Here is a 72,089-nt window from a genome sequence, read left to right as displayed (position 1 = left end):
ATTGTGTTTTGTGCTAAGAATAAAATAGTGAAGAAGACAAGACCCAGGCTCTTTCCTTGGTGCCTAGTGGAGGAGATGAACAAAGAAAAAGTCAATTTAAATGCAGGGTAATCAGTGCAGTGACACAAGGATCTGTATATAATACTTGGTAGTTAAATTCACAATCCAGAGTCCTTTCAATGCTTCCTGCTACTGCCCCCAGCTGGTCCCCTTTGTCTCTCCCCTGTTCAGCTGATGCTGGGTCCTCTGAGTCCTTTGCTAGCAGGCTCACTCCCACCCTGAGTGAAGGCAGAAGGGAGGATGGGAGGTCAGCAGCCTCAGGTCACCATCTGCAAGAGTTTATAATTGAGTTCTATTCCCCAGATCTGAAACTCAGTGACTCAGTTGTTACTCCTGGGCTCCTAAGCCTCCTTTGTAGCCTAGAAGGTATAAGTTCTGGGGTTCTGGGATACTGGGGTTTTAGGTATGAGGTGGCTTGTTGCCAGCAATTTCATCAGAGGTTCATAGAGTCTAAGAAGGTTTAGTTAAAAGTCCCAAGTGTTGACTAAGTTACCCTCCTTAGTACTTTCTAGGTGTTCTTCAAGATTGAGACCATTTAAAAAAAAAAAAAAAAGATTGAGGCCACTTTATTCCCTTCCTCCAGAGCAGGAGTCCTATAACTGATGGGCCATGTGACTCCTGACTTGGACTGGAGTTCAGAGTTCCTTTCTGCCAGGTTTTATCCCCTGTGTGAGATCTCTGATGCCAAGGGTTCCCTGAATCTCATGTGAACAACCATGTGGATTACTCTGAGCTTGGGACCATTGGCTGCTCCATCCAGAATCACTCACCACAGCCTGGTCAGTTTGCCCTCGACTTTGTGCAGTACTGGTAATTTTCTTGGAAACACAGAGTTCTAGAAGGAAATATAATCTGTCTCAGAGCAATGATCATATGTGTAAGTAGATGCTCAATAAATGTGTTGAAAGAATAAAAACAAGTAAAGTTAAAGCCAGAACTGGGGCCAGTGTTCAAGTAGCACAGATCCTCACATGCATTGGTCACCCAATAACCATTTGCTGATTTGAAGCTGTTTGAATTGGACTACAGTGTATCTGGGGAGATAAGATTTATAGATATGAAACAATTAAAGAGCAATAAAAGACAACACACTTTGGTGTCTCTATATCATTTCAACGGGCTTGTGGATAAAGGAGATTGCATTAGGGACCAACCAGGGTGAGCAAAAAACTTACAGAAAAGGAAGGACTTGAGATGGACTTTGCCCATTAATTCACTTCATGCTTTTCCAAATGAGTTTTTCAAATAATTCTACACTAGATATATCACTCTCATCTTACCAAAAAAAAAAAAATTCAAAAGGGCTGAGAGAATGAAATGAGAATTTTGTTCAAATTTGACAAATACTGACTGCCTGCTTTGTGCCATGTTTTACTGCCAAGAATAAAGGATGTGAAATGAATAAGAAAGACACAATGTCCCCTTCAGAGCACCACAATGGTGTGCTGGGGTTATAAATAAGAAATTAAAAACTATGCAGTAAATTCTAAAACAGAAATATATAACAAGTGCTATAAGAACCCAGTGGACAGGTGTTAAAAACCACCTTTTTGTCCATGACAGGAGTGGGAAGATATCTGTTAGGAAAAATTGTGAGAGCTGAGTCTTGAAAGTTGACCTTTTGTTCCCTGTACTGGGAAGAGAAAGTATCAGAGAGGAAATTGCAGGAGGAAGATTTGTATCCGGAAAAAACACAGTACACATCCATGCTGGACAGGAAGGTTAAGGACAGGCTGTGAAGTGCCTTGCTAAGGTGGATAAGATGTCCAAAAAAGATGTCCTTTTCAGTATAGGGGACTGAAATGAAAAAGTAGGAAGTCAAGAGATACCTGGAGTAACAGGCAAATCTGGCCTTGGAGTACAGAATGAAGCAGGGCAAAGGCTAACAAAGTTTTGCCAAGAGAACACGCTGGTCATAACACACTGGTTATTTAACTTATGTGCAGAGTACAGAATGCAAAATGCTGGTCTGGATGAAGCACATGTTGGAATCAAGATTCCCGGGAGAAATATCAACCTCAGATATGCAAATGACACCACCCTTATGGCAGAAAGTGAAGAAGAACTAAAGTGAAAGAGGAGAGTGAAAAAGTTGGCTTAAAACTCAACATTCAGAAAACTAAGATCATGGCATCTGGTCCCATCACTTCATGGCAAATAGATGGGGAAACAATGGAAATAGTGAGAGATTTTATTTTGGGGGGCACTAAAATCACTGCAGATGGTGTCTGTAGCCATGAAATTAAAAGACATTTGCTCCTTAGAAGAAAAGCCATGACCAACCTAGACAGCATATTAAAAAGCAGAGACATTACTTTGACAACAAAGGTCCATCTAGTCAAAGCTATGGTTTTTCTAGTAGTCATGTATGGATGTGAGAGTTGGACTATAAAGAAAGCTGAGTGCCAAAGAATTCATGCTTTTGAACTGTGGTGTTGGAGAAGACTTGAGAATCCCTTGGACTGCAAGGTGATCAAATCAGTCAATCCCAAAGGAAACCAGTCCTGAATATTCATTGGAAGGAATGATGCTGAAGCTGAAGCTCCAATATTTTGGCCATCTGATGTGAAGAACTGACTCACTGGAAAAGATTCTGATGCTGGGAAAGATTGAAGGCAGGAGGAGAAGGGGATGACAGAGGATGAGATGGTTGGATGGCATCACCGACTCAATGGACATGAGTTTAAGTAAACTCCAGGAGTTGGTGATGGACAGGGAAGCCTGGCATGTTGCAGTCTATGGGGTCACAAAGAGTAGGACACAACTGAGTGACTAAACTGAGAACCAGGGATCAGAGCCAAGCATGTCGTTATATCTCCTGTTCTATATAGATTTGCAAATATGATCCTTTTCCCCCAAATATTAGGCAATTCCACTTTCCATTTTGGCTGTGTTATGGCTTTTTGAATTCCTTCTTCTAGAAGTCAGAGTGGCCCAACAGAAAGCATCCCCAAATTAACTAAACCACAGAGAGGGTTCTCCTTCTTTCTCACTCCATGACAATGCACTCCAAGAATCCCAGGTGCTTGTTTCTATTCTGGGAATAGGCTCCAGTTTGGAGATTTGCACGGCCCATTAAATCAGCTCCGTGTCCTGGTGAGCCTTTCCGCTATGAGCCCAGAGCTCTCCATGTGAACAAGAAGCTGATGGGATTTCCTTCTAGGAAAAAAGGAGTCTAGACTAAGCTCAACACATCAGAGTTTCACTCCTCCACAGCAGGTTAAAAGAAATGGTAGAAGTTGGGGACCACACATCAGGACTTCTGCTTAATCCTCTGTGGGCTGGCTGTTTTGTGGTAAAGGAAGTCCAGTTCCAGGGCTGACTGAGTTTATAAAATGGCATTCTCCACTCATGGATTTTTATTTAAGAGAAAACACATTTTTCCTTTGCATTATATTATTTTCCATCTTTCCTGAAATACTTATTTTTAACTCCAAATCTTCCAAATTTTAGATGGTATAACCATATTTCTCATCTCCCTTGGTATCTTACCCAGTGCTTCTCAAACTTTAGTGCATATGAATCATTTGGTGAATTTTGTTAAAGAGCACAGTCTGGTTCAGGAGATTGGTGTAGGCTGAGACTCTGCACATCTAACAAGTTCTCAGGTTATGACAATACTACAGGTCTATGGATCACACTAAAGGTAGCACAACTAGAATTTTGGGCTCCTATGGACCAGGCATTGGAGAAGTAATAAGGAGGCAGAGAAAGAGGAAAGAGATGTATTTTACATCCTTGTAACCAGTAATACAATCCTAATTAGCTAATTTGTAAAGCTTGATTTTGTTCTTGTTTGAGATTGATCTAAATTTGGACTCCATATAATTTTATCTAAGTTAGATTACTAATTCACTTACAAGCAGAGTCTTATAACTTGTAACTCTCCAGGAACCATAAAGTGATCATCATTAACTCTGATTTCTCAAGATTTGTTCCCCTTTTGGGACAAGTGAAGCACATACTGATTTGTTCCTAGGGTTGAGTGATTTCCAATCTTTTTCAATTCGTGACATAATAGAAAAACACAATGTTGGTATATCACCCTAGGGGAAGCTTCTTGCCTCTTGAGTCGCTACTGGCCATCGGAAAGAAACTGGCCCAGAATGTTTGGAATGGAGACCCAAACCTTGACATGAAAGTAATCCATACACTCAGCCCCCTTATTGGCAAGCTCTGATTTTGCTATAATTTCTCAGCTTCAGAGATTCATCTTAAAATATAAATGGTGAAGATGTTTATATTTGGAAAAGTAGCACTAATGTCACTATCAGTTAAAAGTCAAGTGGAGGGGACTTCCCTGGTGGTCCAGTGGTTAAGTTCCCAATGCAGGGGACCTGGGTTCAACCCCAGATAAGGGAAATAGATCCTGTATGCCAAAACTAAAGGATCCCTTGTGCTGCAACTATTAATAAGACCCAGCCTGGCCAGATAAATATAAATAAATTTTAAAAAATAGAGTCCAGAAGAACTTACTTGAGGGCTGACTCAAATAAAGCAGGAATCTGGGAATGATCTAAAGCAGAGCAAGGAAGAAAAGAAATAGAGGACAGGGCCGGAGAGAAGGGATGGTGGAAAGGCAAGGGTAGATTCTCCTTCCTTGAATTTTGCCAAAGCCTGCCTGTTTCAGTATTGATCACACTTGCCCTCAAATAATTCCCCTTCTCTCAGCAAATATTATGAATCTATATGAAGACCAAAATAAAAACCAAAATGGTAGGAAAAGTGGGCAGGTATATCTGTTAAACCTGAAAGATATCTGCAAATTATCTTTGCAGACAATTTTTTTCCTTAGTAAGTTGAAAGCAATGACTTTAAATAAAAAAATTCTTTTGAAATGTTTCCATGATAGAGAATTAGCACCCAAACCCATATGGATTGATAATCCCCTCATACAAGACCAGAGTCAGCAAACATTTTCTATGAAAGGGCCAGATAGTAAATATTTTAAGCTTTGTGGTCCATGCCATATCTGTAGCAGCCATTCAACTGTTGTGGCATCCATAGACAGTTCAAAACAAATGGCCATGGATGTGGCCCCATAAAACCTTATATATTAAATCAGGTGAGAGACTGATTTGGCCCATGAGCTATAGTCTGTGACCCCGTTTGGACAAAACCTTACATGTTAATGAATCAAAAATAAAAGTTGAGAAATATACCATGTTTGTGAATCAGAAGAATCAATATAGTGAGAATGAGTATACTACCCAAAGCAATCTATAGGTTCAATGCAATCCCTATCAAGCTCAGTTCAGTCAGTTCAGTCACTCAGTCGTGTCCAACTCTTTGTGACCCCATGAATTGCAGCACGCTAGGCCTCCCTGTCCATCACCAACTCCCGGAGTTCACTCAAACTCACGTCCATCGAGTTGGTGATGCCATACAGCCATCTTATCCTCTTTTGTCCCCTTCTCCTCCTGCCCCCAATCCCTCCCAGCATCAGAGTCTTTTCCAATGAGTCAACTCTTCGCATGAGGTGGCCAAAGTACTGGAGTTTCAGCTTCAGCATCATTCCCTCCAAAGAAATCCCAGGGCTGATCTCCTTTAGAATGGACTGACTCGATCTCCTTGCAGTCCAAGAGACTCTCAAGAGTCTTATCCAACACCACAGTTCAAAAGTATCAGTTCTTTGGTACTCAGAAGTCTTCACAGTCCAACTCCCACATCCATACATGACTCCTGGAAAAACCATAGCCTTGACTAGATGGACCTTTGTTGGCAAAGTAATGTCTCTGCTTTTGAATATGCTATCTAGGTTGGTCATAACTTTCCTTCCAAGGAGTAAGCGTCTTTTATTTATTAATATTATTTTTAATATAAATTTCTTTATTTTAATCAGAGGTTAATTACTTTACAATATTGTATTGGTTTTGCCATACATCAACATGAATGCACCACGGGTATATACGTGTTCCCCATCCTGAACTCCCCTCCCACTTCCCTCCCTATACCATCTCTCTGGGTCATCCCAGTGCACCAGCCCCAAGCATCCCATATCATGCATGGAACCTGGACTGGTGATTCATTTCATATATGATATTATACATGTTTCAATGCCATTCTCCCAAATCATCCCACCCTAGTAAGCATTTTTTAATTTCATGGCTGCAATCACCATCTGCAGTGATTTTGGAGCCCATAAAAATAAAGTCTGACACTGTTTCCCATATATTTCCCATGAAGTGATGGGACCAGATGCCATGATCTTTGTTTTCTGAATGTTTAGCTTTAAGCCAACTTTTTCACTCTCTTCTTTCACTTCATCAAGAGGCTTTTTAGTTCCTCCTCACTTTCTGCCATAAGGGTGGTGTCATCTGCATATCTGAGGTTATTGATATTTCTCCCAGCAATCTTGATTCCAGCTTGTGTTTCTTCCAGTCCTGCGTTTCTCATGATGTACTCTGCATGTAAGTTAAATAAGCAGGGTGACAATATACAGCCTTGACATACTCCTTTTCCTATTTGGAACCAGTCTATTGTTCCATGTCCGTTTCTAACTGTTGCTTTCCTGACCTGTATATAGGTTTCTCAAGAGGCAGGCCAGGTGGTCTGGAGGTATTCCCATCTCTTTCAGAATTTTCCACAGTTTATTGTGATCCATACAGTCAAAGGCTTTGGCATAGTCAATACCTATCAAGCTACCAATGGCATTTTTCAGAGAACTAGAACAAATAATTTCACAATTTGTATGGAAATACAAAAAACCTCGAATAGCCAAATATCTTGAGAAAGAAGAATGGAACTGGAGGAATCAACCTGCCTGACTTCAGGCTCTACTACAAAGCTGCAGTCATCAAGACAGTATGGTACTGGCACAAGGACAGAAATATAGATCAATGGAACAAAATAGAAAGCCCAGAGATAAATCCACGCACATATGGACACCTTATCTTTGACAAAGGAGGCAAGAATATACAATGGATTAAAGACAATCTCTTTAACAAGTGGTGCTGGGAAAACTGGTCAACCACTTGTAAAAGAATGAAACTAGAACACTTTCTAACACCATACACAAAATTAAACTCAGAATGGATTAAAGATCTAAATGTAAGACCAGAAACTATTAAACTCCTAGAGGAAAACATAGGCAAAACACTCTCTGACATAAACCACAGCAGGATCCTCTATGACCCACTTCCTAGAATTTTGGGAATAAAAGCAAAAATAAACAAATGGGACCTAATTAAAATTAAAAGCTTCTTCACAACAAAGAAAAAATAAGCAAGGTGAAAAGACAGCCTTCAGAATGGGAGAAAATAATAGCAAACGAAGCAACTCACAAAGAATTGATTTCATAAATATACAAGCAACTCCTGCAGCTCAATTCCAGAAAAATAAAAGACCCAATCAAAAAGTGGGCCAAAGAAATAAACAGACATTTCTCCAAAGAAGACATACACATGGCTAACAAACACATGAAAAGATGCTCAGCATCACTCATTATCAGAGAAATGCAAATCAAAACCACTATGAGGTACCATTTCATGCCAGTCAGAATGGCTGCAATCCAAAAGTCTACAAGCAATAAATGCTGGAGAGGGTGTGGAGAAAAGGGAACCCTCTTCCACTGTTGGTGGGAATGCAAACTAGTACAGCCACTATGGAGAACAGTGTGGAGATTCCTTAAAAAACAGGAAATAGAACTGCCATATGACCCAGCAATCCCACTGCTGGGCATACACACTGAGGAAACCAGAATCAAAAGAGATATGTGTACCCCAATGTTCATCGCAGCACTGTTTATAATAGCCAGGACATGGAAGCAACCTAGATGTCCATCAGCAGATTAATGGATAAGAAAGCTGTAGTACAAAAACACAATAGAATATTACTCAGCCATTACAAAGAATACATCTGAATCAGCTCTAATGAGGTGGATGAAACTGGAGCCTATTATACAGAGTGAAGTAAGCCAGAAAGAAAAACACCAATGCAGTATACTAATGCATATATATGGAATTTAGAAAGAAGGTAATGATAACCCTGTATGCGAGACAGCGAAAGAGACACAGATGTATTGAACAGTCTTTTGGTCTCTGTGGGAGAGGGCAAGGGAGGGATGATATGGGAGAATGGCATTGAAACATGTAAAATATCATATGTGAAACGAATGGCCAGAAAAAAAAAAAGTTGAATGTGGAAAAGAAGAGAGTGTTATTTACCTAAGAGGGCAAGGTGAACCACAGAGGTATGAGGATAGATCCTTCTTGATCACCAGATGGTGAACAAAAAATCGTACCCAGGGCTTCTGAAAACAGATAGTAGCCTGGCAGATTGCCCAGGAGTACAATGTAAGTGGGAAAACCAAACTTAATTTACGCAAATTTTCTATGAAATGGTCTTTCTGGTCAACTTGGCAGATAGATTTGAAATGCTACCATTTTGCATAGGTTTTGAGTTTTTCCCCAAAGTTTTTTCACCAGCCCTTGGCCAGAGTAGTTGTCATGCAGGAGATGATACTGAGAAGCAGTAGTCTGCAGAAATACTGAATAGTTGGTATAGGTTGTATTTTCACGTTTTATTAAAATTCTTCTTTTACCACACACTGATTTATCTCTTTGAGCCTATGAGACTATGCTAAATTGGATGTCTGTGGTTTATGAAGTGGGATCATCTAGCTATTTAAATTGTGCATTCTGAGTTTCTTAAAAAAGGCCAGATAAAAACTCTAAATATTATGATCTCAAAATACAACAGACAGATAAATGAACTTTTTGGGCTTGTAAAAAACCTATGTACACATTTATTTTATATACTATTCAAATATGTACATATTTAGAAGTCAAATTTTTCTTCCTGTGTGGCCTTACCTACTTTAACTACTAAACTTCATTTGAAATGCAAATTAAAGGTATCTAAATACAAGTGCTTTTATGTTAATTGCCCAAGTAACAATTTACTTCACTCATTTATGTTTCCATTTTTGCTTTATTTTCACAGGAAGTGAAATGCCTGTCACCATATAGAACAGTAGGTAAGACTGGGATTTCTTGTTTGTAATAAGTGTGTTGTTCACATTATGCCTTTTAACATTTATCCTAAATCAACCCTTTAATCTAGGAGTCTTTGATCCTAGTTTCTTTCTGGAGTCTTCAATACCAGGACTTCCCCCAAGTAATTCTTGTGTAAATCGATATCATGGCTGTAAGAAGGCAATAAATGAACAATGCCACAACTAGTATTTGTAACAACAGGGATTATTAACTTAATTACCTTATCCTTTTGAAATATCTGAGGAAGAATTATGACCCCTGGGATACCAGCAACAGTCACCTAATCTATTTCTAAAGTTATAACAGCTAAGTCTCCAGCAGCCATCCCTTCGTGGTCTGGCTTATTGCAGCCCCAAATTGAGGCATTTAGCAGTGCTCTGTCGTGAAGTCTAAAGGCATAGTGCTGATTTCAGGAGTTTTGAGTTTCCTTAAAAAGTAAAATTTTACACTTAAATTTTGGGCCCAATATGGAAGAGTCAGTTTTTCATTTTGTCAAGTGAGGGCAATAAACAAAACCCTTCCATCTATTGCACCCATAACTTCAAAAAAGGAAGGGTGTTTGAACACCAAAATAATAAATAGGAAATAATCTCAAACTAAAGAGCAGATCTTTATGAAAAAAAAAAAAAAACCACCTCACTACATTGTTTTCACTTTTTCTATTTTAATATAGATTGGGAAGCAAAAGCATATGTGATAAAGAAGACAGGGAACTAGGAAATCTTAAAATCTTACATAGAATTAGAATGATTATTTTCTGTGTTTAGGTTAATTCATTTGAAACTATTCCTTCATAGTAAGTGAAGTTAAAAGAGGAACTGAGAAGACTTCAGAAAGTTTTCCCCCTCAAGTACTGTAATTCTATGGGACACAATTGCTTCAACAGGATAGGACTTTCCTTAGAATGTCATCCCTGGAATTACAATGCAGGGAAATTTATCTCAATATTTTCTAAACTTTTCATACAGTCAGATGAAAGTCATTATTCAAGAGAGCTATTAATATGGTGATTTTAATTGGTAATGATAATAATAACCATATAGCATGGCAGTCCTTCTATATAAAGCAATATTTCCTGGTAAATCTATTTTTAAAACATTTTAGATGGGAAAACTATCATACCCCATGCAACAAAAAATTTATAGAAGATGTTTTCAGCTCCCTTCCTATCCAATTTTCATTTCCTGTCCATTGGCCTCAGGAATATGAGCCAAGTAAAATTTCAAAAGCTCCTGGAAAACAGAAGCTGTGTGTGTGTGTGTGTGTGTGTGTATGTGTGTGTGTGAGAGAGAGAGAGAGAGAGCACAGGTGAGAGGAGGAGAGGGGGAGGGGGAGAGGGAGGGAGAGAGGATGGGGTAGAAGGACTCTAAAATGAAAACATTAAAACTGTCCCTTTTTTGTAATCTGCCTGTCTTCCATAGGCTCTGATACACATGTGCTCTGGCTTTGTGGATTTCCCTGTGATAGGCAGTGCTTGATTGATAATGTGCTGTATTGAGAAAATCCAGTGGAAATCCAATGGCATTCACTGAAGGAACTTAAATGGTTTGAGAGACACCAAAGCTATCTTATCTTCAGTGTTATCAATGAGGCTGCTATAAACCTCAATACTTAATCTATTATGTGGTAAGAAAAAAAAAATACAGAGGATACTAATTGGGACCTGGACTGGGTGTGAACCAATGATTCAATACCCTTTGGAGTTGGAAGGTCAGGTTGAGCTAGTACCACAGATCAGAGACAGAGAGTAGAGGTGGGAGGTATCTGTGCGTGGAGTTATGAGTCAGTGCACTTTCAGATAAAACAGTGAGCATCTCAGTATGGATAGTCTTTTGCATAGAGAGATGGGCCATTAAAAAGTGAAATTCCTGCATCTTGAGCTTCTACAGCAATACAGGAAATCAACATTAGGATTTGTGGTTTCCTGCAAATGGGGAATCTAAGAGAACACTAAAAAAAAAAGCTACATGTTTCAACTATCAGCAGAGATGTTACCCAAAGATTTCTCACTCTGTAAGTATCAGGGACAAACATATGGGATAAAACAGGAGGTTGAGAATAGTAATTCTAGAAGCTTGGAAGAGGATGTGTGTAAAATATTCGTTTAGAACATTGATGGTAACCTGTCTGGAAGAGTGTGGCTGGATACTGAGTTAATGAAAATAGAATACTGAAAATCATAGCTCATATTTACTGAGGAGTGATTCTGTGTCAGGCGCTGTATAAAAGCCTCTATTCAGTTGCTAAATCTGTGCTTCTGAAAGAGGACAGGGGGTTATTATGGAAATTATTAAAGATAGCTGCCTTATGTTAGAACCACTGGCAAATTTACTATCTTTATTATGCATTCCAGGTGACTAAGAGCAATAGACTGTCCTCTGGTTATTAGAAAGAATGAAGTCTAAATACTGAAAAAGGATAAACAACATACAGATAAATATTTTGAAATGACCCAGATTTGGAAAGTCCTAATACATTGCCAAGCTTTCAACATTTTCCTTGCCACAGAATGACTCCTCTGAGAACAAAGTAATTGCTGACTTCAAAGAGCTCTGAGGAAGTTCAGTGGATGGAAAGAATTTGACTAGCAACTGGGTGAATCAAATCTAGAGTTTTTCTATCACTGGTCTGTGTGTGTGTGTGTGTGTGTGTGTGTGTGTGTGTGTAAAGCACATGAATACATCTACAGAGTTTAACTTACTACCTGAAGTATTTCTCAAGGTCAAAAATTCACCGGAGAATTGCAATGCTGTCTCTGAGTTGTTCCACACTTGGGCTCCTCCCGGACAATGTTAGTTATGGACACCAGAAGTTCCCAAGCCTTACTGGGCTTTGAATCCTGGAGGGCTTTTAAAAAAGTATATATTCACAAACCTACTCAATCAGGCACTCTGGAGTGGAACTGGCATAGATGAGGATGTATATTTATACAAGTGATGCTGATATCAGTTTGGATGTACTCATTTAATTCGGGATGGTAGTGAATCTTGAGAACCACTCATCTGAACAGCTCAACTAACACTCAGGTTGAGTGGCTGTTACCTGTTTTTCTTGAAGCTATTTCCTTAACAACAGCAGATCTAGGTAGATACCTCCAAGGCTTTACTTTTAATGGACCGACCTCTCTACACTATCACAGGAGATTCTACTTTGCATTCTTGCCTGTCAAAGAACATGTTCCATCATGAAATCCTAAGAGAACCTAGACAATGTGGCTTTAGAATGGATGACCTCCGAAGGGATTTGGGGAACCTGACTTAATATCTCCCCTCGGCAAGATGCCAACAATATTCCGAACAAGCAATTCAAACCTGGAAAACGTCTCAAGTGCTACACGAAATGTTATGATTAATCTCTTGGTTCCAATGATTCTTCCTCTTTTAGTCTGTGTCTATACAGTCTCTTGGTTTCTCTCCCTGCTACAAACCTAGCTTATCAGGCTGTTGGGCTCTCTACTGGACTGAATTACCTGCAAAAGACAGGGGCACCAAGGTTGCCAGTTGGCAGTCTGGAGACCTTGGCAGCTTGAATTTTTAAGGTCACTGAATCTCACTGGAGGACAGCCCATTTTGATTGTTGATTTTCCTCTTTTGGAAATTATTTTGGTAAATCAACCTCCACCAACATCTCACATGTGTTTGTAAGTCTGGCAGGGCAGACTTACAGAACAAGGCATTTTCAAGGTCTCAACATCCAATCCTTTCCTGGAGAGACAGGGAAATGTATACTTGCTCCCATCCTTGGGGAAATGGCCCCTCCCAAGCAGCTTCAGAGATACCACATTTCCCCTTCCTATCCCAGCCCAGCTTTCCTTTTGGGTCTCCCCAGTTATGGAAGTCAGGAAGAATGAATACATTATTGAACTTATTTGCTAATCAATTTATCTCAGTATGTATTTCTCATGGCCATGTGCCAAGAGATAGAAAAGGAACCATGGGGAGAATAAATGAGATATAATTTCTAATGCAAAGTTGAACATGATTAGCAGCATTAAAGAAGAACAAAAAATTACTATAGGAGCTTGGTGGTCAGAGCTTCTATCTCATATTATGGAAGAGAAGTTTGTGGGGAAGATTCTCTCTCTTTCCCTCCCTATGGCCATCCCTCCAGCTCTACAGGGTATGATAAAACCTAAATCCTAAAATGCCGTTGAGGTCTTTTGTCTCGGGAGTCTCTGTGAAAATGTCAGCATTCATGGATTTGAGGAGGATTGAGGCTAGCTTTTTGGTAGAATGCTTCAGGTCACCTGGGAGCCTGTTGTATGTAAAGATTCCTACCTGGACCTCAGAGACCCAGATCCACTAGACTGGGCTCAACCCCTCATGTCACCTCCAGGTACATGTACAAAATTCTCCCAGGACGTAGGTCAGTGTCTCCCAGTTGAGACAGTCAACTCTTTGAGTTAAAATCTTAACTTAAACTGATGTTCAGATTCACAAGAAGAGAGAAAGAAAAATAACCATTGAGCACATAACAGCACCCACTTGTGGCCTTTAATTTTCACTGCCATTCATTTTACAGATGTGGACACACACTGAGAAAAAGATCAATGATTGACCTGGGGTCTTAAGTGGTAAATGGTAGACCCTGGTTCTAGACTCAGATCTCCCAACCCCAAAGTCTGGATCATGTTTATGCAGTCTCACGGGGCATATGGTAGTTATTCAGTCAGTATCTGCTGAACAGAATTGAATCAGAGACAAAGCAGTGTTTCCAGAGTACTGAAGTCCCCATCTGTGATAGTAGATTCATCTATTTGTCTCTGCAGTTCTGTGAGTTTTGCCACGAGCATTGGTGAAGAATGCTGTACTCTGGCACGTTTCCCTGGGGCTGGAGCCCAGAATTGGGCACTGAGGCACACAAGTGACACAGACACAGCCAGGTGAAGTCTGCAGGCCATGATGGGGGCATTGGAACCTCACCCAGCCCTTCATCAAGCCTTTCTTCTTCTCAACTCTGTAATTCTAGCAATGACGGAGGTGCAGTGTGCTACTAGCAAGAGACCAGAGCTTTTTCAAGCTCTACTTTTTTGACATGTAGAGAAAGGGGGAAAAGCCACCTTCTAAGGTTCTACTGCTTTTTTCCCCTCAAATTTGCCTTTATCTGTAATGTTTGCATTAGCAGAACTCACACCCTATTCAAACAGGTTACACCTTCCAGAAGAGGCACAAACATCATGAGTCATCAAGGAAGCAGAGAAGTTTGCACTTGTAGGTTGCCATAGAATTTTCTGTATTACGTACTAATATCTACAATGAAGTTTTCTTTCAGCATATTAATATCACTTTTATCTTTCGTTTGGTGTAACTTCCATTCATTATAGAATGTTATTACAGTAGTCTACAAATCAAGTGCAGTAGAAAGAAAATGATTTAAATACTAGACAGCTAAGTTGACTAATGTCTACAAAGAAAGTTGTGGTTTGAGGTATAGTCAGATCAAAATAAGTCTATCAATTTTAAATTAGTATTATTATTCTCATCAAATTTTTCTGTAACCTGAGACAAAAAATGTTTATAAGCTTTATTTCCCCTTCACGGTTCCCCTTTATCTTGACGATTTGGATCTTTCGGCTTCCCTCCTCAATGCTGTGATTCACTGGTTTCCTGTCATTTCACCCTGCAGGGTCTGGTTTTCCCATTGGGAGAGCCTGCCATGACTTCTCAGCAACAAAATTAGCCTGGAGTAATTTGGGGCTGAGACGGCGGCTCCCTGATTCATTTGGGTCTACAGGGAGATGGCCACGACCAAACAAAACAGCCAAAAGGAAAAGCCACCAGGTCCTCCTGTATCTGGACAGCCCAGATGTTATTTACAGCTTTGTTTATGAAGTAATTTCTTGACTCTCCTGGCCAGGATCCACACATTTTGTCATTTTAGAGCACACACGTCCTGTCACATGGTGACGATGTGCCCTGAACAAGTAAACAGGCTGTAAGACTATCATAGGGGAGAAAAGTTTTTTAGCATAACACCCTGCTCTTCCCCTAGTTGTATAAAAGACAAAGGAAAGCAGAGACAGAGAACTGAGAATTTTCTTAATTTTAGTTTTTCAACTCACCACAATCCATGCAGCTGTTTTGAAACCCCTACTATGTCCAAAGTGCTATGAATAAAGAAGTTGGCTAGTTCAGGAGCCCAACACTCAAGACCCTCCCATTCCAGTGAAAGGCAGACATTAATAAACACAGGGAACCCACATACAACCTGCAGGTGAAGTGGGTGTAACACTTGGGATGGGGTACAAATACTCTTTATAGAGTTATTATAAATAATACTGTGAAGGTAGGGACAGCACCTTCCTCAAATTAAGAGAAGGATTCATTAAAGTCTGTCCCTAAAGTGGAGGGCTATGCTGTCCTGTTTGCTTCCATCACCACCAGAAATCTCCCCAGCCAAACCTCCTCTCCAGCCTCTGGCCATGGTGGTGTATATTCTGTAGTCTGATGCAGTCTCCCACTGTTCTGATCACTCCCAGACCACTCCATCAAGCTGTTGTCAGCAGAATCCTCTGCATCTTTGCATCTTCAGCTTATACTCTGAACATTTGTGTTGTACTCGAAACCTGCAAATTTTCTGACGAGGGTACACCCCACTCCTAGAGGGCAGCTGATATGTTCTTGTGCCCTAAATCCCCACAGCACCTGGGATGAGAGTTGCCTTGCTCTTCCCTCCATTTCACTAGTCTTTTCATTCTTATATGCCATAAGGTATCAGCTGCTGTCTATCCTCACTGAGGTAACACTGACAACAGTCTTTAAGGACCTCAGCACATCACTTACTACTTTCCCATCCTTGTGGATTTTACCACCTCCCATCAAAGATTTAGCTAAATGTGCTGTCCTTGACCTTGTCCACAGTTCCTTGACCTCATCAGTTCTGATGGCCTTTTCCTTTATAACACCCCTTCCAATCTTTTCCATGGTTATGCCCTAGAATTTAACATTATCAACTCATACACTGCCTCCTAAATTTCAAGCTTCCCACTCTCTGTTCATCACCAGCTACTTTTCAAAGTCAGTTATTGTAGTACCCTTCCTCTATTACTTTGTCCAAATAGAGTCCACTAATCCACTGAATATATCATTTTTCAGTGCCCATGATCCATCTCACTACACATCCTGGGAGCACTTTCCCTTCTAGAATCTATGGTTCATGGGTATAATCACTTCTTCGCAAATACGCTCAACCCCTGTAGTGAGTTGGACAGTATCTCCCCAATGTTCGTGTCCACTCAGAGCCTTAGAATATGACTTTATTTGGAAATAGAGTCTTTGCAGATGTAATTGGTTAAGATGGGACACACTAGATTAGGCAGAGTCCTAAGTTCAAGACGGGTGCTCTTAGAGAAAGAGAAGGACACACAGAGGCATAGACACAGGCAGCAAGGCCCTATGAAGATGGAAGCAGGGAATGGAGTTATGCTGCCACAAGCCAAGAAATGCAGGAAACCATGAGAAGGAAGGAGAGGAACTGGGACAGTTTCTTCCTCAGAGCCTCAAGAAGGAATCAACCCTCCTGATACCTTGATTTCAGACTTCTGGTGTCTCAACTGTGAGAGAATAAATTTTTGTTGTTTTAAGCCACCAAGTTTGTGGTAGCATTTTTATGGCAGTTGCAGGAAACTAATATAACTCTCTTAACCTTTATTACACTGTTATAGCAAAAATCTTGATAATGATTAAACCTCATTCTCTACTTTCTCTGTCCCTGCTTCCCTAATAGCTCAATTATTAAGAATCTGCCTTCAATGCAGGAGACCCCGGTGAGATTCCTGGGTCGAGAAGATCCACTGGAGAAAGGATAGACTATCAGTTTAGTTCAGTCGCTCAGTCGTGTCCGACTCTTTGTGACCCTATGGGCAACAGCACGCCAGGCCTCCCTGTCCATCACCAACTCTTGGAGTTCACCCAAACCCATGTCCGTTGAGTTGGTGACGCCAACCAGCCATCTCATCCTCTGTCGTCCCCTTCTCCTCCTGCCTTCAATCTTTCCCAGCATCAGGGTCTTTTCAAATGAGTCAGCTCTTCGCATCATTCTTGGGCTTCCCTTGTGGCTCAGCTGGTAAAGAATCCATCCACAATGTGGGAGACCTGGGTTCAATCCCTGGGTTGGGAAAATCCCCTGGAGAAGGCAACAGCTACCCACTCCAGTATTCTGGCCTGGAGAATTCCACGGACTGTGTGTATAGTCCATGGGGTTGCAAAGTTGGACATGAGTGAGCGACTTCCACTTTCTGTCCCTGCACCTCACTGGCAGATTTCAGGTGAAAGAAAACTCACAAATTTACTAACTGGTCTCACTTTGCAACTTTGACCACGATCAAATGTCTCTTGACATTTTCTGGTAATTCAGCCACATTTTGTAGTGCATTCTTCCTATTCTCTGGGGCAAATATGTTCCAGTTTCTTTTCAGTTCCAAACTGGTGACTTGCCTCTCACGACACCAAGAAAATAGAAGTAATGAGAAGAAAAAGAATTCTTCTGTCCACTAAATCTACAAACCTGCCTGCATTTGTACACCTATTTTTCTATTTTTTTCTTCCTGTTTCACTCATTTAATACACAAGTATTTATGAAGGGTACTCCACCCCAGGCAATGTTATGACATCTGGAGAGGGCAAAGTCCCTTCTCTTCTGATGATCATATTCCTGGATAAAAAACAAACAATAACTTAATAAATATATGTATATTCAACATAATACTAGACAGGAAAGGGATTACAAAGGAAAGCAAAGCTGTGATCCATAGGCAGGGTACGATTTTGGGAAGGATGTTCAGGAAAGACATCCCTGATATGTCTGAGCAGAGATCTGAATAAAGTGAGGGGATGGATGAACTATCTGTGCTTCCTTCCAAGACTAACAATCTCTGTTCTGGATCCCATCCCCCTTGTCCTATTGAGGACAAGTAGACCTCTTTCCTACAATTTTCACCCAAATTTTGCATTACTAATCTCTGCTTCTTTACTTGGTCATGTTCATCAAAATGCAAAATGGTAAAATATCTGCCATCTTGTGAAAAAAAATAAATGCTCCTGGAATCCACATCCCCATTACTCTGGTCTTCTTTGGTATAGTGAAAGTGAAAATTGCTCAGTCGTGTCCTATTTTTTGCAACCCCACGGACTATACAGTCCATGGAATTTTCCAGGCCAGAACACTGGAGGGGTAGCCGCTCCCTTCTCTAGTGGATCTTCCCAACCCAGGAATGAACCCAGGTCTCCCACATTGCAGGCAGATTCTTTACCAGCTGAGCCACCAGAAAAGCCCTTCTTTGGTAAAAAACTCCCCCAAAGAGTTTCAATATTAACCATTTCACCTCAAGTCACTCCAATATTTTTCCATTCCTATCAATAATTTCTACCATGTCAATTGCAAAGTCAATTTTTAACCCGAATCTTATTTGTTTTTTTAATAGCATTTGAGAGTTGATTACAAACACTTTTTTCAAAAATATTTCCTTCAGTAGATGTCTCAGATACTCCAGTCTCCACATCTTTCTCTCCCTTCATTGAACTCTCCTGATCAGTGTCTAAGTATCTAAATGTTGGCACATCCCAGGGTTGAATCCTCAGAACTCTCTGCCTCTGCACCTATACTCATATGTGAGGCAATGTCATCCTGCCTCCCTGCTTTAAAAACCATCCATATGCTGCTGACTCAGATTTTATCTCCAGGCTATTACAGCACCAAATTCATGAGTATCTAATTTCCTACTCAAGATTTCTGCTAATTGACATATTGAATTTAATGTGTACAAAACCAAACTTGATTTCCTTTACTAACAAGTTCAATGCTTTCCCATTTTCCCCATCTCACTTAACCATAGTGGCTCAGCCCCAAATGTTAGATTTTCATTATCCTAAACTCCTTTGTGTCTTTCTATAACCAAATCTAGCACCAAAGTCTGTGAGCATTGCTTTCAAGTCATGCCCTTCTTTCAGCATGTCTACTGCTGTCATCCTAAGCCCAAACCTCTGCTGTCTCTCTCTCAGTTCAGTTCAGTTCAGTTGCTCAGTTGTGTCTGACTCCTTACGACCCCATGGACTGCAGCATACCAGGCTTCCCTGTCCAACACCGACTACCAGAGTTTACTCAAACTCATGTCCATTGAGTCGGAGATGCCATCCAACCATCTCATCCTCTGTCATCCCCTTCTCCTGCCGCCTTCAATCTTTCCCAGAATCAGGGTCTTTTCAAATGAGTCAGTTCTTCGCATCAGGTGACCAAAGTACTGGAGCTTCAGCTTCAGCATCCAGTCCTTCCAGTAAATATTCAGGACTGATTTTCTTTAGGATTGAGTGGTTTGATCGTCTCGCAGTCCAAGGGATTCTGAAGAGTCTTCTCCAACACCACAGTTCAAAAGCATTAAGTCTTCAGCACTCAGCTTTCTTTATAGTCCAACTCTCACATCCATACATGACTACTTGAAAAACCACAGCTTTGACTAGACGGACCTTTTTTGGCAAAGTAATATCTCTGCTTTTTAATATGCTGTTTAGGTTGGTCATAGCTTTTCTTCTAAGGAGCAAGTGTCCTTTAATTTCATGGCTACAGTCACCATCTGCAGTGATTTTGCTGCTGCTGCTGCTAAGTCACTTCAGTCGTGTCCGACTCTGTGCGGCCCTATAGACGGCAGCCCACCAGGCTCCCCTGTCCCTTGGATTCTCCAGGCAAGAACACTGGAGTGGATTGCCATTTCCTTCTCCAATGCATGAAAATGAAAAGTGAAAGGGAAGTCGCTCAGTTGTGTCCAACTCTTCGCGACCTCATGGACTGCAGTGATTTTACAGCCCCCCCCCAAATAAAGTCTCTCACTGTTTCCATTGTTTCTCCATCTATTTGCCATGAAGTGATGGAATCAGATGCCTTGATCATAGTTTTCTGAATGTTGAGTTTTAAGCCAAATTTTTCACTTTCCTCTTTCACTTTCATCAAGAGGCTCTTCAGTTCTTCTTTGCTTTCTGCCGTAAGAGTGGTATCTTCTATATATCTGAGATTATTGATATTTCTCCCAGCAATCTTGACTCCAGCTTGAGCTTCATCCAGCCCAAAATTTCGCATGATGTACTCTGCATGTAAGTTAAATAAGCAGGGTGGCAGTATGCGGCCTTGATGTATTCCTTTCCCGATTTGGAACCAGTCTATTGTTTCATGTCTGATTCTATCTGCTGCTTCTTGACCTGCATACAGATCTCAGGAGGCAGGTCAGGTGGTCTGGTATTCCCATCTCTTGAAGAATTTTCCACAGTTTGTTGTGATTCACACAGTCAAAGGCTTTGGCATATTCAATAAAGCAGAAGTAGATGTTTTTCTGAAACTCTCTTGCTTTTTCTAAGATCCAATGGACGTTGGCAATTTGACCTATGGTTCCTCTTCCTTTTCTAAATCCAGCTTGAACATCTGGAATTCACGGTTCACGTACTGTTGAAGCCTGGCTTCGAGAATTTTGAGCATTACTTTGCTAGCGTGCGAGATGAGTGCAATTGTACAGTACAGTCTGATCTCAAGATGGTGGAGTATAAGGACGTGCACTTATCTTCTGTGAGAAGCCCAAAATTACAACTTGCTGCTGAACAACTGTTGACGGAGAATGTTCAATCCCACCAGAAAATACCCCACATCCAAGGGCAAAGGAGAAGCTCCAGCAAGATGGTAGGAGGGGCAAAATCATGTTTAGAATCAAACCCCATACCTGCCATAGCTGTTTGGAGGGCTCAAACAAAACCTGTGCATGCCAGGAGACCCCACAGAGATTGAGCCATACCTGCTTTCGAGCGTTTGAGTGTCTCCTGCGGGGGTATGGGTCAGCAGTGGTCTGTCGCAGGGGCAGGGGCTCTGGGTGCAGGAGACCTCAGTATGGCGTAAGCCCTCTTGGAGGAGGTCGCCATTAACCCCACCATAGAGCCACCAGAACTTACAGGACTGGGAAAACTGACTCTTGGAGGGCATAAACAAAACCTTGTGCTCACCAGGACTCAGGAGAATGGAGCAGTAACCCCACAAGGAACTGACCCAGACTTGCCCATGAGTGTCCAGGAATCTCCAACAGAGGCATGGGTCAGCAGTGACCTGCTGCAGGGTTGGGGGCACTGAGTGGGGCAGTGCATGCACAGGACCTTTTGAAGGAGGTCCCCATTATCTTCATTACCTCCACCATAGTTTGGCCTCAGGTCAAACAACAGGGAGGAAACACAACCCCAACTATCAACAGAAAGTTGGATTAAAGATTTACTGATCATGGCCCCGCCCATCAGAACAAGACCCAGTTTCCCCCTCAGTCATTCTCTTCATCAGGAAGTTTCCATAACCCTCTTATCCTTATCCATCAAAGGGCAGACAGAATGATCCTTATCCATCAGAGGGCAAACAGAATGATCCTTATCCATCAGAGGGCAAACAGAATGAAAACCACAGTCACAGAAAACTAATCAAACTGATCACATGGACCATAACCTTGTCTAACTCAATGAAACTATGAGCCATGCTGTGTAGGGCCACCCAAGACAGACGGGTCATAGTGAAGAGTTCTGACAAAACATAGCCCACTGGAGAAGGGAATGGCAAACCATTTCAGTATTCTTGCCTTGAGAACCCCATGAACAGTATGAAAAGTCTCTCTCTAGGTAGGCAATAAATTTCCTTATTGGTTTTCCATCAGCTTAACTTGCCCTACTTCCACTGTTTATTCCCCACACATTATGAATGGCCTTATGAAGACATGAATCAATCACATCATTCCCCTGTACAAAACACTCTACAGACTTTCCATTACACTCAGAATCAAATCTAAAGTATCTGTCCTGCATGACCTGGGCCTTACCAATCTCTCCAACCTCATTTCTCATCATTCTGTTCCAGTCATCCTCAGCATCCTGATGGCCACCACCAGGACAAGTGTGTTTCTAACTCAAAGTCTTGTACTTATGCTTCTCTCTAGCCAGGAGGCATTTCTCTTTTGTTATCTACATGGCTTATTCTCTTATTTCATTCAAGACTTTTTTCAAATTATGCTTTCTTCAAAGAGGGCTTATCTCACCATATTATTTAAAATAACATTGTATCTGCATCCTATCCAATCATTTTATACTTCCTGTGGTGGTTTAGTTGTATCCAACTCTTGATCCCATGGACTGTAGCCCTCTAGGTTCCTTTGTCCATGGATTTCTCAAGCAAGAATACTGGAGTGGCTTGCCATTTCCTCCTCCAGGAGACATTCCCAGCTCAGGGATTGGACACGAGTCTCCTACACTGCAGGTAGATTCTTTACCAGAGAGCCAATCAGTTTAGTTCCGTTCAGTCGCTCAGTCATGTCCGACTCTTTGTGACCCTGAGTCACTAGGGAAGCCCTTATATCTCCTAACCTGCTTTATTTTTCTTTATGGCCAGTATTAGTACTTGATATTACATATTATGTTTATTTTATTATTGGCTTATTATGTCTTTCCTACTAGAATATAAATATCAAAGGGTAGGAAGTTCATCTTATTCATAATTTGAATGCTAGAGTTTAGAACATGTTGTCATCAGATAAATATTTGTTTAGTTAATTGAGAAAAAATATTTTATGAAAAACTTAAATGCATGGAGCAAATTTATAAAATACAGTTAATAATCAAAATTGCTATTAATCACTAAATAGGTTCCAGGCAGTTTGCTAAGTGCTTTACAAATACTTTATTTTTAATTCTTATATTAACCTCATAGCTAAGGGTATTATAATCTCCATGTAGCATATGAGGAAAGTAGAGTTTTTAAAATGTGAGAAATTAACCTAACCTCATATAGTAGTAGGTTAAAGAACTGAAATTCTAACCTAGATTTGCCTGGTTCCAAAGCTCCAGGATACAAAATCACAACCGTATAAATGTTTATTCAAGCTGCCCCCATAGCAGGCTAAGCATGGCAGCCATCAGGACCAACAGGTTCCAGATAATAGGTAGCACTGAAAAATAGTAGATCTAGCAGTATTTACCAAAGGACGAGTGTGAGACCAGGATGTGGAAGGCACTGGCAGCCCACTCCAGTACTCTTGCCTGGAAAACCCCATGGATGGAGGAGCCTGGTAGGCTGTAGTCCATGGGGTCGCAAAGAGTCGGACATGACTGAGTGACCTCCCTTTCACTTTCATGCATTGGAGAAGGAAGTGGCAACCCACTCCAGTGTTCTTGCCTGGAGAATCCCAGGGATGGGGGAGCCTGGTGGGCTGCCATCTATGGGGTCGCACAGAGTCAGACACGACTGAAGTGGTGAGATTTTCAAAGACTCAAATTTAGAGGCATGTTGGATATCACTAAATCGAGCCCCTCACCTGCAATGGAAAACTGCTCCTGGCTCCCTGCCCTCTACCACTTAGAGGACTTTCACTCCAGCAGCCCTGCCATGTACGGGAGCCCACTTTCTCAGGATGGGACATGTTCTTTCTGGACCAACTACTGTCTTTATTGCAAGGGAGTCTGATACTTGATTCATGTGGTTTGTGTCCTGTTTGACCACTGAGATGGCCTGGAGCAAGTTTTTCCCCATTTGAAGAGTTCTCTTATCCTCATCTAGATTCTTTTCTCTATGTTCAATTGCTATCTCTGTTGACTTTTGCTATAACCTGTCCAAATCCTGCTAATATTCTCGTAGAATTATCTTTTCTGACATATATTGTTGCCTTGAAATTCACCTGTACTTTAAGTTTATCTTAAATCCCACCTCATTTTAAAGAAGCTATCTCTAAAAATTATACTAAAATGTTAAAAAGTGTCAAAAATGTTTATAATTAAATTTAATGCAATTCAGTGCACACAATATTAGATTCACCGCAAGCTCTAAGAAATAAATGAACAAAATAGTTAAAATTGCAAATACCTGAAAGTTATATGATATAACTGAAGATAAGGAAGATGAGCTTTTCTTCCTTTCTTTCTTTAGGAAGAGATTTGACAATCATTTCTTAGTCTTTTTAATTAATGACAAAGTCTATTCAACTTCTTAAATAATTTTAAAAGTTTATTTCTACCTCTGTATTCCTACCATCACCCTTGGTTAAGATTTCATTATTTCTTACCTGCATTCTTATGAAGTTAAAGAAGGCAGAGGAAAAGAGATCCGTTAGTGGGGACTCATTCTGTGTTAGGAAGTTTATCACAGGATTTAGGAATGAATCATGCATAGTTCTTTTTATAAAGGGGCTCACAATCTAAAGAGGAGACGGACATGAAAACAAGTGATTAAAACAATAGCAACAGTAGAAGACACGTATTAGTGTTGAGGAAGGAGTCATTAACCTCTTTGTTGGGATGCTGGAGAATGCTTTCCAGAAGTCACTTTTTAGTTGGCAGTAAAGGAAGTAGGTCAAGGCATTCCAGGAAGAAGTAACAGTAGATGTCTGGCCTGCTGTGGATGACCTGGTCCCTCCTAACTTCTCCATCCTCCACCTCATACTCATGATTCAGACACTGTCAAAATGCTTGTTTCCCCATGTGGTTTTATGACTTTTTACTTTTGCATGTGCTGTTGTATTTCCTCCTTTATCTTGTAAGTGATGATAGATAGGGAAGATTTTGAGCAAAGGATAAACATGATCAAACTTTATTTTAGAGATATTATTACTGTGGTTCTGTTGAGGCTGGACCTAGGATTATAAATAGAGAAATCAATTACAATACTACTGTAAGCACCAAGATTAAACTAAAGCAATTGTCATGGAAAGGACAGGATGAATATACAAGATGTTAAAAAGGTAGATTCGATGGATAAAGACAATATGGTATATATACATAATGGAATACTACTCAGTCATAAAAAGAACAAAATAATGCCATTTGTAGAAACACGGATGCAACTTGAGAATATTATACTAATGAAGTCAGAAAGAGAAAGACAAATGCCATATATGGAATCTAGAAAATCACACAAATGAACTATCTACAAAACAGAAATGGATTCACAAACATAGAGATCAGACTTATAGTTGCCAAGGGGAGGGGAGAGGGAAAGAGATGGACTTGCATGTGGGGTTGGTAGACGCACACTGTTGCATTGAGAATGGATAAACACCAAGGTCCTACTGTACAGTACAGGGAACTATATCCAATATCCTGTGATAATGGAAAATAGGAAAAGAATGTAAAACTGTACATGTGTAAACCTGAGTCACTTTGCTGTACAGTGGATATTGGCGCAACCTTGTAAGTCAACTATACTTCAGTCAAAAAAAAGTGATGGGAGAAACCAACAGAACATTGTAAAGCAGTTATCCTCCAATTAAAAAAAAAAAGTGGATTTAAAAGTAATCATGAAAAACACCAATACAGTATACTAACGCATATATATGGAATTTAGAAAGATGGTAACGATAACCCTGTATACGAGACAGCAAAAGAGACACTGATGTATAGAACAGTCTTATGGACTCTGTGGGAGAGGGAGAGGGTGGGAAGATTTGGGAGAATGGCATTGAAACATGTAAAATATCATGTATGAAACGAGATGCCAGTCCAGGTTCAATGCACGATACTGGATGCTTGGGGCTGGTGCACTGGGACGACCCAGAGGGATGGTATGGGGAGGGAGGAGGGAGGAGGGTTCAGGATGGGGAACACATGTATACCTGTGGTGGATTCATTTTGATATTGGCAAAACTAATACAATTATGTAAAGTTTAAAAATAAAATAAAATTAATTAAAAAAAAGTGATCATGATGATTATTGAGTGGGATGAATAGGGAAAAGAAGAAATAGAATGACATGAGGGGAATTCAAGATGCCTCTTAGATTTCTGCCTTGAGACATTGGGTGTTCAGCACTTCACCTGCCAAGGTAGGGAATATAGGAGGAAGAGCACATTTGGGGGAAAGATTAATTCTATCTTGGATATAAGTGTCAAGGGAGTCTTTCAGGTGGAGATGACAGTAAGTAGCTGGATTTGAGACTAGGTTTCAGGAAAGAAATCTGGGTTAGGGATTGGTACTGAGAAGCATCATCAAGTAGATGATAGTTAAAGTAAATACATTTAAAAAGTAGAGAAAATAAGAGTGAAACTCATGGTTGACTCCTAAGAGAAGGGATTCACGGGTCACTGCTGTGGTGGAATCTATTCTTGGAGTATCATAACTGGACAGAATGCTACAGTTCCCCAAATAAAGTGGATTTCAATTTCTCCAACCTGTGTGACTGAGAATGATTTGTACAGCATGGGGGAGGTCCAGCCTCTCAAACTGAGCCCATTTTATACTTGCTATCCTGAAAACAGGAGTGTCTGGAGGCAAGGAACCTTCCTGAATGTGCAACTTGAGAGTATGACTTGTAGTTTGATGAATAAGGTGCTTTCCTCTCTAAGTAATGACAATAAGCCTTGAAAACTAAGATAATAAGTTATGAAATGATTTTGAGTGGAATAAAAGATGTGGTATATGATAAATGTGAAAAAAATCTTCACAGCCTGATAAAAGAGGTATAAAAAATGTCTGTATTTCTCTAGTTACTGTCCTAAATACGGCAACACTGTCTTGCCAACACAATGCATCGTTGAAGTTGGCAAGTAAGGAATATCTTGGGAGAGTAAAGACAGACAAAAGCATCAACTGTAGTGAAATAAAAGTCTCTTAAAATCATATTTATTCTGATGAATAGAAAGACTTAACAAATTCTTGTTAAATTAATCAATGACTTCATTGCTTACCAAGCAATTTTTGAATTTTCGTTTGCCTTTCCAAGCAAATTCTCCTTTTGGAAAGAGAAAAAACTGACTGTTGGACATGGATGTATAATTGGTGTCAGGGATGTGGCACTGATGTATTTGGCACATAGTATGTGCTCAACAAAAATTAAGGGCTGTAAAAAAGGATGTAGAAAGGATGGGAAGGAAAGGTTAAATTAATATCTGTCAAGACTTTGGGCAGTGTAAGTGGCATGTTCTAGGACAGCGATTCTTAACTTTGTGTCTGAATCACTCAAAAACTTAAAATAGAGACTCAAAAAGGCTCCACTCTAGATCTATGGACTCAGAATTTCAGGAGGTGACATCAGGCTATGTGTAGATTTTTAAACCTCTGCTGTTGATAGATTCTGTTGTACAATCTGGGTTAAGAATTGCTATCTTCAGATCTGTTAGATCCTGGATATGTGAATTAGTGAAGTTCTAGGCCTGTAGAAGTGAGAGGTTGGATCTTGAACCCAGAGTATCATTATGAGGTAGAACACCATGCTGTTGCTGCTGCTGCTAAGTTGCTTCAGTCGTGTCCGACTCTGTGGGACCCCACAGACGGCAGCCCACCAGGCTCCCCCGTCCCTGGGATTCTCCAGGCAAGAATTCTGGAGTGGGGTGCCATTTCCTCCTCCAATGCATGAAAGTGAAAAGTGAAAGGGATGTTGCTCAGTTGTGTCTGACTTGTAGCGACCCCATGGACTGCAGCCCACCAGGCTCCTCCGTCCATGGGATTTTCCAGGCAAGAGTACCGGAGTGGGTTGCCATCGCCTTCCCCACCGTGGAGTTCCCCTAATTAATTTTCTGGGTCTTGTTGTCTTGACTGTGGAAAGTCATAGGTTAACTGTACCTTGCTCACAATACATAACCTTAAGCTATCTAGTAAATGGAGGTAGAAAGCTGAGTTGATTCTTGACTAATTATTATGTTTGAGGAATTATTGATTGCACCAAGCTTAACTATCTTTCCCCAGCAATGCTAATCCGGAATGAGTTCTTAAGTTCCTGCTGTTTTTCCCCTCAAAAGAAACTGATTTCTAGCTCCCCTGCAACTATTAATGTTAGAACAAATGAAGTTCTCTAGAAACATTTTTTATACCATATAAGCACCTATTAATTGTTTATAAAGTCATAAGTGCTTTAATTTATTGTAATATCCATGATGATTAAGCTCAATGTTTATGTTCTATCCTCATTCTCACAAGAAAAGAAAATAGCAACACAACGAGCTTCATCTGTCTCAGTTATTCAAAAATAATCCTTCAGTAAGCTCCTTCCCCCAAATTTAAAGCCACCATTGCCCATGAGGTGTGATAGGCAGGGATGCCTAAACCAGACAAGGCTGTGGTTAGGGAAGCAGACCTATTGTCACATCCTTTTTGAACTATTTGCTCCAATTAAGATATGGCTCTATCTACCATCTTGGAAAGATTGATAGTGGGGGAACAAGTAGGAAAAACTATTGACCTGTGCCATTGCCCACCTAGTAGTCAATATTTTCTTTATCTCTGAGTACCAAATGCTCTAAACAGCTGAGAGTCGTTTGAAGCAAAGATTTTTTTTTTCTATTGAAAACTTTCACTTTTATTTTCCTGTTGATCAATATAAATATATTTGCCTAAAGTTTTAAAAAATAAAGTTTGACTACCACAAATATCAGAAAATGTTTCTCTTTTCATAGGCTTGCTTTCTTTGTATGGTAATAACTCTGTCTATATACAAGAATGCAATCAATGATTTTATAGTAGAAAATCAGCCAACTGGAAATCCTTCCTTAATTCCAAAGATAAACACTGCATTTGTTTACTGCCATTGTTGATTTTTTCAAATTCAGGTTATCTTTTTGATAGAAAAAAGTAAGGCTTAGTTTCAACAGACTGTTCTTAAATGTCACTCCATGTATGGAGTTGGAACAAGAGAGGTTCCTTAGGTCATCATAAGAAGCATGAAGCTGTGTCTGACAGGAAGGACTGGCTCAGGAATAACTAGCATTTAGAACAATCTTCCGGAGAAGGGTGGTTCATAATCCCAAGGGAAAGCATTCCTAACAACAAACCGGGCACAGGCTCAGATTTATACATACATCGATGCTTGGAGGATCCATGGGCAAAGGTTGCCCTGTTCTCTGATAGATTAATCTACATTTAAAATACCTATTTTACCTCTCAGGAAGATCCTATATCATGAAGTAATCTGGATCCTACATCATGAAAAAAGGGAGCTTTCAGGAAGTACTTACAAAATGTCAAATTAAACTCCCCAAGTATTTTCTATACTTTCCTCTTTTATGGCGACATGATACTTAGAAGTGATTACAATATCTAGGCACAGTTGATAATGATCCATAAAAATATTCAGAAGAAAGATAGTTATCACTATAGATGCATATTCATAAGTTCATTTCATTATATATTCCTTCATTAAGAGTGATCATATACTCGTTTACTAATAAGAATGATCATCAATATTTGTTGATTAAAGACTTATCCATATAAAACTTTCTTTTAAAATTTGAGGTGGTGATGGATCCATAAGGTTTTCAGTAAGGAATCAGATAGCATATTTTAAAATAGTTAACTGAGACTGGTTTGAAGAAAGGATTATTTAGAGTCGTATGATCAAGATTAAGGAAACCAACAAGGAATAGTGAAACACCAAAATGACTAGGAACAGCCAGAAGTTATTGCTACCACTGGGCCTGAATGAATAAGGAAGGCAATGCAACCAGAATGAACATCAGAGAATTTGGGGGAGGTAAATGGAGATTAAATATCTCAATGGGAGAGCAAACATATACAAAAGAGTTAACTAATGATACAAAGCAGTAAATGGCAAACATCAAAACTACAGAGACAAAGACAGTAGGATAGAGCACAGCCTATTAGTTAGGAGCATGGCCTTGGAGGTTGGCAGGAATTTTCTAAAACCCATCATGGCTGTATGACTTCTTCAAGTTATGGAAACTTTCTGTGTCTCAGCTTCATTTAGGTGCAAATAGCAGTGCTAACTCTACAGAGTTGTTAAACGGCTTAATTGAGATAACATATATAAACCTTTTGGCTTGGTGCTTGGCACAGAGTAAGCACTCAGTGAATGTTAGTTACTAACATCACCATCATGAATAATAGATATCAGTTCAGTTCAGTCGCTTAGTTGTGTCCGACTCAGCAACCACATGGACTGCAATAGAGGAGATCAGCCATAACCAATGGCTATTGGAGTCAGAGAAGGAAGGGTAGAATTTAGACATGAAGAAAGAGAAAGGAAGGACCTCTGGAGAGGTTTAGTAGGGAGACAAGATATAAACAAAGATTAGGAAGCAGGAAATCACAGAGCATGTTCACAGGGTTGTATCAGGAGCAGTGGATTCAGATTAGGAGTGATAAAATGTAGAAGGAGGGGGTGGCCCAGGGAAGGAGGCCCTTGAATGTCAAGTCAGATTTGGCTTTATCTTGTACATTGTGGGAAACAATAAAAATATTTAAATCAAATGCAAGGTAAGAGTAGTGCTTTTAGAATGTGAGACTAGATGTGTGTTTGTAATAGGGGGGTTATAATGTGGCAGAATTTAGGATGAACTTCAGCAGAGGAATGAGTTAGGTTTAACTGTAAGTTATCAAATTCTTTGAAAAAACATGGGGAAATTGATATAAGTAAAATCATTTATTAATATCTGTTAGTCATTTTAAGTACTGCTGCTGCTGCTGCTAAGTCACTTCAGTTGTGTCCGACTGAAGCTGAAACCCCATAGATGGCAGCCCACCAGGCTCCCCTGTCCCTGGGATTCTCCAGGCAAGAACACTGAAGTGGGCTGCCATTTCCTTCTCCAATGCGTGAAAGTGAAAGTGAAGTCGCTCAGTCATGTCCGACTCTTCCCGACCCCATGGACTGCAGCCTACCAGGCTCCTCCATCCATGGGATTTTCCAGGCAAGAGTGCTGCAGTGGGGTGCCATCACCTTCTCGACATTTTAAGTACACTTACCCATTATTCCTCCTAACAGTTGTTAGGAGGAATAACACAGTTATTAGGAGGAATAATAAGATAATAATAATAATAATAACACAGTTGTTAGGAGGAATAATAAGCTGTCTGTGTTTTCTGGGTCTTGGTGTTGCATCCATTAACATTTCAATCTATTTCTACACTCAGTGATTCTAGTTTTAGCAACATTTGACCATTAGGTTCTTACAACTTAAACATTTTAAACAATAATTTTCTTGTGTTCATAGGAGAAAGAAGGACTTTTTATAACAGAAACATACATTTTTTTCCCGGACTTATAATGTTCTTTTTACAGTATCTTATAGGTCTTAATAAGGGCTTCCCTGGTGGCTCAGACAATAAAGAATCTGCCTGAAATGCAGGAGACCCAGGTTCAATCCCTGGGTCAGGAAAATCTCTTGGAGAAGGGAAAGACAACCCACTCCAATATTCTTGCCTGGACAATTCTGTGGACAGAGGCGCCTGGCAGCCTTCAGTCCATGGGGTTGCAAAGAGTTGGACATGACTGAGTGACTAACACTACTACTACTATATAGGTCTTAATGCCTCTAATCTTCACAGCAATTCTATGAGGAAATTCTATTGCCATTTTACAGATGAGAATATTAAGACTCAAAACATCTAAGTAACTTACAAAATGCACACTAGTCAATAAAAATTAATGGTAGAAAGCAGGTTTGTTCATGGGTGTCTATGTACTTGTGCTACATGTTTCCCAAGAAAGACACCTGCAGAATGTAAAGCTCCAATTATTAAAGTTTGATCTCAAGGTCAAATTTCATCTTGAGCTACATTATGTTTCATCTCTGCCTCTTACTTATCATTTGTTATATTTTTAAAATACTTTACTATTCACAAAGTTTACATTCATGGTCATATATGATCCTCACCATGATGTAATAAATTTGAAGTGGTTAACTAATTTGTTCAAGGTCTTCAGCTAGTAGGTAGCACATTTGGAACTTGATTATAGGTCTTCAAACTCCAAATTCTGTATGTTTTCCACTAGATGGAAAGAGCTTTAATTAAGAGAAGAAAATTTAAAAAGCATCTATTTTTAATATGATAATCATTTACAAAGCACAGGTTATGAGTTTGGCAACATCCTGGGTACTAATTTAAAACAAAGTCTCTGCCATTAAGGTACTCATCACTTTGGAGACTGAAAAAAAAAGATAGCTATAGAATGAGAGGGGCTATCATTTCATTGGTATAGAAACTAGATGAGGACTAGGAAAGGACCTGGTCAGTCTGGAGTGGAAAGAGACAGCAGTTCTGGTGGTTTGTGACTGGTGTGGGAAGAAAGATTTACTTGAGAAGCAGCACATGAGTTGAATTTTAAGGAATATACATGAGGAGGCGGCAAAAGGAGAGAGTTTGTGTAAAGATTTGGAGGCTTAGAGAACACAGCACTGGGAAGGTATGTGATGTCCGACCTGGAGAAAGCATGGAGTAAAAAGATGAGCCTGAAGAGCAAATCTAGGATCTGATGGTCCAGGGTAAGGAACTGGGACAGGAGCTTGAAGGAAGGAACCAATAATCTCAGATTTGCATTTCAGTAGCCACACTTAGGAAGCAGTCTAGAAGATGAATTGGAGGGGACTAAAACTAGAGATTCACACACCATGTATAGAGGTGGCTTCTTGTAGTAGCCATGAGAGAAAGCATTGCATGGGGATGTAGATGGGCTCAAGATGCATGGAAGCGTAGATGGGCTCAAGATGCATGGAAGCGTAGATGAACTCAAGAGGAAATAAAAGGTGGAATCATCAGGACTTTGGGATTCTCTGGATGAAAGGAAAAGAAGATATCTAGAATGATTTCCAGATTTCTGACTTGAACAACTATGGAATTTAGTGAAAGTAGAAAATATGGAGATGGGACAGAGGAAGGATACTATGAGAATGTCGCAGTGTGTTGTATATGCTGTGTTTGAGATGGCTGTTGAAAATACAAGTGGAGATGTGTCATAGGAAGTTAGATGTGTTGGGAGGCAGAAAGTAGTCTGGACTAGTGATAGAAATTTAAAAGTCTGCAATGCATTACTAGTGCTTAACAATAATAACACTTCCAAATATTGGTTGACTACCATGTATTTTTTTGGGCCCCCAAATCACTGCAGATGGTGACTGAAGCCATGAAATTAAAAGATGCTTCCTCCTTGGAAGAAAAGTTATAACTAACCTAGACAGCATATTAAAAAGCAGAGATATCACTTTGCCAACCAATGTCCATCTAGTCAAAGCTATGGTTTTTCCAGTAGTCATGTATGGATGTGAGAGTTGGACTGTGAAGAAAGCTGAGCGCCAAAGAATTGATGCTTTTGAACTGTGGTGTTGGAGAAGACTCTTGAGAGTCCCTTGGACTGCAAGGAGATCCAACCAGTCCATCCTAAAGGAGATCAGTCCTGAATATTTATTGGAAGGACTGATGCTGAAGCTGAAACTCCAATACTTTGGCCACCTGATGCAAAGAACTGACTCATTTGAAAAGACCCTGATGCTGAGAAAGATTGAAGGCAGGAGGAGAAGAGGATGACAAAGGATGAGATGGTTGGATGGCATCACCGACTCAATGGTCGTGAGTTTGAGTGGACTCCGGGAGTTGGTGATGGACAGGGAGGCCTGGCGTGCTGTGATTCATGGGGTCACAAAGAGTCAGACAGGACTGAGCGGCTGAATTGAACTGAATTGACCGTGTATTTGGCATTCATTTTTCTGCATATACCTAATGTTTCATCGTCTCATTTAATCATCCCAAGAAAATTTTATGAAGGACATTATTGTCCTTATTTTATTGGAGAGGAAACTGAGGTTCAAAGAGTTCATGAAATTGTCATGGTTGTTATAAGGGTGGATGAATTAGGGAGATTATGTAGAAGGAAAAAGAAGATACAGAATACAGATTGGTGTTTGTTTGTCAGAGGTGGAGGGTAGGTGAAAGAGATGAAAGGGCTGAAATGTACAAACTTTCCATTTAAGATAAATAACTTTTGGGGAATGTAATGTATAATGTGGTGACTATGGTTAATAATATTCTATTGTATATTTGGAAGTTACTAAGAGAGGAGATCTTAAAAGTTCTTATCATAAGAAAAACATTTGTATTTGTAACTATGTTTGGTGATGGGTGCTAACTAGACTTATTGCAGTGACTGTTCACAATATAAACATTTATAAAAATATTACATTGTACACCTAAAACTAGCATAATGTTATATAGAGACAATATTTCAATAAAAAAGAAGATAGCAGACTGCTTAGAACTCTAAGGAACAATCTGCACAAATATTTGTGCCGTGCTATGTCGCTTAGTTGTGTGTGACTTTTTGCCACCCTGTGGACTGTAGCCCGCCAGGCTCCTCTGTCCATGGGGATTCTCCAGGCAAGAATACTGGAGTGGGTTGCCATGCCCTCCTCCAGGGGATCTTCCCAGCCCAGGGATTGAACCCAGGTCTCCCACATTGCAGGTGGAGTCAGCTTTACCATCTGAACCACCAGGGAACAAATATTTACTGAATGCCAAATATGTGCCAGGCACTATTTTAAGTATTAGAGATTTTCCCTAAAGTTGAAGTAAACAAATTATTTCCAGTCCCAATTTTAAAAAATCTACAAATATTTTTTTGACTATAATGTTTTTAAAAATGCCCCTGATCAGTATGCAAAGTGGAAGTGTGTGTTTAATAATCCCAAATTACTGGTAAGGTTTTGAAGAGCAAGATGATGTTAGAAAAATAATGCCACATTTCTTAATGAAGAAAAGGAAGATTTTAAATTTCTGTCAGATATGAAAGCTCTTTGGGAGAAAGTTAACAGAGGATGGTGACACAGGGCTTGGGGTTTATGCTTTGTCTTTCATCTTCATTAACTATGTAACCTGCTTAATAAATACTTAATGGACATTCATGTAAACAATAAGATAATACCTATAATAATATAGTTTGACACCAGATAAACACAAAATTGATCATTAGAATGATCATTAGATATCATTAGAATCTAACTCTGAATTGCACATTATCTTGTATGGCATTAAATATATGTTTTTCGACTTCCTATAACAGTATATGTCACTTATTGAGATGCCAATATCTAGGACCAGATTCAATACCAAGACTGTTACAATCATTATTGTGTTTGTCAGCCTAATGACTGAGATTTTCAGCCTTCTATCAATGTTATAAGATTGTTCTTACTTATCATGTGTAACTTGAGTCTCATAAAGGTTAAATAACTTGCCCAAAGTCATAAACCTGACACACGGAATCTAAAGAAATGATGATTTCATTCCATCCTATAGCCTCTCAAATGGAAATCGTCAGTAGGCAGGTCAAAGGAAGCCCTTCACCACTCTAGCTAAAATTATTTGCCTGTTTTGCCCATACCTTAAGCTCTTCAGCAAAAGGACTGTGAATATGTGCCTTATTGTTCTCTACTTACACAGACTCTTTACTATCCTCCTTGTTATTCTGAAAGTATGACTGACCATCGGAAAAGCAAGGTTGAGTCAAAAACAGGAGATGACCAGAGATGGTTGTGTTTCTGACAAGAGGCAAGAAAAAAAAATCCCTCAGAATGTCCATTTGTCCCTGTGTAGCTATCAGGAATAACATTGTGCAAACTCCATATGAAGAAAATGTGTCATAACACACTAAGGGGAAAAGTGAACACAGAGGAAACGACAGTGCTTTCTTAGCTAGGAAATCTGTCACTCCTAATTAGTTAATATAAAAGATTTCATGAACAAGGTGGAATTTCAGGAAGCATATGCTAATTTCACGTTTCACTGTATGAATCACTGTGTCTGGCTCCCACAGGATCAGTATGCAAATAATATACTGGCTTTAAAAAGCAAAGGAAAACAAAACATGAAGGCCATCCAGGATTTCTTCAGGGTATTAAGACAACCACTCTGTGGTTTCAAAAATGTTTGCCCAAATGAATTACCTGGATTATAATATTACAGAAATATATTAGATGAAATTAAATTTCTCTTGTCAAATATAAAGCATTTAAAGTTGAGTATTTGCTAAGTTCTTATTGAACAGTGTGACAGTTTCCTTTGTACCTTATTTAGCAAAGAAAACAGTTTAGATGAAATATATTATCATGGGGAATATTATCCATTAAGATGATTAAAACAGTTGGCTTTTCTCGAAGCCAGTGCTTTTCCTCTAAATTGCTAAAGGAACTTTGCAAATGTTTACCATCTAAAGAACAATGTATGTCATACGTTCAGCTTTACTACTACAAATAAAATGAATTTAAATGTTCATATCAAATTCCAGATGTTCCAGCTGGTTTTAGAAAAGGCAGAGGAACCAGAAATCAAATTGCCAACATCCGCTGGATCATCAAAAAAGCAAGAGAGTTCCAGAAAAACATCTATTTCTGCTTTATTGACTATGCCAAAGCCTTTGACTGTGTGGATCACAATAAACTGTGGAAAATTCTGAAAGAGATGGAAATACCAGACCACCTGATCTGCCTCTTGAGAAATTTGTATGCAGGTCAGGAAGCAACAGTTAGAACTGGACATGGAACAACAGACTGGTTCCAAATAGGAAAAGGAGTACGTCAAGGCTGTATATTGTCACCCTGCTTATTTAACTTATATGCAGAGTACATCATGAGAAACGCTGGGCTGGAAGAAGCACAAGCTGGAATCAAGATTGCTGGGAGAAATATCAATAACCTCAGAGATGCAGATGACAGCACCCTTATGGCAGAAAGTGAAGAGGAACTAAAAAGCCTCTTGATGAAAGTGAAAGAGGAGAGTGAGAGAGTCGGCTTAAAGCTCAGCATGCAGAAAATGAAGATCATGGCATCTGGTCCTATCACTTCATGGGAAATAGATGGGGAAACAGTGTCAGACTTTATTTTTTGGGGCTCCAAAATCACTGCAGATGGTGATTGCAGCCATGAAATTAAAAGACGCTTACTCCTTGGAAAGACAGTTAAGACCAACCTAGATAGCATATTAAAAAGCAGAGACATCACTTTGCCAACAAAGGTCCATCTTGTGAAGGCTATGGTTTTTCCAGTGGTCTTGTATGGATGTGAGAGTTGGACTGTGAAGAAAGTTGAGCATGGAAGAATTGATGCTTTTGAACTGTGGTGTTGGAGAAGACTCTTGAGAGTCCCTTGGACTGCAAGGAGATCCAACCAGTCCATCCTAAAGGAGATCAGTCCTGGGTGTTCATTGGAAGGACTGATGTTGAAGCTGAAACTCCAATACTTTGGCCACCTGATGTGAAGAGCTAACTCATTGGAAAAGACCCTGATTCTGGGAGGGTTTGGAGGCAGGAGGAGAAGGGGATGACAGAGGATGAGATGGCTGGATGGCATCACCAACTCGATGCATATGAGTTTGGGTGAACTCCGGGAGTTGGTGATGGACAGGGAGGCCTGGCGTGCTGTGATTCATGGGGTTGCAAAGAGTCGGACACGACTGAGTGACTGAACTGAACTGAACCAAGTCTAAACTAGCTATTTCACTTTTTTACCACAATCAGCTTGACATTTTATTTTTAATCTTCAGCAACTTACTTTGGAATTAATTTGACACAGCTTAGTGAATTTTCCTGAATTAGATTAGGGGGAGAAAACAAAACAAAAAATACAACCCAAACCAATAAAATATTAAATATTTTGTTGGACTTACATTTAGTTGTTTTGTGACTATAAAATTGTTTCTAATATTATATACGTATATAAATGTAGTTATAGGTATGACTATATAATATACTATCTTCATATGGCTCCATAAAAGTACTTTGAGAATTAACTGATATAAAATGTTAAGCATAACAATAATAACAGCAATTGTAATCATTATAATTATTTTTATCATCATGATTATGTATTCTATCTGAAGACTATCAGCAAATGCCTTTTACAGATGAGAAAATGGTAGATTCACTTATCAAGATAATGTTTATGCTTCTTGGTTCATTGTAATCATCTGCTGGTTTTAACTGAAATGTTAAATTCATTACCATCCTCAACAATGTGCTTCAATTTCACAAATGTGAGTGAATTTCATTTGACGGCAGCTCCTAGCAGGAACTTATTCAAAATGTTCATACTTAACTACTGTAATCATGGCAAAGGATTTATCTTAAAATTAAGAAATTATTGTCTTCCACAATATATCTACACCAGAACCCTAATTATTAACAACTCTTCTTTTTTTATGGCATTCATCCTTATTAGTCATTGCCTTCAAACAACAAATTCAAATATAATGAACAACAAATTTATTAGTCTGTACTAGGATTACTAATATGAAATCACTCACACATATAACTCTTTACAATTTTATTTCTGAATCTCTAAGACTGTTTTTCTATTTCAATTGATTATGCTATGTAATTTCTCAGCAAATTGGTGACAGAATTAATACTTTGAACTGAATTAATTAACTAATAGATCTTAGTTTCTTGGGTAAAATTTGTTCTTAGATATGTTGGCTGAAACTTGAAGTTAGAATGGGTTGAATTTTCCAAGGAGTTAAAAATTCAACAAAATATGGCCATCTAATCATTCTTTGGATAACATTTCAAGGCAGAGTCTATAGCAATATGTTTTCTCCAAAATGACAGAGGTGATTGCCAGGATATTGTTTTAGACTACAGTAAACCAGGGCTTCCCTAGTGGCTGACTGTAAAGAATCCACCTACAGTGCAGGAGACCTGGGTTCGATCCCTGGATTGGGAAGATTCCCTAGAGAAGGAATGACTACCCACTCCAGTATTCTTGCCTGGAGAATTCCATGGACAGAAGAATCTGGTGGTCTGTAGTCCATGAGGTCGCAGAGAGTCGGACACAACTGAGTGACTAACACACACACACGCAAAGCAGGGATAAGATCATTCCAATTCACCCAAAATATTTAACCACAAAGGGCTATTCTGGAGAATTGCAATGACTGAATCTACTCAGCACAGAAGACAGGGAGTGGTGCTGTGTTGATGGATCACAAGCCAGTTCTTCCTGGGAAAGCCATCTAGAATTAAAATCAAAGGAAGCAAACCATGTCACAACTGGCATGCACTGCCATCAGAGTTTCCAAGTAAGAATTACTCGGCTTCTTGACAACATAACAAGACTGAGGTTTTCGGCAGATGACCTGAATGGTTTCTCTGAAGGTCTACCCAATCACACTCTTTTCAATGCTTTATTAAAATAATAAAAAAAAATTAGTGGCAACATACTTTTGGAATTTAAACAACAGCAGCAAGAAAAACCTCTCAACATTTGTTCCTATCAAGTTATATTTTAATTCTTTGTAAAAAGACTGAATATCTGCATATTTGGTAATGGTAAATGATGGCAGAAATTACATTATTATTTATTGGTAATTGATGTTATTCTGAACCAATTTTTGCAAACATGAGCAGTAATTTTTGCAAACATGAACAGTACAGAGAGAGCTATATAAGCATAAAGATTTTGAATTCACAAATTGTCACATTTGAACACTCTCTTGATCTACTGCTGCTGCTGCTAAGTCACTTCAGTCGTGTCTGACTCTGTGCGACCCCATAGACAGCAGCCCACCAGGCTCCCCCGTCCCTGGAATTCTCCAGGCAAGAACACTGGAGTGGGTTGCCATTTCCTTCTCCAATGCATGAAAGTGAAAAGTGAAAGGGAAGTCACTCAGTTGTGTTCGACTCTTAGTGACCCCATGGACTATAGCCCACCAGGCTCCTCCGTCCATGGGATTTTCCAGGCAAGAGTACTGGAGTGGAGTGCCATTGCCTTCTCCATCTCTTGATCTAACTTCTCTATTAAAATGGTAGAGCAATACAAAAAAATTCTTTTTTCCTAAAAAAACAAGTGATGCAGGATGTGTTCTCAATAGAAAAAAGAGCAGGTAATTTAATAATACAAATACACAAAAGAGGAAAATATAATGGAAGTTCAAAATATTGCAGAAAGTTAAAAACCTTACAGTCCCCAAAGGCTATCAGACTGATTTCATAAATGGAACTACTACTTCTTGAAAATGAGTGTGCTGATGTTACCAATTCTGTCACTGGAATTTGATTCTAGGAAAATATCCTATTACACCAGCTATTTAGCCACGTCCACAACCCACCCTGCCTCCACTAAATCCACTAATTTCTCATGTGTAACTTAAAAAAGACTCTGAAAAATGGTGAGGCTCATTGATATATTGACATATTGCCCCCAAACCTGTAACTGAGAAAATTATTTACATTTGATGGATATGTATTTTAAATAAATTTAAAAAAAAGTATTTTCAAGTGCAGAGCCTTTTTCATTCATCCTCTATGTCATACATAAATTAATGGTTACATGGGTTTGCTTCAATCTTACCTATCTGCCTAACCTACAATATTCAATATTCAACTTAGATATCAAATCCTTGGGTAATTCTTTTCTAATATCCCCAATCTGGTTAACTATGCCTTCTACTTATTACTTTAAAATAGGACTCTAGTTTGTCTGTGGACTTCCCTGGTGGCTCGGATGGTAAAGAATCTGCCCACAACACAGGAGACCCAGGTTTGATCCCTGGATTGGAAAGATCCCCTGGAGGAGGAAATAGCAACCCACTCCAGTATTTCTGCCTGGAGAATTCCACGGACAGAGGAGCCAGGCAGGCTGTAGTCCATGGGATCACAAGAGTCGGGCATGACTGAGTGACTAACACATACACACAGTTTGTCTGTACTGTGGTTGTAATTTATTGCCTACTTCTATATGTTTACTGGGCTCTCCTGATAGCTCAGTTAGTAAAGAATCCATCTGCAATGCAGATGTCAGATCAATTCCTGGGTCAGGAAGATCCGCTGGAGAAGGGAAAGGCTACCCACTCCAGTATTCTGGCCTAGAGAATTTCATGGACTGTACAGTCCATGGGGTCACAAAGAGTCAGACATGACTGAGCGACTTTCATATGTTTACTACCTTGGACAGAAAGGAAATCAAACCAGTCAATCCTAAAGGAAATCAACCCTGAATGTTCACTGGAAGGACTGATGCTGAAGCTCCAATATTTTGGCCACCTGATGTGAAGAGTCAACTCATTCGAAAAGACCCTGATGCTAGGAAAGATTGAGGGCAGGAGGAGAAGAGGGCGACAGAGCATGAGATGGTTGGATGGCATCACCAACTCAATGGATGTGAGTTTGAGCTAACTCCGGGAAAGAGTGAAGGACAGGGAAACCAGGCATGCTGCCATCCATAGGGTCGCAAAGAGTTGGACGTGACTTAATGACTAAACAACAACAACAAATACATTTACTCAGGACAGCAACTTCCACTGTTAATCACTTTCTCTTGCTCCCAAGAGCAAGCTTGGAACTTGGAGGGAGTCTCAAAATATTCAGATGGATGAATTCTGAAAACCATGAAGTTGGGTGTTATCATTTGTTATTAAGGATATTTTTTAAATTAATAACCTTAAACATGATTTTGAATACTGAAAAATTAGAACAACAACAACAAAAAACATGTGACATTATTTTTTAAAAAGCTTGGAAAACCTCAAGGAAAGCAAAGGTTTATCCATATATTTTGTAAGGTTCTTTTTATGAAAAAAATCGTGTGAACTCATGTTCTTAGAAAGAAGAGATTTGCTCTCTCCATGAGTACACAGAAGGAAGATATGCTTTAAATGGCTGTTTTAGTCCATGAAGTGAGCAGAATTTTGCCAAGAAAAGATGAAGTGCCCAACTAGAGGATACTAAGTCAGGGAGATATATTCCCTGGGGTAGCATTAAATCTGAATACTAAAAAATCTGCTATTTTGTCATAAACAAACCTTGTAGGAAATAATTCTAAAAGGAAAATGTGCTATGATATGATGTAGAATTACTCTACTGGTGGTTTGGAGAGGCAGTGCTACTCACGGAAAAAAGATCAGTCTTAGAGGCAAACCATTTCAAGTTCAACTCCTAGCTCCACCCTTTAGTTGCTTAAACTTATGAAAAGGTATTAAATTCTTTATTAAAAATTCCTTAATTTCTTCTGTAAAGTTGGAAAATAATGCCTATCTTACAAAGCAAAAAAAAAAAAAACAAAAAAAAACCCACGAAAACACTCCCACCAAAATATGTACAGGGCTTGATACATGGTATATCTTCAACAAATATTATTTATTGTTATTTTACTTCCGCCTACTTATCCTGTTGATTACTTTTAGGGATTCAGGGACATATTTTAAATCCTCTTTTGAATCTCAGTATGAGAAGTAAAGTTAAAATCACACATCTTATTAGAAGGACTGTTATAAAACTTAAAGTGAAGAGGGTGTCATATCAGTATATAGTAATATTAAGGATTAACATGAAAAATATTTTTCAAACTCAGAATAGAAGATGATAATTGGCAATGACAGACATCCAGGAAAGGGACCAAGCTGTCATTATGGGTTTGTTTACTATTCATTCTTTTTCTTGGGACATGGATAACGTATCATTACAAATTAAAGGAAAGCTGCATTTAATAGTGCTTTTCAAAATAATTAAAAAGATAGACTTTAGTTTGCTTGCCACAAAATAATATATATCAGTAACTCCCTTGACATCAAAGTTATATTGTTTGTCCTGTTGGGAATACAACTTGCTTTGCTTTAACTAATAATCCTAGGAATTTTCTTTTTCTTATTTTAGCTAATAAATAGAGGTCATATTGCTACCTCCTGTGTTTCTGGTGGTTCTGAATCTTGGCTCACAAAAGTGCTTAGGTTAAAAAAACAAACTTGGTCACTCTGTCTCAGACACATTAAAAGAAACACAAAGACCACATTCGAAGGTCACTTGAGATTCTCAGCAGATTAAGCTCAAGATGATAAAATGTAACGTCTGAAGACCCCACTCTGCGGTGCCAGATCAAGCACTGGCTTGTTTGTGAACCCACTGTGTTGTAACAAAAAAGTCACCTGTTTTTCTCTTACTTTTTTCTTAAAAAAAAAAAAAATAATGAAAATAACAAGTACTTCACATGCAAGTTTACTACTGAAGACATGCTTTCATGCCCATCATTTGACTTCCTTTTCCCATCTCCCTCTGAGATAGGGAGAACAAGGATTATTCCGACCCCAAATCCTCTAGATGAGGTCTTATAATTTGTCCCAGCGAGAGCTGTAAGATTTAAGAGATAAAACTTTAGCTTGGACCCCATCTTAGTTAGAGTTTGAGCCCTTTCCTCTGATGAACAATAGTTACTGAAGTATGTTCTACCAAGTATTATCTTCACGTAATGACGCAGGTAAAGAATTCGCAGGGTCAAAGAAGATAGAAACTGTTGTAGTAAAGAAAATTCAACTCTTTACTGCCCTGTCAATAAAGCAGTGCGTGTTGTCAATAGGAAGTAAGAAGGTGAATGTACCATCTCCCTGAAACATATTTAACCAGGATTGTCTACTAGTCAGACAAGATGAACACATTCACGGGAAACTGCATTATATTATGCTTATCGGAGAACACAGATGTGTTGGTGGATATTTATTAGTTCAAATTCTGATTTAGCGCCTGGCTTTCTTCTCTGAAGGCAGTTACCATATTCTACCCCAAAGTCTCCCTGATGGTGGACAGGGATGGGGCACTGACCTTTTGGTCCAGGCATCCTGAAGGGTTCATACTTTCACAGTCAAAGTCTTCCCAAAGTGAAGAAATTTGTTTTACCTTTAAAAATGTTATAATTTGGAGCAAATAAGCTAGAGTTTTGAATATATGCATCACTTTGAAAGTTGTCTTGCTTTAGACTTTAGTACAGAAGTTAAAATAAGCCATCTCTTACGTTTTTGAGTTGTATTGAGTCTGTTTAGGGAGCTTTGGGGGGCATTTTGGAAAAGAGGGATGGATGTCACCATGTGGAAAGAATAGTGTTTTTGGAAAAAAAATTAAAGGAATATTATTTTGTGTTATGTGCACTCATCCCCAGGGGACCTATACAGGAAAATTAAAAAGAAAACCTTCCCACCATTGGTGAAACAAATGAAAGATTCTGTTTTCACTGGCTTACAAAATAATCCCCTAAATATTTAGCAACAGTATTTTTATTTCCCTCATTTGAGATGCTTCATGGGGATAAAAGACTTGATTTACAAGTGGGAAATAGCCATGTATATAATTTCAACCATCCAAATTGAAAACTGGTAGCATCTCACATTTTTAATTAATAACAGGGCTGCCATTCACATCAACTCATATGGGATTGATGCTAGCCAATGTGTTATAATCTCATTCCAAATAGAGAAAAGGCTGCAGACACAGATGTGATAGATATGTTCCCGTGGTTATGGTTTTTAAGTAAAATAACTGAAATCCCTAACTGGTGTAAAGGCACCATGAAAATAAGGATACGCTTGGATCCTAAAAATGGTTGAACCTAAAGGAATGAGAACCTCAGGAATAGAAATGTTATAGTTACACAACTGGGCACTCAGTCCCGGGTTTGAATCCTAGTCTTGCTAGGACTCACTTACTAGCTATGTGGCCTTCTGCAAGTTTCTTAACCTTTCTTGAAGCATCACTTGCTTATTTGTAGGATGGAGATAATCATGCCTGTTTCTCAGAGGTGTAGTAATGATGAAAAAAGACAATATATGTAAAGAGACAATGTTCTGACATGGTTATAACCAATCACTCAATAACTATTTTCTTTACCTGCAGCAAAAAGGGGATTAGTGTAGAGGGAGTGATAATTTGAGAAACTTTTTGTAAAACTGGTAAGGCTGGCCTGTGTGTTTCTGTCAAATAGCTGCGATCCCTGGAAATGTTCCTCAGAAGCAATGTAGCAATAAAATGTATATTTTATTTTTCTAGACTATGTTCTCCAGGTTCACCACAAGCATTACCCATCGGGAAGTGGACAAAGAAAAACCTGTGCCCTACTTCCGAGATTTTGATGTTTATAGTTACTTGATATTTCTAGTGAAATTGCTGAAAAACAAAACAAAATAAAAAATACTTTTTATGCTCAAACTCACATCCATCGAGTCAGTGATACCATCCAACCATCTCATCCTCTGGCATCCCCTTCTCCTCCTGCCTTCAATCTTTCCCAGCATCAGGGTCTTTTCCAATGAGTTTTTTAGTTTGAAAAAATGAGATCAAAAAGGGATCTATAAACCCTATAAAAAATCATCTAGACTACGGAGAAAAAATACATATTTGTTTACAAAATCTGGTTTAACAGAATGTGGAAAATAACCTATAATATTCAAGAGACAGAAACTTAGCATTAAACAAGAATGAACTGGTTAACATACTGAATACTGAATATACTGTATACAATACTTTTTACCCTCAAAAGATAGACTGAATATAAATCACTTCCAAAATAATTAGCTATAATTCATGAATGGCAGATCTATAACATACTTCTGAGAGAAATTAGAATGCTTGTGGTTTATCTAGAATCTTCTGAGGTCACTGAAAATGAAAGTGAAGTCGCTCAGTCGTGTCCGACTCTCTGCGACCCCAAGGACTGTAGCCTACCAGGCTCCTCTGTCCGTGGGATTTTCCAGGCGATAGTACTGGAGTGGATTGCCAATTCCTTTTCCAGGGGATCTTCCCAACCCAGGGATTGAACCCAGGTCTCCCACATTGTAGACAGATGCTTTACCATCTGAGCCACCAGGGAAGTCCTATGATAGTGTGAACGCACCTCCCAGAAAACATTCTGGTTCAGCCTGGTATTGATTTTATTTTTAAATTTTAACGTTGTTTACTTGGAGGAGAGTTTTTGGCTCATTTTCAGTTGTAGTTTTGCTTCTGTCTAGTTGGACAGTCTTGTATTTTGCTAAATTTCTGGGCTACCTAAGGCTTTTCTACGTTTCATACACAGACTGGATTATCGGAGACAGTTACCCAAGTTCCTGGAGACAGCTAATCTCAGCCAAGAAACCATAACTCAGCTTCTTACTCATCAAGCTAGGACTAAAGAGAACAGTGCATGCCAGATAGATAGCTTCTTCATTCCGGCTCATAAATCATGATCAGAGCTTGAGAAATCAATCTGTTTGACATTAGCTAGTTTGTTTACTGACGTTAGCCTAATTTTCAAGACATTTTCTAGAGACTAGAAACACCTGAAGCTTGAAAGAGAGACAATGAACTTGTTTAACAGCAAAGAGGCAAGATAATTTACTTTTGTCTTGAAGACATCTGAATTGCTTTAGAGTCTCTGTTTTCTCTGAAAAGCAGGTATTTGCCTTGGACTCACTTTATCTCAACAAATAACAATCCTTTTTTTGATTGTAATACACTCTTGACTGAACGGTAAATACCAGCTTTTAAGATGGAAACCACCATGGCAATACGCATGAGTGATATTTCTCATGCGATTGATTCTGGAGTCCCATGCCCTTGATGGCTGGCCTGGGAAAGCAGGAGGTCATTGTTAGCTTACTCTATTTGTATACAGCTATTGAAAGTTAGAGGCTTTCTCCTGGGCTTGGCATCTTAAATGCAGTGCGAAACACAATTCCCACTAACATGCCACTTGAAGTAAGGAAACCGTATTCATATCCTGTGAGCCAATGTGGATTTTTCCACTTATGCCCATTTAAATGTCTCAGTTCCTGAATGCAAGAAAGGGGGTGTCAAAAGCTTAGCATTTCCAGGATCTGGGATGGGGGAATCCTGTGAGTGCTGTCTCATGACTTGAGGAAATTTATCTATTCTGAGAAACTCATAGTTATTTACCCCTATAATAATTACTCATTTCTAATTTGAGAAAGAGTCATTTGGAAGACAGGAGTCTTGCTGTAGTGATTCATTTCTTTCTTTCATGGGGATTAAGTGCATTACTGGACAAAGTACAATGTGAGTTGCATCATTTTACACTACAAATGAGAGCAATATGAGATATTAAGGGATGGACATTTTCCAAAGTCTAATTCTGCTTTGTGTCAACAGCAGGATTAGCTTTAAGGGTGATCTTTTTTTTTCTTTCTTTTTCTAAAGTATCTCCAATTCTATTGCCATGTGCGACTCACTCTCAGAAATGGAACCAGTACAGAAAACATGTGGTAAAACCTCCTGTTTCTAATCCCACAGAGGACACATAAGTGGTGGTCCTTTGAGGTTGGCCTTTGTAAGAATTGTGGGAACAAGGCTTAGGGACAGGGACTGTCCCTCAGTGAAGAGGCTCAGGCCATCTGTGTGTATGAAAACATATACCACATGTTGACCAGGTAGACCCCAAAAGCTCAACCAGCAGAAGCAAGGACAGCTTTATGAAAAGGGGAGTAAGCTTTTATGACAAAGTATGTATTTCTATGTGGGTAAAATTAGGAAGGAGAACAATTGGAAACTAGATGATAGATGTAGAATAATAATACAGAGAGCAACCAAGAAAACATAAACATGAAAATATAAATAATATGAAAATAGAAAAAAGTGTAGAATTAGTAGAAGACAAATGCCTTCAATGAATAGTTTATCTTTCTAGAGCTCAATGTACTTTGTAAACCCTTTTGGTTATTGGCAAGAAACCTTTGGGAGTTAAATGGACAGAATTATTATACTCCTTTGATAACCAATAGCAACTTACTTGGAGAAGGCAATGGCACCCCACTCCAGTACTCTTGCCTGGAAAATCCATGGATGGAGGAGTCTGGTAGGCTGCAGTCCATGGGGTCGCTAAGAGTCAGACACGACTGAGTGACTTCACTTTCACTTTTTACTTTCATGCATTGGAGAAGGAAATGGCAACCCACTCCAGTTTCTTGCCTGGAGAATCCCAGGGACGGGGGAGCCTGGTGGGCTGCCGTCTATGGTGTCGCACAGAGTCGGACATGACTGAAGCGACTTAGCAGCAGCAGCAACTTACTTTGGTTTAGAAAGAAGAAATCTTTTGCAAGTGGTTGGATGGATGTTAAGAGATAAAGATTTTTGTCCTGATCCTATAGTTAGACAAGTCATCTGACCTCTCTGGGCCTTAGATTTCCCATCTGCAAAATGAGTTAATGGATTCTAAAATTCCTTCTGTTGCTGCAATAATCAACATAAGACTACTCCTTAGAATAGCCTTTTGGACCTTTCTTCATATGAACATTACTGTTCATTCACTCTTCTGAGTTACTTTAACCTCTGTATATTTTCTTTCAGATCTCCATTTAAGAGACAAAATTTCTCAAAATGAAGTAAACAGAAGCATGTGGGTTTGGGAATACAAATTGGTATCATTGCTGTTATCTGATGCTCTGTTGTTAAAATTTTGAACTTATTACTTAATTCCTTTGCATTACTATATTTCTTCCTACTCATTAAAGGTAAGTTGTTATCTTTTCTTGGATTATAGAAGAAAGGATTGAAAATTTTAGGATGTCTGTTAGTATTTTCCAGGCCATTACTCTATCACTCTTAAACTAAGTCAACAAAGTAAAGCAAATGACAGTTTTTTTGGGGGGTCTGTGTGGGAATGCTGCTGCTGCTGCTGCTACATCACTTCAGTTGTGTCCAACTCTATGCGACCCCATAGTCTAAAACATAAACACCTAGATCTGTATGTTTACTAAACTCTCTTTCTTTTCCTAAAGGCCTCATACAAGTCTGTACTTCTTTATTCTTCCTCACTTCTAACTCCTCACCCTACCTGCAAGCTGACTTCTGATCCTGCCCTACAATGAAACTGTCCTTGCCAATGGACACACCTCATTCACTCTCTGCAGCAATTAACACCATGTTTTCCTTCCTGAAAATTCTCTCCACCCTAAGATCCCATGACACCAATCTTTCCTGTTTTTTATTTTCTCTACTTCTTGGTCCTCTATTAGAATTCCTCTTTGTCTGTACAGCCCTCAAATGTCTGTGTTTACCAGGCTTGTGTCCTTGACCCTTTTTTCCCCTTATATGCTCTTGCTGGGTGATTTCCCTCTCATAACTTTTATCTCAAGTCTAGATCTCTTCTCTGGAGCTGCAGGCCAATGTTTCCAGCTGCCTTCCAGAATTCTCCACCCACAGGCATCTTATACGCAAACATTTAAAATCCAACTCTTTATCTTCCATCTAAATCTACTTCTCTTCCCATAATTTCTGTCTCAGTAAATGCCCCACCATCCACCCCATCATCCAACCTAATCTGGAAGCATCCTCTTGTTCCTCACTTCCGATCAATTACCCAGCCTAGCCGTTTCTGTTTCCATTAACAAGGTTCAAGACTTGGTCATTTCTCACTTGAATTACTGCAAGGACCTATTCCAGCCTTTTCTTTCTGTGATCAATTTTCCAAAATGCAACCAGAAAGATTTTTTAAAAAAATTATCTAACACTGTCATCCTGCCCACTTCTTTCAAGTGCTGGAAAGCTTTCTGCTTAAAGCTTTCTGTTTCATGTTAAAATCTGAACTCTTTGTAATGATTTCCTAGTACTTCTTGCCCTCCCTCTTATCCATCTCTCCTATTTGTCTTCCAGCACATACCCTCTGCTCCTCCAACTTGTATTTATTGCATCCTCATGAATCAGCCATGCTCTTTCAACAAGTTTAACAAATATTCTTGACTGACTGTGGGGCATCTTCTCTCCAACTTGGCAGGGTGTATTGAGGTTGCCTACTTGTCCTCTACCTACCTGACATGGAACTGAAGAAGATGAGGTCTTGGTCTTACTCCTTTCACGCCAATGCTCCCAACAGTTCTGAACTTAATACAAAACTTAATCCATGAGCTGAGATTAAGTTTTTCAATTTCACCTTGCTTGTAGAAGTTATTTCAAAATAGCTATTGATTAAAGCATGCTTTATTTCCTTTTCTGCTCTTAGTTTTGCAAATTCTTGACAGAAAGAAATTAATTTTTTTTTTAATTCCCAATCTGATTCCTAGCAAACATGCCTAAATTGTCCCCTTCAAATGATCATCTATAGTTTCTTGGAGAAGATCCAAACCAGTATTCATATATTGTTCAGACTTTTTCTTTTACGATTCTGACCATAGTATAAAAATTTAACTGCTTGCTATCAAAGAGAAAGACAAATTTTAAATTATAAAATATGATGAAAAGTCTTAGTGAAGATTTTATTCTAAGAGAATTCATATTTAGAATTCTTCTGCCTTTCTTAGTAACTAAATTGCTCCTTGATTTAGTTTACAGATAATGAATAAAACTTATCACACTTGATTGTTTCTGCTCACTGGCTTGCCTGGCTCCCCCTTTATCTGTGAAGTCTGCAAGGGAGGGGCCATGTCTATCTTTTCAACACATATCTGCAGCACCAAGCCTTACACCATAGTTGGCCCTTAAAAACATTTTTCAGCAAAAGTTGAAATATCTAGCTTTTGTTTTATAAAAGCCTGATTTTTACACACATAAAAGACAATGTTATCTGCCAAAGATGAGACAAAATGTCACACGAGGTCACAAAAATTGTACTGGATCAACTCTTTATCATGAAATGCCAAAAAGTCATTCTAAGCTTGACTCTCATGCACAGCTTGTTGAAAGTTTTACAATTCAAAGTAAGTGTTTGGTCAGTCATAGCCAGCCCTCTAAATGAATCTGGGATAAATTTAGTACTGATTAAATTTGGCAAGTTATCTCTATAGGAAGCAAGGCACAGCGAAGTGGATCTCTATTTCTATTACATCTAAGACAGGGAGGCAAAGACAAACCTTTCAAGAACCACTCCACCTATAAGAACACAAACGTTGGATTCAGAAGTATCCGTTAATCCACATAGATTTTCAATGATAAACTTTCCTGGGATTATAAGTTTTCCTTCTGCAGTTTCTTCATAAGTGATCATCAGGAAGTCATACCACATCAAGGGATGCTCATAATAGACTCAATATTCTTCATTTAATATCATTTAGGCAAGCCATTGTCTTCACGTTCATGATTGTTAAAAAAAAGAGGAGAATCTTTTTCAGTATATGCGTCTGGTTAGGAGAGAACAGGATAAACCCCAAGTTACAAGAAGTGACATTTTTGTTTTCTGATTCAGCACAAGGAAAGCCAGAATCAGCAAGACCCATTTTCCTGGCATGAGACCCTAGAGTCAAAGTCCTGATCTAGATATGGGTACTGCAAAAACAGAATGAGATATTTTGCTAAGGTAGCACTGCTCGGAATAATCAGAACAGATTTTATCTTGCTGGGAAATAGCACTCAGTTTTGTAATAAAGCTGGAAAGACTTCCTAACCAAGATGCTTTCAATGATGAAAAAGCTTGGACTTTCTGGCTTTCCAAACGCAGGAAGAAAACAAGTTAGATAGCTGTTTATAAAACAAATCCAGTGAAAGGGGTGGGGGGGACACTGTCAATAATAAACATTTATGTTATTCTGTGTGTTTAATATGGAAAAGACCATATTGGTCATTGAAAGTTGGCCAAACATGGTCAGTATTAGTCTCTGCAGAGTTCCTGAATCTTGTGTTAAAAATGTTCTCTAATGTTTTTCTATTCTATTCCCAAATGGATTAATAGTAGGCAGACACAGAAAAAAGTGAGGGCAAATTAGAATAGCCTATATATCTGCACAACTTACTGTGTGATTTATGTGATGCTGTCCCTTTTTCCTAATTCTATTGTATAATCTCAAGAGCCATCTCCTCTCTGTCTTAACTAGTTGTCACTTCCAGCACTTCATACTCCCAGAAACATACCCACATTCTGCCTAGTATGACTGTTACATGTGTACTTATACTTTTGGGTCCATGTAGGCCTTATTTATCTTTGCAGCATCCAGAAACATTCTTTATCACAATAAAATCTAATGTAAATTTCTGGAATAATCATCCCTTAAATTTTTAAATTTGTGAGCATCTGATCATATTATAAGTTATAAATCCCACTAAATTGCTACAAAAATGAAATTTATGTTAAATAAAGAAACATTTAGTAATATCTTTCCTGTGAGGTGATTTGCATAAATGAAGATCATTTATGAGAAAGGCACAATTTTTTCTTTCTTACCTTGTTGATTTCTAGTGTCTATAATAGCATTTATTATAGATGGTTTTTCCTGCTACTAAGTACTGTTTGACTATAATGGTCATTTTTGTACATCGTTATTCTTATGTAAGCTTAGTATCTTCCCCATAACGTCTGGGTGGGGTTCCCTTTTTTCAAATCCCTCTGCTGTCACTCCTTTAGGTATTTTTATTCAAGCTTCATTTTTTAATGTGGTTTGTTCTTTGATTCCAAATACCTCAGGACTCCTGTGCTTTAATTCAGAGGTAAATACCTGGGTTTTAAGGAACTTAAAGCAAAAGAAACTGGGGCCCTTGAACGATAGAGGGGGTGAAAGGGACTGCTTGATTATCATCTTGAAACAGGAAACCCAGGTGAGTGGCTACAAAGAAAAGGAAATGGAAAAGATTCAATAAAATGAACCTTGGATCTCCAAGATCTGGTAAAATATTGGCTAAAATTATGTCTTATTAGAGGAAGAAGTGTCATAATCCGTATGCTTTCAGCTATTATATTTGCTGGAGTTCTAACTGGAAAAAGAACTAAAGCACAGTCACAGGAGCAGGTGCTGGGAGAAAGAGAGCCTGCCACCTGAGACGGGTGGTCAGCAGATCCTATGGCAGTGGCCATAGGATAAGCTCAGATCCTCAGCAGGCTATAATCAATGGCTGAAAGTCAAGTTTAGTAATGCAGGCACATCTGGGTAGGAACTGTGCTTATTTCCCAGCAGGTGATATAGTCAGATTCAAAATCTTTCTGTGCTGAAAAGAAGTCCACTGAGTGGCCAAAGGTTTAGAGATCACAATAAAGGACTGGAGTGCAAATTTGAAACCAGAATGCAACTCTAATCACACAAACTATGGGATGGTGTTAGGAAATGAGAGAACATTGTGGCTCCATGCACAAGCATAGCCACAGTAACCATAAACTCTACCAGGAACAGGAAATGGGTGCCAGCTCCATCCCACTTTGGGCAGATGGAGTCCTGAATTTGTTCTTTTGTTCCAGTTCAAGGGCAGGGCTATGATTACAGGACCATTTGTACCTGTGTTGTATGACTCAGGAATAGGTACATATAAACAGGAAGGGAAAGTAAGAGTTTGATCTAGGCCTGAGACCCTTCTATTGTCCTTGAGAACCAGAAGTGCCTGTCAAACTCCAGTGTATTGTTCGAGTTCCAGGTCCAGTGTTTCTGCTTTACAGAAGCTTTCCTCAAATCCCCATGCGCTTGAGAAGAAATAGCCATCACTACCCACCACCGCTACCACTGTCATTATCATCATTACTATTACTATTTCCTTTGGGGTCAATCAGCTTAGCAGTTACATGATAACCCTCAGGTCACCTTAAATGTTATTCAACTCCTCACAATGAATGGACATTGTTTTTAAAAGGGTTTCACCATAAAATTAAGCACAATTATTTTAAATAGCATATAACTTAGAGGCTTATTGAAATTCTGTGAATAATGTTTAAAGTATAAATGGGGTGGGTCAGTTAAGATGCTTTTGTCTAGAGATAGGAGAAAAATTTATCTCCAACTGGCTTTAAAAATAAGGGGAATTGTTTGGCTCCTGGGATGAGAAAGCCATAGGGAGTGCTAACTCCAGGTGTGCCTTGGTCCAGCAGCTCAATGAAGGATTTCTTTCTTCCCTTCTTTCTTGCCTTCTGAAGTTGGCTGCCTCTGAGACAGGATTGCCAGAGTTGCTAGGCTACAAACATTTTTATTTATGTACAGCAGGGAAGAGAATATCTTTGCCTCAGCATTCTAGAAAATGTCTGGCACTTCACTGTGAGCAGATCATCTTCAGGTCTTGCCCACTCAGGAACCAATCACATTGTTGACTGGCTAAGAGGTAACATCTGTTTTCCCAGAACCACATGAATTCTAAAATGAGAAATGGAGCTGTTGGGAAGGAGGAAGGAAAGAATGGTTACTGAAAGATAGCAATCACGGTCTTAAGGCACTGACAAGAAACCAACTCCAGTTAAGGAAAGGAAAGGATTAGAGGCTTCCCTGGTGGCTCAATGGTTAAGAATCTGCCTGCCAATGCAGGTGACATGGGTTGGATTCCTGGATCCCATGTGCTGCAGAACAACTAAGCCCTTGCACTACAACTACTGAGCCTGTGCTCTCGAGCCCGGGAACTGCAACTATTGAGCCCAGGCTCAAAAAAATTATTTTTTAAAAAAGGAAATGATTACATACACTGAGTAGCTCAATGAACTATCAGAAAGGCTGGAAAATCAGGTAGGGTAAAAGTCTATGCACTAGTTTGTTAAGGCTGCCTCAACAAAATACCATAAACTTGGGGCTTGAACAAACAAACACCCTTATTATCTTGAAGTTCTTAAGGCTAGAAGTCTGAGATGAAGGTGTAAGCAGGGTTCGTTCCTGCTGAGGGCTGAGTGAAAATCTTTTCCTTGCTTCCTTCCTAGCTTCTGGTAGTTGCCATCAGTCTTTGGAATTCCTCAGCTTGTAGACACATCATCCAGTCTCTGCCTTCATACTCACATAATGTTTTTTTTTCTGTGTGCCCATCTGTCTCTGTGTCCAAATTCCCTCTTTTTATAAAGATACAGTCATACTGAACTGTAAAGGCAATAGGGCCCATACTAATGACTTTATCTTAACTTGACCATCTACAAAGTCTGTTTACTAATAAGTTCCCATTCACAGGTATGGGGGTTAGGCTTCAACAGCTTTTACGGGATCTGATTCAACAGATAACAGTGTAAGGATCAACTCACACCACAACAATCAAGTGGCAAGGTATACATCTCAGCCACTGAATACTTGATGCCACTTCTGCTGGCTCTGGCAGCCCCTGAAGCTGGTCCTGCCTCACGGTCCCTGCTTCATGCCAGCTCCTTGACATCGAGGTGTGGGAAGACAGCATCTGGTTCCTTCTCCTTCCCCTCTCCTCCCCAAAGATTCACAAACTTGATGTTCTCCCAACACAGTAAAGCCTTTAGTTATTGGGAGGCCAAAAAAGAAAACTGTATACTACAGGTGGCAGCCAACAGACTACTATGTTGGCAAAGATGGATACTTTTCTGATTTGTTTAAGGAGAGGGTTGGGGAAAAGGCACACACTGTGTTCTGAAGGGGGGAGGGAATGTGATTCTGACAGAGTGAAAAGGAAGCAGAAATGGTAGGTTGCAAAGTCAAAGACAAACTTCTGCATTTTATCTTCGAGGTGATTCAGTTCATCTTCCTCTACCTGTGGTCACAAAGAAGCTGCGTTGGTTTTTCTTTTTTTTTAATTTAAATTTATTTATTTTAATTGGAGGCTAATTACTTTACAATATTTTATTAGTTTTGCCATACATCAACATGAATCTGCCACGGGTATACACGTGTTCCCCATTCTTAAACCCCCTCCCTCTTCCCTCCCCGTTAACATCCCTCTGGGTCATCCCAGTGCACCAGCCCCAAGCATCCTGTATCCTGCATGGAACCTGGACTGGCGATTTGTTTCACATATGATATTATACATGTTTCAATGCCATTCTCCCAAATCATCCCACCCTCTCCCTCTCCCACAGAGTCCAAAAAACTGTTCTATACATCTGTGTCTTTTTTGCTGTCTCGTATACAGGGTTATCGTTATCATCTTTTTAAATTCCATATATATGCGTTAGTATACTGTATTGGTGTTTCTCTTTCTGGCTTACTTCACTCTGTATAATAGGCTCCAGTTTCATCCACCTCATTAGAACTGATTCAAATGTATTCTTTTTAATGGCTGTGTATATGTACCACAGCTTTCTTAGGGAACCCTCTTACACTGTTGGTGGGAATGCAAACTAGTACAGCCACTATGGAAAACAGTGTGGAGATTCCTTAAAAAACTGGAAACAGAACTGCCGTATGACCCAGCAATCCCACTGCTGGGCATACACACCAAGGAAACCAGAACTGAAAGAGACACGTGTACCTCAATGTTCATTGCAGCACTGTTTATAATAGTCAGGGCATGGAAGCAACCTAGATGTCCATCAGCAGATGAATGGATAAGAATGTGGTACATATACACAATGGAGTATTACTCAGCCATTAAAAAGAATATATCTGAATCAGTTCTAATGAGGTGGATGAAACTGGAGCCTATTATACAGAGTGAAGTAAGCCAGAAAGAAAAACTCCATACTCAATGATTAGCTCTAGTAATTTTCTGGTGGAGTCTTTAGGGTTTTCTATGTAGAGGGTCATGTCATCTGCAGACAGTGAGAGTTTTACTTCTTCTTTTCCAATTTGGATTCCTTTTATTTCTTTTTCTGCTCTGATTGCTGTGGCCAAAACTTCCAAAACTATGTTGAATAGTAGTGGTGAAAGTGGGTACCCTTATCTTGTTCCTGACTTTAGGGGAAATGCTTTCAATTTTTCACCATTGAGAATAATGTTTGCTGTGGGTTTGTCATATATAGCTTTTATTATGTTGAGGTATGCTCCTTCTAGTCCTGCTTTCTGGAGAGTTTTTGTCATAAATGGATGTTGAATTTTGTCAAAGGCTTTCTCTGAATCTATGGAGATAATCATATGGCTTTTAGTTTTCAATTTGTTAATGTGGTGTACTACATTGATTGATTTGTGGGTATTGAAGAATCCTTGCATCCCTGGGATAAAGCCCACTTGGTCATGGTGTATGATCTTTTTAATGTGTTATTGGATTCTGATTGCTAGAATTTTGTTAATGATTTTTGCATCTATGTTCATCAGTGATATTGGCCTGTAGTTTTTTTTTGTGTGTGGCATCTTTGTCAGGTTTTGGAATTAGGGTGATGGTGGCCTCATAGAATGAGTTTGAAAGTTTACCTTCCTCTGCAATTTTCTGGAAGAGTTTGAGTAGGATAGGTGTTAGCTGTTCTCTAAATTTTTGGTAGAATTCAGCTGTGAAGCCGTCTGGACCTGGGCTTTTGTTTGCTGGAAGATTTCTGATTACAGTTTCAATTTCCGTGCTTGTGATGGGTCTGTTAAGATTTTCTATTTCTTCCTGGTTCAGTTTTGGAAAGTTGTACTTTTCTAAGAATTTGTCCATTTCTTCCAAGTTGTCCATTTTATTGGCATATAATTGCTGATAGTAGTCTCTTATGATCCTTTGTATTTCTGTGTCTGTTGTGATCTCTCCATTTTCATTTCTAATTTTATTGATTTGATTTTTCTCTCTTTGTTTCTTGATGAGTCTGGCTAATGGTTTTTCAATTTTATTTATCCTTTCAAAGAACCAGCTTTTGGCTTTGTTGATTTTTGCTATGGTCTCTTTTGTTACTAGAGCTAATCAATGAATATAGTAAAGTTGCAGGATATAAAATCAACACACAGAAATCCCTTGCATTCATATACACTAATAATGAGAAAATAGAAAGAGAAATTAAGGAAACAATTCCATTCACCATTGAAACAAAAAGAATAAAATACTTAGAATATATTTACTTAAAGAAACTAAAGATCTATATATAGAAAACTATAAAACACTGGTGAAAGAAATCAAAGAGGACACTAATAGGTGGAGAAATATACCATGTTCACGGATTGGAAGAATCAATATAGTGAAAATGAGTATACTACCCAAAGCAATCTATAGATTCAATGCAATCCCTATCAAGCTACCAATGGTATTCTTCACAGAGCTAGAACAAATAATTCCACAATTTGTATGGAAATACAAAAAACCTCGAATAGCCAAATATCTTGAGAAAGAAGAATGGAACTGGAGGAATCAACCTGCCTGACTTCAGGCTCTACTACAAAGCCACAGTCATCAAGACAGTATGGTACTGGCACAAAGACAGAAATATAGATCAATGGAACAAAATAGAAAGCCCAGAGATAAACCCACGCACCTATGGACACCTTATCTTTGACAAAGGAGGCAAGAATATACAATGGATTAAAGACAATCTCTTTAACAAGTGGTGCTGGGAAAACTGGTCAACCACTTGTAAAAGAATGAAACTAGACCACTTTCTAACACCATACACAAAAATAAACTCAAATGGATGAAAGATCTAAACGTAAGACCAGAAACTATTAAACTCCTAGAGGAAAACATAGGCAAAACACTCTCCGACATAAATCACAGCAGGATCCTCTATGACCCACCTCCCAGAATACTGGAAATAAAAGCAGAAATAAACAAATGGGACCTAATTAAAATTAAAAGCTTCTGCAAAACAAAGGAAACTATAAGCAAGGTGAAAAGACAGCCTTCAGAATGGGAGAAAATAATAGCAAATGAAGCAACTGACAAACAACTAATCTCAAAAATATACAAGCAACTCCTGCAGCTCAATTCCAGAAAAATAAATGACCCAATCAAAAAATGGGCCAAAGAACTAAACAGACATTTCTCCAAAGACGACATACAGATGGCTAACAAACACATGAAAAGTTGCTCAACATCACTCATTATCAGAGAAATGCAAATCAAAACCACAATGAGGTACCATTTCATGCCAGTCAGAATGGCTGTGATCCAAAAGTCTACAAGCAATAAATGCTGGAGAGGGTGTGGAGAAAAGGGAACCCTCTTCCACTGTTGGTGGGAATGCAAACTAGTACAGCCACTATGGAGAACAGTGTGGAGATTCCTTAAAAAACTGGAAATAGACTGCCTTATGACCCAGCAATCCCACTGTTGGGCATACACACCAAGGAAACCAGAACTGAAAGAGACACATGTACCCCAATGTTCATTGCAGCTCTGTTTATAATAGCCAGGTCATAGAAGCAACCTAGATGTCCATCAGCAGATGAATGGATAAGAAAGCTGTGGTACATATACACAATGGAGTATTACTCAGCCATTAAAAAGAATACATCTGAATCAGTTCTAATGAGGTGGATGAAACTGGAGCCTATTATACAGAGTGAAGTAAGCCAGAAAGAAAAACACCAATACAGTATACTAATGCATATATATGGAATTTAGAAAGATGGTAACGATAATCCTGTATGCAAGACAGCAAAAGAGACACTGATGTATAGAACAGTCTTTTGGACTCTGTGGGAGAGGGAAAGGGTGGGATGATTTGGGAGAATGGCATTGAAACGTGTATAATATCATATGTGAAACAAATCGCCAGTCCAGGTTTGGTGCAGCATACAGGATGCTTGGGGCTGTGCACTGGGATGACCCAGAGGGATGGTACGGGGAGGGAGGTGGGAGGAGGGTTCAGGATGAGGAACATGTGTATACCCGTGGCAGATTCATGTTGATGTATGGCAAAACCAATACAATATTGTAAAGTAATTAGCCTCCAATTAAAATAAATAAATTTAAATTAAAAAAAAAAAAGAAAAGCACCAATACAGTATACTAACACATATATATGGAATTTAGAAAGATGGTAATGATAATCCTGTATGTGAGACAGCAAAAGAGACACCGATGTATAGAACAGTCTTTGGGTGGGTTCTTTTATGCTGAGCAGAGCTCAGTCAAGTGATACTCAGGAGTGAGGACCTCTGCTGGATGGTGCCACAGAGTCCATAGAGTTGTCCTGGTACCTCCAAATTGGCAAACTCATGGGACATATTGATTAGCCCCAAATCTACAGCTGATCTATGTGCTTTTTTTTTTTTTTTTAACTGCACCTTCTACATGTGGGATTTTAGTTGCCCAACCAGGAACTGAACCCGGGCCCCCTCTTTGGAAGCACAGAGTCTTAACCACTGGACTATCAAGGAAGTCCCCCAGGTGCTTTTGAAATAGTGCTAAGAAGCCTGTATATCTGAGATACACAATGATGGGATAATTTTTTTGTTCTAATACAGCTTTGATTCATCTCCTTGTGATAACTTGTGTGTCTATCTCCCTTATAAGGTTGTAACTTTCTGGGGGCTAGAGAGGCTCATCTATCATAGTGTTTTTGGGATGGACCTGACACACTTCTGATGCCCAACAAATGTCAGATGTTTTAGTAAATGGATGGATCAGAAAGGTTGTGTGTGTATTGACTTTGAGGATGAGGCAGGGATAGAAGTTATTAAACAATGCTAAAAGGCTCTCAATTTAAGAAAATTTTCTCAGAGCAATTCTACCATGATCCATGACTTGTTTTCAGCACAACCAGAGTATGTGGTAAAATAATGGGAAACAAACAGAGATGTTAGGATGTATATTCCCTCTCCCAGATATATGAGGTTTGCTTGGCCCTGTGTTCACATCTCAGCAGAGGTCTCTAACACTGGGGGCTTAGTGCTACTTCTACTCCTTCTCCACCGAGACACCCTAGACACTAGCAGAGATTTGTCAACAGATTTTGCCAAATTAAACCTTCAGTAGAAATTCTGCCAACAGATTTTGCCAATTTACACCTTCCTAAGGTGATCTTTAACAACATTTCCATTATATCTTTTCTAGGTTCTTAGTTATTGGTATGTTTTTAAACTTATATCCTTGAAATCATATAAATAATAACCCTAAAAAGAAATAAAATGATTTAAAATCTGAAGTGAGAAGAGAATTTGAAATGTTTTAGCTTATGTTGTACTCAACTCTGAAAATGCACTAGCTCAGCCTTTTGAATTTGGTTTCCCTTGTAGTACTAGAAGCAAACAAGAATTAATTTTAAACAAAAATATGTCTTACTTGTACAATACAAGCTTGAACTTAGTTAGAAAAAACATGTTTTTTAAATTAAATTTCCTTTGAAAAACAAAGGCTTAAGTTAAGGGTAAAATGTTTTGGAAAACTTGATGTTTCAAAAATAAAACTTGAAAGAAAATAAAAATGGTTTTAGGGCTTTCTGAAAAATCCCTAATACTGCTGAGCCCCCCTCCCCTATTTGTAACAGGAACTAGTCTAAAGACTTACTCTTCCTATGTGGAAACTGAACCTCTTTGGAGGTGCTAATAAAGTGTTAAATTACTCTTTTCATTATTACATTGATACCTCTCTTCTATCCTTGTTTATAATTTTTGATTAAGATGCAAGTGACCTGATATTACAAATTAAAAATTTATAGACACTTCTCAGCACAGAGCAACTGTATTTGAATGGTCAGTGATAATCAGAAGTATACCAACTGAACTCACCTATCATTTTTTTATCCTAAATCAGAGTATGGATATGGCATTCTATTGGGTACATGCCCAATAAGAAAGATTTTCAAAAGATATTCCTATACATCTCTGGTGTGTAATTTTTATTTTTATTTTACCTCAGACCCAGCTCCTAGGCTTCTAGAATAATTTTCTATTTCATTTTTAGGAAGGTGTCCTGTTTCCCTTGTATAGTGTCTGTGATTATTCTCCTATTCTAAAAACCTTTCATTCATCAGTCTCGTTGCATAGATGTCCTGTCTATGTTACTACAGTAGCCTTTAATCAATGAACCCATAAGTATCCTCACAAGTGTATACTAATCACTTTCATGTTAGTAAGTCTCATGATGCTCTGGGTAGGGGTAATAAACTCAAATGCAAAGCAACCTAAATGTCCATCAAAAGAAGAATGGATAAAGAAGATGTAGTACATATATACAATGGAACATTACTCAACTGTAAAAAAAAAAGAATGAAATAATGTCATTTGTCACAACATGGATGTACCTACAGATCGTCATACTGAGTGAAATAAGACAAAGACAAATATTTGATATCCCTTATATGTGGTATCTAAAAAAAGGGTATAAATGAACTTACAAAACAAAGAGTCACGGATATAAAAAACAAACTTATGGTTACCAGGGTAGAAAGGTGGGGGGATAAATTGGGAGATTGAGATTGACATATACACGCAACTAGTAATATGTATAAAATAGATAACTAATATGGACCTCTGTATAGCACAGGGAACTCTACTTAATACTCTGCAATGACCTGCATGAGAGAAGAAGCTGAAAAAGAATGGTATATGTATGTGCTCAGGAGTTTCAGTTGTGTCTGACTCTTTGTGACCCCATGGACTATATAGCCCACCAGGCTTCTCTTTCCATGGGATTATCCCAACAAGAATACTGGAGTGGGTTGTCATGTCCTCCTCCAGGGGATCTTTCCAACCCAGGGATCAAACCCACATCTCCAGCAGCTCCTGCATTGACGGGCTGATTCTTTACCACTTGAGACACCTGGATATATGTTTAGGTATACCTGAATCACTTTGCTGTATGTACAGCAGAAACTAACACAACAGTGTAAATCAACTATTCTCCAATAAAAATTTTAAAAGCCCTCAAATATATTTACTGGCCAAGAAGGTAATAGAACATGTGAAATTAAAAAGTAACATGAAGTGGTAGACCTTTGGCAAATTGGGAAATACATGCTCTGCCTAAAGACACTTAAATTCGTTTAAGAACATGATGCTAGCCCAATAGAGCACAGCGTTGAGTTTTTTGGGTCTGTAGATTTTGATTTTCTCTCCTACCATTTAGACAATAATAAGACAATACAGATCTCTCCCTTTTAAAACACCAATACAAAGATTTGTGGTCAGTTGTTTACTCTTGACTATGGGAAATAGATGGGGAAACAGTGGAAACAGTGCCAGACTTTATTTTTCTGGGCTCTAAAATCACTACAGATGGTGACTGCAGCCATGAAATTAAAAGACACTTACTCCTTGGAAGGAAAGTTATGACCAACCTAGACAGCATATTCAAAAGCAGAAACATTACTTTGCCAACAAAGGTTTGTCTAGTCAAGGCTATGGTTTTTCCTGTGATCATGTATGGATGTGAGAGTTGGACTGTGAAGAAGGCTGAGCACCGAAGAATTGATGCTTTTGAACTGTGGTGTTGGAGAAGACTCTTGAGAATCCCTTGGACTGCAAGGAGATCCAACCAATCCATTCTGAAGGAGATCAGCCCTGGGATTTCTTTAGAAGGAATGATGCTAAAGCTGAAACTCCAGTACTTTGGCCACCTCATGCAAAGAGTTGACTCATTGGAAAAGACTCTGATGCTGGGAGGGATTGGAGGCAAGAGGAGAAGGGGACGACAGAGGATGAGATGGCTGGATGGCATCACTGACTCAATGGACGTGAGTCTGAGTGAACTCCAGGAGTTGGTGATGGACAGGGAGTCCTGGAGTGCTGCGATTCATGGGGTCGCAAAGAGTCGGACACGACTGAGCAACTTATCTGATCTGATGGCAAAAATAAGTACTCTAAAATGTTTTCTGATGAGAGTGCTGTTAGCTAAAATAATAAAATTACTATTAACTGAGAAGCAATTGTCATTACCAGACTGATCTACCAGAGCCATATGGCATGTTGAATTCCTAAGAACTCTCATGATTATATTGCTGCTTATTTTTTATTACAAACTAATTGTTCAAGGGCTCTTGTGTGCAGATTCTTGCTCTGTGTACTTACTAGCAATCATTAGACATGGTGTTTGTTTTCTATAGTGTTGACTCCAAATTCAACCCAATGCTCTTCAAATTGTTATCCCCCAATTCAGCCCAAATTCAGAAGGAATGCTCAATTTACCACCACTGAGAAGGAGCTGATCTCGAAAGAATAATGGGAAAGAACAACAGCTGCTTTAAACAAATCTTACAAACACAATTTAGCACAGACACTGAACAGGAAGAGAAAATAAAGACTGACTAATCGCCAGTGGGCCAGCGTGTGCCCTGGAGCGTTGAATCTGGAAAGTATTAATTTCTATTTTTCTCTCACCTCCCCAAAGGTTCAGTGACTACATTGATGTCTGGAGCAAAATCCACACAAGATGCATTTTAATCGCAGCATCTGGTTCCCTGGGAACTCTGCTGCTTGCTTTTTCACTGCATTTAACCTTTCGTCTGAAGTATTGTTTTGGCAGCCAAAGAAATGTCTGCATTACTTTGTGTTTTTAAGAATCCTACTTTCTCTTTGTTCATAAAATCTGCAACCTGGTGTGGGGATGTTTGAAATGTTTCCTGAGCCCATACGTTTGGGGGAGAGTAATGGAACAATTCACTTTAGATCCACCCATATTTCAGTCCTCATCCCACCCAGGTATCAGGGTTTCCTTTTGTCATAAGGTCTGTAGCTAAAATCACAAACCCTCTGGTGACCAGTGAAATCATGTCTTTGTCGTCTTTGTCCTATAAATGAGGTAGCTATTAATTAGATCTTGGATCTTTTGTGAAAATAATCCAAAACGAAGCAAATATAAAAAGGAAAACCTCTAGAGTTTTTTAAGTGCAGAAGTACTCAAGTTTGACAAATACTTTAGATTTATGACACTATTATTGGCATCAAACCTACACATTTTATTATATTAAAAACATCTTTTAAAAAGCAATCATTTTAAAAAGAGTGTGAAGAACCCAAAATATGTAACTCTTGAATAAACTTGTTCTTTTGATGAACCAGAAACAAACATGTTACATAATGTTAATAAGATAAAACCACAATCAGCGGTCTTCCTCTTCCAAACGGAGGTGACTTCTCAAAATGGCATGGCCTAGTTATACCATTTTCAGTGTTAAAAATCATGGGGAGGATCATAGCCACAATGATTAAAGTTTTCCAAAGAATGTTCTATAAATCCTTGTAACAACAATTTCACTATTTCAATTCTAGGCTGTGGGAAGATTTCAAAGGGTTTAGTATTTTTTTTTTTTTTTTTTTTCATTCTTAAATTGTTCATTCTGTTTTTTCAAACAGAGCATTTAGGAAATGATCCTGCAGCAATTTAATGAAAATAGCAAGATCCATTAACTTCACACTGAATAATATGTAAACCTCGATGTTTAATTAGTCTTTGACTCTGTAAATTACAAAATACTTTTCTAGTCATTTGCTGCTGCTGCTAAGTTGATTTAGTTGTGTCTGACTCTTTGCAACTCTATGGACTGTAGCCTGCCAGGCTCCTCTGTTTTCTCCAGGCAAGAATACTGGAGTGGGTAGCCATTCCTTTCTCCAGAGGATCTTCCCGACTCAGGGATTGAACCTGTGTCTCCTGCAGCTTCTGCATTGCAGGCAGATTCTTTACCACTGAGCCACTAGGGAATGTGCATCAACCGAGGAATGGATAATGAAGATGTGGTACATATATACAACAGAGTATTATTCAGCCATTGAAAGGAATGAAATAATGCCATTTGCAGCAACTTGGATGGACCTAGAGATTGTCACATGTTGTTGGAAGAGGGTGTTTGCTATGATCAGTGCATTCCTTGGCAAAACTCTATTAGTCTTCACCTTGCTTCATTTTGTGCTTCAAGGTCAAACTTGATGGTTACTACAGATATCTTTTGACTTCCTACTTTTGCATTCCAATCCCTTATGATGAAAAGGACATCTTTATTTTTGGTGTTAGTTCTAGATGGTGTTGTAGGTCTTAACAGGACTATTCAACTTCAGCTTCTTTGGCATTACTGGTTGGGCAGAGACTTGAATTATTGTGATGTTGAATGGTTTGCCTTAGAAACGAACTGAGATCATTCTGTCATTTTTGAGATTGCAAGCAAGTACTGCATTTTGGATTCTTGTTGACTATGAGGTCTACTCTGTTTCTTCTAAGAGATTCTTGCCCATGGTAGTAGATATAATGGTCATCTGAATTAAATTCACCCATTCTCACCCATTTTAGTTCACTGATTCCTAAAATGTCAATGTTCACTCTTGCCGTCTCCTGCTTGACCACGTCCAATTTACCTTGTTTCATGGACCTAACATTCCAGGTACCTATATAGTATTGTTATTTATAGCACTGGACTTTACTTTCACCACCAGACACATCCAAAACCACGTGTTGTTTCTACTTTGACCCAGCCTCTTCTTTCTTTCTGGAGTTATTTCTCTACTCTTCCCCAATAAAATACTGGACAACTACTGACCTCATCTTCCAGTATCATACCTTTCTGCCTTTTCTTACTGTTCATGGGATTCTCGAGGCAGAATACTGGAGTGTTTTGCAATTCCCTTCTCCAGTGAACCACATTTTGTCAAAACTATCCACCATGACCTGACCTTCTTGTCCTTTTCATCATATGGGATTAGAATGCAAAAAAAGGAAGTCAAAAGATACCTAGTATAATGGGCAAGTTTGGCTTTGGAGTACAATATTAAGCAGGGTGAAAGTTAACAGAGTTTTGCTAAGAAAATACACTGGTCATAGCAAACACCCTCCTCCAAAAATGCAAGAGATGACTCTACAGAAGGACATCACCAGATGGTCAATACTGAATTGAGATGATTATATTTTTTTGCAGTCAAAGATTGAAAAGCTCTATACAATCAGCAAAAACAAGACCTGGAGCTGACTCTGGCTCAGATGACAGCTACATCTGCTTCATTGACTACGTGAAAGCCTTTGACTATGTGGATCACAACAAACTCTGGGAAGTTGTTAAAAGATGGGAATACCAGACCACCTTACCTGTCTTCTGAGAAACCTGTATGCAGGACAAGCAGCAACAGTGAGAATTAGATGTGGAACAATGGACTGGTTCCAAATTGGGAAAGGAGTACATCAAGGCTGTCTGCTGTGATCCTGGTATTTAATTTACATACAGAGTAAATCATGGGAAATGCTGGGCTGGATGAAGCACATGCTGGAATCAAGATTGCCAGGAGAAATATCAACAACTTCAGATATGCTGATGATACCACTCTAATGGCAGAAAGGGAAGAAGAACTAAAGAGCCTCTTGATAAAGGTGAAAGAGGAGAGTAGAAAAGCTGGCTTAAAACTCAACATTCAAAAACCTAAGATCATGGCATTCAGTCTCATCATTTCATGACAAATAGAGGGGCAAACAATGGAAATAGTGACAGATTTTATCTTCTTGGGCTCCAAAATCATTGCAGATGGTGACTGCAGCCATGAAATTCAGACACATGCTATTTGGAAGAAATGCTATGACAATCCTAGATAGCATATTAAAAAGCAGAGACAACACCTTGCCAACAAAGGTCCATATAGTCAAAGTTGTGATTTTTCCAGTAGTCATGTACAGATGTGAGAGTTAGACCATAAAGAAAGCTGAGCATCAGAGAACTGATGCTTTTGAACTGCGGTGCTGGAGAAGACTCTTGAGAGTCCCTTAGACTGCAGGGAGACAAGCTGGTCAATCTGAAGGGATATCATTGGACGGGTTGATGCTGAAGCACTAATACTTTGACTACCTAATGCAGGCTGACTCATTGGATACAATCCTGATGCTGGGAAAGATTGAGGGCTGGAGGAGAAGGGGGCAACAGAGGATGTGATGATTGGATGGCATCACTGACTCAGTGGATGTGAGTTTGACCAAACTCTGGAAGACAGTGAAGGACAGGGAAGCCTGACGTGTTGCAATTCATGGTGTCACCAAGTCGAACATGACTTAGTGACTGAACAACAACAACAAGAGATTGTCATATTGAGTGTAATAAGTAAGACCAAAGAGGAGAAATATTATATGACATCCGTTATATGTGGGATCTAAAAAGAAATGATACAAATGAACTCATTTACAAAACAGCAAGAGACTCACAGACTCAAAGAATGAAGTTATACTTGCTATGGGTTGGGGGTGGAAGAATGGGGGAAGGCATAGTTAGGGAGTTTGGGATGGACATGTACACACTGCTATATATCAAATGGATAACCAACAAGGACTTACTGTATAGCACAGGGAACTCTGCTAAATGTTATACGGCTGCTTGGATGGAAGGGGAGAGTGGGAGTGAATAGATGCCTATATATGTACGACTGAGTCCCTTTGCTGTTCACCTGAAACTATCACAACACTATTAATTGGCTATACCCAATACAAAATGGCTCAGATCATGAACTCCTTATTGGCAAATTCAAACTTAAATTTAAGAAAGTAGGGAAAACCACTTACGATTCAGGTAAGACCTAAATCAAATCCCTTACGATTATACAGTGGAAATGACAAATAGATTCAAGGGATTAGATCTGATAGAAAGAGTGCCTGAGAGAGACAGAGTGCCTGAAAAAATATGGATGGAGATTCATAACACTGTACAGGAGGTGGTGATCAAGGTCATCCCCAAGAAAAAGAAATGCAAAAGGGCAAAATAGTTGTCTGACAAGGCCTTAAAAATAGCTGTGAAAAGAAGAGAAGCTAAAGACAAAGGAGAAAAGGAAAGGTATACCCATCTGAATGCAGAGTTCCAAAGAACAGCAAGGAGAGATAAGAAAGCCTTCCTCAGTGATCAATGCAAAGAATTAGAGGAAAACAATGGAATGGGAAAGACTAGAGAGCTCTTCAAGAAAATCAGAGATACCAAGGGAATATTTCATGCAAAGATGAGCACAATAAAGGACAGAAACAATATGAACCTAACAGAAGCTGAATATATTAAGAAGAGGTGGCAAGAATACACAGAAGAATGGTATAAAAAAGATCTTCATGACCCAGATAACCATGATGGTGTGATCACTCACCTAGAGCCAGACATCCTGGAGTGTGAAGTCAAGTGGGCCTTAGGAAGCATCACTACGAAAAAAGCTAGTGGAAGTGATGAATTCCAGCTAAGCTATTTCAAATCCTAAAAGATGATGCTGTTCAAGATGCTGTTCAATATGCCACCAAATTTGGAAAACTCAGCAGTGGCCACAGGACTGGAAAAGGTCAGTTTGCATTTCAATCCCAAAGAAAGACAATGGCAAAGAATGTTCAAACTACTGCACAACTGCACTCATCTCACACACTAGCAAAGTAATGCTTAAAATTCTCCAAACTAGGCTTCAACAGTATGTGAACCGACAACTTCCATATGTTCAAGTTGGATTTAGAAAAGGCAGAAGAACCAGAAATCAAATTGCCAACATCCACTGGATCACAGAAAAAGTAAGAGAATTCCAGAAAAATATCTACTTTGCCTTTATTGACTATGCCAAAGCCTTTGACTGTGTGGATCACAATAAACTGTGGAAAATTCTTTAAGAGATGGGAATACCAGACCACCTGACCTGCCTCCTGAGAAAATCTGTATGCAGGTCAGGAAGCAACAGTTTAAACCAGACATGGAACAATGAACTGGTTCCAAATTGGGAAAGGAGTCCAACAAGGCTGTATACTGTCACCGTGCTTATTTAAGTTACATACAGAGTACATCTCACAAAATGCCAGACTGGATGAAGCACATACTGAAATCAAGATTGCTGGGAGAAATATCAGTAACATCAGATATGCAGATGACACCATCCTTATGGCAGAAAGCGAAGAAGAACTAAAAAGCCTCTTGATGAAAGTGAAAGAAGAGAGTGAAAAAGCTGGCTTAAACCCCACATTCAAAAAATGAAGATCATGGCATCTGGTCCCATCACTTCATGGCAAATAGAGGGGGAAACAATGGAAACAGTGACAGACTGTATTTTCTTGGGCTCCAAAATCATTGCAGATGGTGACTGCAGCCATGAAATTAAAAGACGCTTGCTCCTTGAAAGAAAAGTTATGACCAACCTAGACAGCATATTAAAAAGCAAAGACATTACATTGCTGACAAAGTTCCATCTAGTCAAGACTATGGTTTTTCCAGTAGTCATGTATGGGTGTGAGAGTTGGACTATGAAAAAAGTGAGCACCGAAAATTGATGCTTTTGAGCTGTAGTGTTGGAAAAGAATCTTGAGAGTCCTGTGGACTGCAAGGAAATCAAACCAGACAATCCTAAAGGAAATCAATCCTGAATATTCATTGGAAAGACTGTTGCTGACCTGATCTGAAGAACTGACTCCTTAGAAAAGACCCTGATGCTGGGAAATATTGAAGGCAGGAGGAGAAGGGGCCGACAGAGGATGAGATGGTTTGATAGCATCACTGACTCAATGGACTTGAGTTTGAGCAAGCTCTGGGACTTGGTGATTGGCAGGGAAGCCTGGCAAACTACAGTCCAGGGGGTCACAAAGAGTTGGACATGACTGATGGACTGAACTGAATACAAAGTAAAATATTGCATAGGAACCTGGAATGTTGTAGTCAAGGCTATGGTTTTTCCAGTAGTCATATATGGATGTAAGAGTTGGACGGTGAAGAAAGTTGAGCACTGAAGAATTGATGCTTCTGAATTGTGGTGTTGGAGAAGACTCTTGAGAGTCCCTTGGACTGCAAGAAGATCCAACCAGTCCATCCTAAAGGAGATCAGTCCTGGGTTATCATTGGAAGGACTGATGTTGAAGCTGAAACTCCAATACTTTGGCCACCTCATGTGAAGAGTTGACTCATTGGAAAAGACCCTAATGCTGGGAAGGATTGAGGGCAGGAGGAGAAGGGGACAACAGAGGATGAGAAGGCTGGATAGCATCACCGACTCGATGGACATTGGTTTGGATAGACTCCAGGAGTTGGTGATGGACAGGGAGGCCTGGCGTGCTGCGATTCATGGGGTCGCAAAGAGTTGGACATGACTTAGTGACTGACATGAACTGAACTGATGCATTATGTGGATATGAGTGGTGCATATTATCATAGATAAATATTAAGCTATAATATACCTTTGGAAAGCTTGTATGTTAACTAGCTATCCCAGGTAAACAATTGCATTTACTTTAAGTGAAAAACTATATCTCTTAAACGGCTCTTAAAGAAACTAAGAAATAATGCTTTATTAAAAGTTTTAAAAGTTTATTCCATCTTTGATGGTAAGGTTAGAATATTCAAGTGTCAATTTTATTCAGTCAGTCATACGAAATTTTAAAGGATTAGTCTATGCTTAATTTCATTTATAACTAATGTTTATCTAGCCCTGGTGGCTCAGCTGGTAAAGTATCTGCCTGCAATTCTGGAAACTTGGGTTCAGTCCCTGGGTTGGGAAGATGCCCTGGAGAAGGCAATGGCTACCAACTCCAGTATTCTTGCCTAGAGAATTCCTTGAACAGAGGAGCCTGGTGGGGTATAGTCCATGGAGTTGCAGAGTCAGACACGACTGAGCAACTAACACTAGCACTTTCATTTATCCTATTTGAACCTCATGCAAATAAAGAAATGTGGGCTCAAAAAATTTAATTGATATCCTTTATGGTCTTTGGGAGAAATAGTTGGAAATGGGGTTAAAATCCCTATGTTCTAACTCCAGAGCCCACAAAGCTGCCTCTCCTAACAGTGGTTTTAAAGACACATAGAAATACATACATACATATATACCCACATTTAAGTTAAAGTTTTACAAATTAACACAATATATATAAATGACTTCTATTTTAAGTTGTGTGTGTGTATAAAGCTGGTTATGACCCACATCTAAATTGATTTTCACAAATGGGCTATGACCACACTTTGAAAAGCTGTACCACAGAGTCTGTCATTGCAAGGTCATCTTGCAATAGTCTGCGTAGGTGCCAAGGGCACCATTCTCAGGGGGCTCTTGCTTTCAGGTTCTCATGTTGTCATCTGAAACTCTTAATACTTATTTTATCTTTGAACTTGTGTTTTGGAAGTGATGGCCAACAGGACAATGGAGCATGAAACTTGAGCAGAAAGAGGTGCAACCTATGTGTCCGCTGCTCCTTGCCCTCATTCATATATAGCACTCACGATGCCCCGTGAGCACAGAATGCTGGTGAATCAACGTTGGATGGGAATTCAGTGAGACTCCAAGTGAGGATGTGGTTAAGTATGCTTTGTCTATGACTGAGTAAATGGGGACAATGACAGCCTGGGGAGGTCATGCTTGCAATTTAAACCTGAATTTGCTTCAATTGCAAAGAAATATGATGACATTCTAAGAATTACAAATTACCGAGTAGCCTTATCATATCCTTTCTTACTCATATCACTTCCCTGTATTAGCCAACCACTTATGCTGAAAATGATGACATAGAAGGAAAGGGAAAGATAGAGCAATCCAGAGTGCCTTTTCCTTTCAGTCTGTCCTTGATCATCAGTAGGTCAAAGAGAATGAGTGTTGGTAGACAGTGTGTGCGTGTGTCAAGAAATGTAATAAAAACAGTTTATTTAGTTTTGTGTAGTATATCTGATGTTCTGGTAAGAATGAAATACATAAACATGTATTAATTATGAAATACAAATTGTATAATTTTGGTGATTCTGCGGATGAGTTAAATATTATAATATTTTAATTTTAAACTGTCATTGCATAGAATAAAGATGAATAATAAAATTCATGCAAATAATTTAAAATTTCTTGTCTTAGAATGACATTAAATAGTAAATTAAAAAAAAAAGATAAGTCAGTAAGGGAGAGAGACCACCAAAGAAAATGAAAAGCTTTGTAGTACCTATACGGGCACAGTTTTCCTGGTTTTTGAATTTGGGGGTCTATCATTTTCATTTTCCTCTGAGATCTGAAAATTATGCAGCTGTCAGGAGTTGGGTTTACCACCCTTCCCAGTAGTATGTCCATGGCCTAATCTGTGGAACCTGTGAATATTACTTTATACGGCAAAAGAGTGAATGTTACCTTATTTGGCAAAAGAGTAAACAATAACTTTTATGACATAAGATGTGGTTAAGTTTAGGGTCTTAAGAGGAGGAGCTCCTCCTGGATTATCTAGGTGGATCCTAAGTCCCTAAATACAATC

This window comes from Bos grunniens, chromosome 9, assembly GCF_055505025.1.
Source record: "Bos grunniens cultivar Pamir isolate PY7600 chromosome 9, Bosgru_T2T1.0, whole genome shotgun sequence".
Lineage (NCBI taxonomy): Eukaryota > Metazoa > Chordata > Mammalia > Artiodactyla > Bovidae > Bos > Bos grunniens.
The sequence above is the reverse complement of the archived record's forward strand: the minus strand, read 5'-3'. Positions refer to the sequence as shown.